Source organism: Cucurbita maxima, unplaced genomic scaffold (genome assembly GCF_002738345.1).
Source record: "Cucurbita maxima cultivar Rimu unplaced genomic scaffold, Cmax_1.0 Cma_Scf00024, whole genome shotgun sequence".
NCBI lineage: Eukaryota > Viridiplantae > Streptophyta > Magnoliopsida > Cucurbitales > Cucurbitaceae > Cucurbita > Cucurbita maxima.
This window is the reverse complement of record NW_019272040.1, coordinates 1628946-1697740: the sequence shown is the minus strand read 5'-3', so window position 1 is coordinate 1697740 and position 68795 is coordinate 1628946. Positions and strand designations below refer to the sequence as shown.

The 68795-nt window shown below is 36.7% G+C and overlaps 10 protein-coding genes across 12 annotated transcripts in view; 5 read left to right on the top strand and 5 right to left on the bottom strand.

Annotated features, from left to right (window-relative positions):
• The window catches only part of LOC111497712 (protein FANTASTIC FOUR 3-like), a 1502-nt gene extending 51 nt beyond the window's left edge, over window positions 1–1451 (top strand). The window contains exons 1-2 of the mRNA XM_023148604.1: window positions 1–841; window positions 1021–1451. The exon at window positions 1–841 is cut by the window's left edge and continues 51 nt beyond it. Coding sequence (XP_023004372.1) covers window positions 354–841; window positions 1021–1348 — 816 coding nt within the window. The 5' untranslated portion in view covers window positions 1–353 and the 3' untranslated portion in view covers window positions 1349–1451. The remainder of the gene's footprint in view (window positions 842–1020) is intronic.
• A 6631-nt stretch (window positions 1452–8082) lies between these two features.
• Window positions 8083–18044, bottom strand: LOC111497774 (mitochondrial Rho GTPase 2-like). Its single transcript, XM_023148712.1, has 13 exons — window positions 17752–18044; window positions 16478–16760; window positions 15663–15839; window positions 15247–15498; window positions 13985–14053; window positions 13785–13840; window positions 13314–13395; window positions 10070–10281; window positions 9875–9944; window positions 9617–9729; window positions 9063–9213; window positions 8736–8922; window positions 8083–8533 (listed from the first exon to the last, which is right to left on the bottom strand). The coding sequence occupies exons 1-13, from the start codon at window positions 17949–17951 to the stop codon at window positions 8460–8462; spliced, it is 1926 nt and encodes a 641-aa protein (XP_023004480.1). The 5' UTR covers window positions 17952–18044; the 3' UTR covers window positions 8083–8459.
• Window positions 18045–20311: 2267 nt separating this feature from the next.
• On the top strand, window positions 20312–22725 carry LOC111497797 (pentatricopeptide repeat-containing protein At4g02820, mitochondrial). The gene is made up of 2 exons (XM_023148752.1): window positions 20312–20651; window positions 21176–22725. The coding sequence occupies exons 1-2, from the start codon at window positions 20358–20360 to the stop codon at window positions 22484–22486; spliced, it is 1605 nt and encodes a 534-aa protein (XP_023004520.1). The 5' UTR covers window positions 20312–20357; the 3' UTR covers window positions 22487–22725.
• A 477-nt stretch (window positions 22726–23202) lies between these two features.
• On the top strand, window positions 23203–24875 carry LOC111497903 (40S ribosomal protein S19-3-like). Its single transcript, XM_023148913.1, has 4 exons — window positions 23203–23388; window positions 24042–24132; window positions 24252–24435; window positions 24585–24875. The coding sequence occupies exons 1-4, from the start codon at window positions 23305–23307 to the stop codon at window positions 24655–24657; spliced, it is 432 nt and encodes a 143-aa protein (XP_023004681.1). The 5' UTR covers window positions 23203–23304; the 3' UTR covers window positions 24658–24875.
• A 315-nt stretch (window positions 24876–25190) lies between these two features.
• Window positions 25191–26673, bottom strand: LOC111497811 (basic 7S globulin 2-like). Its single transcript, XM_023148768.1, has one exon. It carries the CDS (start codon window positions 26647–26649, stop codon window positions 25297–25299), a length of 1353 nt encoding a protein of 450 aa, XP_023004536.1. The 5' UTR covers window positions 26650–26673; the 3' UTR covers window positions 25191–25296.
• Window positions 26674–28257: 1584 nt separating this feature from the next.
• LOC111497870 (R3H domain-containing protein 4-like) lies at window positions 28258–31573 on the bottom strand. The gene is made up of 7 exons (XM_023148868.1): window positions 31139–31573; window positions 30905–30972; window positions 30441–30549; window positions 29694–29776; window positions 29208–29366; window positions 28873–28974; window positions 28258–28625 (listed from the first exon to the last, which is right to left on the bottom strand). The coding sequence occupies exons 1-7, from the start codon at window positions 31209–31211 to the stop codon at window positions 28473–28475; spliced, it is 747 nt and encodes a 248-aa protein (XP_023004636.1). The 5' UTR covers window positions 31212–31573; the 3' UTR covers window positions 28258–28472.
• Window positions 31574–33700: 2127 nt separating this feature from the next.
• Window positions 33701–35139, top strand: LOC111497849 (adenylate isopentenyltransferase 3, chloroplastic-like). The gene is made up of 2 exons (XM_023148828.1): window positions 33701–33848; window positions 33935–35139. Exon 2 carries the CDS (start codon window positions 33943–33945, stop codon window positions 34933–34935), a length of 993 nt encoding a protein of 330 aa, XP_023004596.1. The 5' UTR covers window positions 33701–33848; window positions 33935–33942; the 3' UTR covers window positions 34936–35139.
• Window positions 35140–37346: 2207 nt separating this feature from the next.
• On the bottom strand, window positions 37347–49589 carry LOC111497743 (protein HUA2-LIKE 2-like). Of its 2 annotated transcripts, XR_002720661.1 has the most exons (13): window positions 49152–49589; window positions 48412–48488; window positions 42678–44792; window positions 41615–42050; window positions 40250–40358; window positions 40029–40141; window positions 39725–39912; window positions 39164–39623; window positions 38580–39075; window positions 38269–38448; window positions 38056–38108; window positions 37829–37975; window positions 37347–37781 (listed from the first exon to the last, which is right to left on the bottom strand). XR_002720661.1 is itself a non-coding variant. In XM_023148661.1 (12 exons), exons 1-11 carry the CDS (start codon window positions 49272–49274, stop codon window positions 38083–38085), a joined length of 4323 nt encoding a protein of 1440 aa, XP_023004429.1. In that variant the 5' UTR covers window positions 49275–49589; the 3' UTR covers window positions 37347–37975; window positions 38056–38082. The 2 variants fall into 2 exon arrangements, 1 of the variants encoding a protein (XP_023004429.1); XM_023148661.1 differs by having other exon boundaries at window positions 37347–37975.
• Window positions 49590–51240: 1651 nt separating this feature from the next.
• Window positions 51241–58848, top strand: LOC111497765 (CSC1-like protein At4g02900). 2 transcript variants are annotated; one of them, XM_023148698.1, is made up of 12 exons: window positions 51241–51376; window positions 52047–52380; window positions 52550–52699; window positions 53150–53285; window positions 54031–54132; window positions 54383–54502; window positions 54599–54679; window positions 55378–55718; window positions 56025–56270; window positions 56767–57091; window positions 57684–57917; window positions 58529–58848. In XM_023148698.1, the coding sequence occupies exons 2-12, from the start codon at window positions 52070–52072 to the stop codon at window positions 58751–58753; spliced, it is 2271 nt and encodes a 756-aa protein (XP_023004466.1). In that variant the 5' UTR covers window positions 51241–51376; window positions 52047–52069; the 3' UTR covers window positions 58754–58848. The 2 variants fall into 2 exon arrangements, with proteins under 2 accessions (XP_023004466.1, XP_023004467.1); XM_023148699.1 differs by having other exon boundaries at window positions 52013–52380.
• Window positions 58849–63120: 4272 nt separating this feature from the next.
• Window positions 63121–67425, bottom strand: LOC111497810 (elongation factor Tu, mitochondrial-like). Its single transcript, XM_023148767.1, has 12 exons — window positions 67178–67425; window positions 66953–67028; window positions 66740–66832; window positions 66547–66621; window positions 65977–66081; window positions 65771–65861; window positions 65478–65683; window positions 64894–64977; window positions 64613–64678; window positions 64233–64295; window positions 63800–64040; window positions 63121–63538 (listed from the first exon to the last, which is right to left on the bottom strand). The coding sequence occupies exons 1-12, from the start codon at window positions 67357–67359 to the stop codon at window positions 63468–63470; spliced, it is 1353 nt and encodes a 450-aa protein (XP_023004535.1). The 5' UTR covers window positions 67360–67425; the 3' UTR covers window positions 63121–63467.
• Between the last annotated feature and the right edge of the window lie 1370 nt (window positions 67426–68795).

The window sequence follows — 68795 nt, the reverse complement described above, 5'->3', positions numbered from 1 at the left end:
AACATGTCTGCTGTGTTTTTTTTTCTCCTTCTTACCTTTATGTTCCCTTTTTGTACATGTAGGAGAGAGAAGTAGAGACAGAGGAGAGAGAAAAACAGAGTAAAACTTCCCTCACCTCCTTTTCCACTATAAATTCCTACCCTCACCCACTTCTTTCTTCATCTTTAACTCCCTTCTCTCTCCTCCACAACCCAGCTATCTTCAATTCCGACCAAAACCCATTTCATATTTTTGTGTTTTCACCTCATATAAGCTTCAAAGTTGCAATCTTTTCCGCCATTTATTCTGTTTTCAGCTCAATATTTGCTCTACTCTGTTTTCTTCCCCTGTTTTTTTGGAATTTGGTCGAAATAATGTCGTCCAGTATCTATCAAGGGTTACAATCATGTCTTATAGAACCACGTGTTTTAAGTCTCAAGTTAACTCCCTCCCTGAATTCTTCCCGGCTGCCGGCGGTGGAAGAAGATTCTGATCTCTCTGCTGAAACCCATATGGAAATGGGGGAGAATTACGCCGGCGACGGAGATTCTCCGGCCGACGATGGGGAAATAGCGAGTGGCGGTGGGAATGGTGTTGGTGGGTGGAGTTTTCTCCAAGCTCTGTCTGGTGTGTATGTTCCTCCTCCGACGAAGGAATATTCTCCGGCGGTGGCACTCACCGGGAAGAGCCTCGATATCTGCACCGAGAGCTTGGGCAGCGAGACCGGGAGCGACGGCAGCGAGATTGGCGGCAATGAGAAAATGTCTCTGTTTTTATCTAATGAAACAGAGATGTCTCCGCCGTTTGCCTCCAGCGGAAATCTGCCACGATATATTGAATCAAGAAAATTAGTGAAGCCGAGGTGAAAATTACCATCTTGAAAATAAAATAAAATATATCAAATAAATTACAAGAAAATAAAATAAAATATATCAAATATACTATTAACCAATAAAAAAAATTGTAACTAATTAGGAATATATAAAATATATTTCAATATTATTTTCGTCCCACCTATTTATTCATACTCTTAATATACAGCTATCCTCCACCATTGATGTCGAGGAGTGGGCCAATGGGTGTGAAGGTGAGGCCTTACCGGGAAGGCGGGCGGCTGGTGCTGCAAGCGGTGGTGATTTCATCCACGAAGCCGTGTTTCGAGGTGGAGCGGGGCGGGGGAAGGCTGAGGTTGAGATTGTTGAAGCATTGTTTAGAAGAAGAGGAAGAAGAGCAAGTGGAAGAGGGAGCAGAAAGGGAGGAGGAGAGTAATGAGAGCGGCGGAAGGCGGCGGAAGGGTCGGCGGTGCAAGGAAGGTGGCGGAGGAAGGAAGGAATTAGTGAATTGGGAGCCATTTTTGGTGTCCACTTGAACAACTTCACTCCATTTCTTCCTTTATGTCTATGATAGATTTTGTACGTTTGATTTTGCAGTGTGGTAATGACAGTTATCATGGTTACTCTCTCTCACATAAACACTCTTGTCAAGGACGAGCACGTGTAATTACAACAAATCTACGAGTAATTAGAGTTTCTGTAACAGCTCAAACCACACTATGAGCAAATATTGTCCGTTTTGGCCCATTACGTATTTACATCAGCCTCACAATCTTAAAACGAGTCTGTTAGGGAGATGTTTCCACATTTTTATAAGGAATGATTCGTTTCCCTCTCTAACCGATGTGAGATCGTAACTAAGGATCTTGTTTTTCTTCTTCTTACGAACTTTTCGAGGGATAATCTAAACGTTTTAATCGAACCGTTGATTGAAACGTTGAAATAAAGAAAGGGTTTGAGTTGGGGAAAGGCATAAAGGAGAGGAAGTGCCAAGTTGTGAGGAAGAAGGACTAAAGGGGAGAGGACAAAGTGAGTACATGCTCTGCTAAGCTTCATATGGGTGTAGGACCCTAATGGTGAGACCAAATGGGGCTGAGTGAGACTGAGTCATTTCTGATCTATCATCATCATCCATGTGCTTCCCTCTTCTTTCATCTCAAGCTTTTCTAAGCCTACATGATATCACATCTAGGCCTAGGACCCCCTTCTTTAATTATCTCTCTACACAATCAAAATCGATCTAACCTCATTCTTTTGAGATCGATGGTCCCAACCCTAACTCAAAAGACGTTACGAAGTTGTACTTGTGAAAAAAGCTTTAAAACCCTAATTAAAGTTCATTGCGATTCATCATCCTAACTTAAATCTGGAGAGAGGTTCGTAACAAAGAATCAAGATGTTGTAAAAGATGAGAGATGGTTAGGAACGAAAATGCTTTAGTTTATGTGAGATCTCACATCGGTTGGAGAGGAGAACGAAGCATTCTTTATAATAGTCTAAGCTCACTGCAAGCAGATATTGTCCTCTTTAGGATTTCCCTCTCGGGCTTCCCTCTCAATGGAATCTCATTCTAACTAAGGATTCTTGTGGTTCCGGAGAATCCAGCTACAGGATAACCAGGAACGGAGAGCTTTCTCCCCTTTTCCGCCTGCCTCTTTGGTCTTAAGAATGCTGGTTTTAAGAATGAGTGATTGTCCTTCTCTAACTCTTACTGCCCAACAGGATAGCAGACAGCTAATGCGTGCCACTTATTGTATAGGGTTCTATGGTCGGTCCGCGACCCCTGGATACTGAAGACATCCTTGGGGTGATCTTGTAGTTCCTACGAGGTGGAGACGGTGGGTCAGTCCATGAATTTTCCTTCCTTTTGCCGCATTTCGCTCAAAGGGTTGAAGGGAGATAGTGCATCAAGCTGTTCGCAAGGGCTAACAAAGGGTTGAAGGGAGATAGTGCATCAAGCTGTTCGCAAGGGCCAACTTGATCCTCTTCCCTAGGGATCCCAAATGAGGGAACCCTAAGAGAGCTGCTGACTCCAACTACCGTCCATGTACGATTCATACTAGATCTGACCAACTGCCCATCTTCATCTCAGTAGAGTCTTTCAGTGGCATGTTTTGTTCCTCTTTCCCATTACTTAGAAAAAGTGAGCCACCGGTTACCGGTTCAGGTACAAGATACTTTCATTACCGCCTGGACAATTAGACATCCAACCCGTATGCAACGACCAAATTGCAAGAGCGGAGCTCTACCAACTGAGTTATATCCCCCCGAGCCAAGGAGTAAGATGCTTCTATTCTTTTATTCTTTTCCTTGGCGTAGCTGGGCCATCCTGGACTTGAACTAGAGACCTCGCCCATGAAGTAATCATTGCACCTACGGTCCAACCAATTGGGAGAGAATCAATAGATTCCTTTTCGGGAGCGATTCATCCTTCCCGAACGCAGTACAACTCTCTGTTGTACTACACTCTCCAAGTGTGCTTGTTCCCCCCTTCTCCTTACCATGGCAAGTCTTTGTGAAGTCTTTGTAAAATGTGTTTGCTAGGAAGAGGTTTTCACACTCTTATAAAGAATGCTTCGTTTTCCTCCCTAACTGATGTAGGATCTCACAATCCACCCTCCTCCGTAGCCTAGAGTCTTCGATGACACTCGTTCCCCTCTTCAAACGATGTGGGATTTCATAATCCACCCCCTTCAGGGCCCTCATTGACACACCGTCTAGTGTCCGCCCCCTTTGGGGCCAGCGTCCTCATTAGCACATTGTCCAGTGTCCATCCCCACTTTGGGGCTCAGCATCCTCTCTGACAAATCGCCTGGCATCCACCCCCTTTAGGGCTTAGTGTTCTTGCTGACACACCACCTAGTATTTGAAAAGTCCAAAGAGGACGATATTTGCTAGAGATAAGCTTGTGCGAAAGAGAGATGTGTCGTCCAATCATGGAGTTTAGGGTAACCCTTAGATGGAAGGGTACAACTTTTATGGGGAGTGGTTGCTTGGATAGGGAAAGGAAGGTGTCAACTAAAGCATAAATTGCATCATTGTGTCCCTAAAATCATGTGCTTCAAGAATTACCCCTTCCTTCCGTATGGTATATGTCTTTGTGTAGGTACTTTTAGAGAGAGAGAGAGGGTACCCATTTTCTCTCACCAAATCCTGTCCCCATTAAACAAAAAATCTTGAAATGTCATCTTCAAGATTGTATGTATCCACCTGCACAAAGTTCTTGTTTGGAAATGCACTTTGCACAAGTGAATTATGTGCATACTTGAAGTTTGAGCGGAATAATCACTAATGAGAGGATAAGAACTATAATGATCCCCTCGAAAAGAAACTAGCACTTATCGTTCGTGGCATCCCGACTGTCAAAGGAAGTTAGTGAAGCTGATCATAAAAAAGACGACTCGTGAACCAATAAAAACGGATAGAGTTTTGTTCATTTTCATGAATCTACGAGGAAACCCTCTTTAGTGGAAGTTTAGCTTTAGCTGGTTTTAACAAAAATTGTAGATTTTATTTGGTGGGTCGGGAATTCCCTGAGACTTAGTTGGAAAATCTATTGAATCTCTTGAAAGAAACGAAAGCCCATCATAAAATTGCAGGAGGCGACGTTATCTCTTGAATCAACAAGTTACATGAGTTAGGTCAATCTAACGTCTTATGTCTAAGATTCGAGTTAAAAAAATTTGAAGTCGGAAGCTTGCATTTGATTGTTCCGACATTCCCGTACACCTTCTACTACATGGCTACGTTACTTATTTGTCTTGAAATGCTTCTAAAAGCAAAAATTATCTTCGTAGATCAACATGAGTCATTTCAACATGTTTTGTCCTTACTCACATATTTTCGTATTAATCTGTAAGAATAGTCTCAACTATGGTCCTGTCTTATAGGATACAGAGAAATGACAAGAGCATTAGATGCCAAATCCAAATTTCAAACCCTAATATGAATCCGGACATGAGACATTACAGTTATAACACAACGAACATCCTTAAAGTAAGACTAAAAACACCTTTTTATCTTCGAATCTTGTCGTTATCAAACTATACTTAAAGATTAAAATACAATCACGTGATTATTACAACCATTATCGAAATACCAAATGCTTTTTATAAAATTGTTAATGTTATATTCAAACCAATCTTTGGGAAAGTTTTGATTCCTTGAACAATGTCCTCCATGGACATGCCCAAAGCTTTTAATGGAGAGTATCACTTTCATATGTTCTTGGAATTTTGAGAGCTCTATGCCTTATTCATCTCATTATTGGTTCATGATTCTAGAGTTTTAGATAAGAATTAAAAAAAGACAAGGCTACAAACCCAAGTTTTGTTAGGGCCTTTCATATCAAATTTTAAATTATACTTCAAAATTAGTATTAAAAAATTTCGGTAACCCGGTAATCCAACTGAAGAATCCGTACAAAATTTTATGGGTTTGTATATGGATTTCTTTTAAAACTAGTTCGAGTTGAACTGAACTAACTCGAAAAGTATTTGTTTACTTACCCTGTAACTATCTATACATATATACATTTTATTTATTTATTTATTTATTCTCTAACAATTTTTTTAAAAAAAATTCAAAAAATACATGTAAAATTAACTCAGATTAAATTAAATTTAAAAATTGTCCCACTCAACTCAATTCAAGAAAACTCCTTTCATCAACATAAACAAATTTGTGACATAGAAATAGGAAGCCTTCCAATCCACACGCAAGAGAGCTTCCGTGTCACACTATTGTCCTACGTGGTAAAGTTTAACATTCTCCACATCTTACGTGTATTGCAGGACGAGATCCATGTCATCGACCCAATCCGAATATTTCATTTTTCACTCTGGCTCCTTTTTGTTTATTGACACATGTTTTTATATTTATTAAAAATATATTAATTGAAAAAATAAAAAAGTAGAAAGGGTTAAAATATTATATATATATATATATATATATATATATATATATATATATATATATATATATATATATTTAAGAATACACTAACATTGAGGAAATGGTTGAAAAAAGTATTGATTTTTATTATATTTTTGTAACAAAACATGGTAAAACAATTGCGAGTTTTTTTTTTTTATTTTTGATCATCTTTATAAGGTTCTTATCGATAATTACTATCGAACAAAATATGAGTCTAACATATTCCTGCATATCGAATATCGTACTATCCATAAAGAATCAAAGAATAAGCAACCACACTTCTCTTCCACATGGGAAGAAATGTCATGTTTGGGAAGAAACCCATCCCTAAAACTTATTATCGAGGCCTCGACAGAAAAAAATTTCGCATTTATTATTTGAATAAATATATAATATAAATAATATTTAGCCAATATAATTTCTAAAAATTCAAAATTTAATATTAAGATCTTGAATATTAACTAATTTATTTTTCAGACTCATACGATCTTGAATATCATGTAATAGAGTTGACAATATAGCTTGGTTGAATAAAATTGCCAAATCAACCATGGTAATTATATCAGTTAAGTGGAAGATAAATCCTAGCCGTCCATGTTCCCTACCTATCAGACAAAATTACCAAGGGTTTGGGGATTTGCAAATCTGACGGCTGACATGTGGACAACAATTAGCTGACGGACACAATTCTTTTCCCCCTTGTAGTGACAACCAACGATTCCAACGTTGGATGTCCCTAAAACTATATAAAAGTAATGTTTATTATATATTCTGCCACGAATAAGGCTATAACCTAAAGATTTTGCTTCCTTTTTTCGTTAAAAAAATCATCTATTAAGTATGAATTCACCTAGGACAGTAGGTTGCATAAGAGAAGAACAATGGAGCTACCCATGTGTAGGATACATTGATGAAAGTTCCATAACGTCATATATAAGAAATAGTTATAAATCTTAATTGGCTAAAAGTTCAAGAGCTGTTTGGTTGCTAGGCAAAGAAATCCTTAATTTTCTCTAAAGAAAGATGGACAAATGAACTTAATCCTAAAATGGTTGCATATAAATTTAAAGATTCGAACCTGTGACATCTTGTGTGTAGGTGGCAACTGAATTTGCCAATGAGCTCACTGCTCAAAGGCGGAAAAGTAAATAGAATATTTGACTAAAGTAAGAGTATGAATGTCAATAAATTTGAAGCTTTTACAAACAACAAACAATTGATCTCCCTGACTATCTTTTCTACAAAGATAGGGTTAACTTAAGGATAATAGTCATTCCCTTGACTTAATACAAAAAGAAACAAAATTAACTTTGTTTCTGAAGCCTCGTAGCTATTAGCAAATTGATCACGCACAACAGAATCTAAAACATCTAGACATCTATATACTAATCAAATCGTACCGAGTTTTTCTCTAATATATACAAATATACCAAGACATCCCAAGATAGAATTCGACATGTAATTTGAGTAAGATTACCTTTTTAAAAACAAAATTATGCCCCATTAACATGGGTTCTAGAAACTTCAAATGCAGCACTAACTCAAATATGTGACACTAAAAAAATTCATCTTAAACGCACCACAAGTATCTTTTAAACATTTAAACTAACTTAATTTTGCATCGACAGACAGACAAACAATATCTCTGTCTACAGATCCTAAACTAGCTGAGATATAAACTTTTCAAGAACAAATGAAAATGTTGAAGGCGATAGGGTTGTGGTGTGGTAGGTTATCAAAGTGATCCAAACATGCATGTTTTTGTCTGTTCTATTAAAAGCTTGATGATCTGATACCTACCTACTTTGTTGGTTGCGCAATCTATACCCCTTTGAAAAGGCAATTCCTAATACTTATTGTCTGAGAAGACCCACAATGTCCCATCTTCCCCAAAGCTATGCTACAAAGAAAAAGATCCCAATTGCAGAAACTGCTCAGAGAGAAAAAAAATCAAAATAAGTTGATGACCAACTATCCCCTTGATATTCATTTTCTTAAAATAATAATTAAAGGTAGAACAGTAGTAGTATAGAATCATGACGATCGAAAAAATTCAGCGATGGAAAAACAAAGAAAGAGATCAGCAAACGAGAAACTCAATATGAAAGAATCGTGGGGAAAGAACCTGGAGACGAACACATTTGTTGAACGAAGAAAGAGATCTACTCTTCTCGAGGTCAAAAGTTCAAATTCCTACCTCCACATTTGTTGAACTAACAAAAAATACTATATGACAAGATAACGTTATTAAGTGCAAGGATAGAACCTGGACGTGCAGCTGCGCAGCCGAAGGGAAACACAGCACAGTTGTATCCAAAATAAAGCACAAAACAGAAAAAATGAGAGCAGCATCGATCGTTGCATTATTAAAATTTCTTTAAATAACATCAGTTACTTGGAAAGCTGGAAGCCTCAACAAACTCCTTCCACATACAGGACCAGCCACCCCCAAGTCCTCTTTGAATTCCTTCTGGTTCATAAATTTAAGTTAGACAAAGAATTTGAAACAAATAACAAGAGATGGAAGAATAGGATGTCGAGATACTTCCACGCTTGGAACTTGAAAGAAACAACAAAATATTCTATCATCTATAAATAATCAAATATTCTTCTACATTACATCAGAGCATCAATTAGACAGACGTGGAACTAAAAAAAGTGACCATGTTATTGCAGTACTTAACAGCAACCACATAAGTTGATTTCTTGCAGCTAATTTGAGGTGTTTTTCCTGGCAGCGTATGCACGGAACGCTGCTAGCCCGACAACACCCGCAGCAGCTCCAACTGTAATTTGAAACAGAAGATAAGCCAGCAAAATGGTAGATTAAATATTAGTGACATATTCCTTTCTTTTTAACAAGATATGAAAATATGTTTCTATGCTTGTTTTTATTAGCTATTTTACAAGGCATTTGGCTTGATAGAAATAATGGTAATTCTAGAGGAGTTGCAAGATTATCTATAAATGGATGAACAACAAACGTACCTGAGACGAATATCAGAGAGCGGTTAAACAGTTTGTGGTACCGTTTTTGGTTCCTCCCTCGCTCAGTTTCTGGAATGCACGCATGAGGGTGTTCTGCTGCACTCAGAATCTTATTGAATACATTGTTGGAGTCGCCTGATTTTGAGCTCACAGGTATAGGAGATTCGATTCCCAATCCCTGGCAAACCTAAAATAGATGACTAAATTAAACTAATATTCTAGGGAATCATGTACAAAATACGTTTAGCCTTTCACATTCGAGAGCAGGTACTTTGACACGCATGAAATTTCGAACGATGGGTATAAAGGCAAGAATGGTAAGTATACCCTCACTGAATCTTGTACAGCAAGTGGAGTTGGATCAAGATCATCCTTGGCAGCAATAACAATACAAGGAACTCCGAAACCGCTTACTTCCCCCTTCCTCGCAATCTCCACCAGTAATTCTCTAGATCTATTCCATGAATCTTCATCTGAACTGGAGAGAGTAGATCAATATCGAAAGGAAGCTTTATATTAGAGAAAGAAACATTTTTGACACACAATGATCCACCATGATAGTGAAAACTGCTTTTAGTTTAATGTTGCTCATCGTAATTAAGATGACTATGGAAATGTGACATATCAAAGCATGCATCAATTTACTAAGTTCGTGTTTCTAAATATCATAGGTCATATACATTTATTAACAAGTGACACATTTTCGAGTCACAAGCAGCCAGTTTTCAAGTCTTATTTTTGAACAAAAATGAAACTTTTCATTGAAGAAGAGCCAATTTTCGACTTTTAAAGTTGCAGTTACCCCGAATGCAACAATAGGAAACTTTCATAATGTTGTCTATCCTGTTAGCAATGAAAATCAAGCAAAAATGGCATGGTACCTGTCATAGACAAAGACAGCAACATCACATCCGGCCAAACACTCTTCGTTCGAAAGAAATTTTTGGACACCATCTTCAGGAATCTCTCTCAATATAAGTGTCTTCTGACCTCCCTAATAACATTAAACAGTATAATAAACTTGATCAAAAAGCCAAATAGATAAAGATTTTCAAACTATGAAAACTATATTAAAAAAGGTAAACATGCAAACTTAAATATTACGAAAGCATGAAACTCCGAAAACACATTGAAGTCACCTGAACACTTTCATGCATATTCATAGCGTAACTATCTTCAGTTGTTGAGCTATAGTTTTTTGAAAAAGGCCTGCAAGTAAAAAGCAATTTGAAGATGATAATAATGAAGATATTCTAAAGGTTGTGCGATAAAGCTGGTTCAGCAAAGGTATTAGTGAAATCATCACGAACGAGTGATCAGTACAGGAATGAGACCTTTGAATTAGGGTGTTCAAAAGAGCAGATTTTCCAGCCTTTTTAGGACCAAAAACAAAGCATTGGAACACATTTCTTTCTGTTTTTTGTTTTTTTCGATCAGCCAATCTTCTCCTTGTAACACGGAGTGCTTTAGCTGGATCACCACCATATCCAATGTATATTAAATTAGCCAAACTACTTGGAGGATCCAATATCGTCATCAACGCCCACTGCATTCACATAATAGAGTTACTGTTGTCATAATCGATCAATTTTTTTATACGACAAAATATCATTTCATTTAACAAATGAAGCTACAAGGGGAGACATAACCTTGTGAAACTATCTGGAGTTCATTTCAGATGAGAAACAATAAATTTATAGATGGAATGAGATTACAAAAAAAAAAATAATAATAATAATAATAATAATAAAAAAAAAAAAAAAAAAAAAAAAAAAAAAAAAAAAAAAAAAAAAAAAAAAAAAAAAAAACTCCCCATTGGCAATAATAGAAACATTACGGATAGTTACAGAAAGAATTGGATAAAGAATTCTAAAAGAAGCTACGAAAGAATAATATCCCACGGACTTTTGAAATGTTCTCTCATTCTTCTCTAGAGAGCATCTGACAAAATGGCCACGGAGGCATTGAGCCGAATGATCCTCACCTCACCTTTAAACAGTAGAGCTTTGGTAATTCTCAAAGCAAAGGGCAACCAAACACCAAAAAAAAAAAAGGTTAAGCAGCTTCCACCAAAGCCTTGGAACGCAAGGTGAGATGAGTAAAAGGTGACCAGAAATTGATCCTGTTATTTTTTATTTGAAAGGAATTTAATAGAAAATATTATAGGTATAAGAAAGCAAAATTACGATATCCCAAAAACTTCGGGAGGCCTAAAGTCCCCTAAAACCATTCCTCAAAATTTTCTTCCCTAGAAACCCCCCAAACCTTTTGTATTTATAACCACTGCTCTAACAAGTTATTTTGCTAACGAGTAATATACCCCAGATATCCAAACAGTATTTGTAACATGGATATTTCTTCATTAAAGAATGGAGAGGCAAGTGAAAAAGGTAAAGGGGCTCTTGGGGAATTGGTTGAAATCACATGGTGGTGCCCACATACCAAGAATATTAAAATCCAATGAGTTATTTGTCAATTAAATGTCATCAGGTCGAGCAATTGTCTCATGAGATTACTCGAGGTGTGCTAACCCGAATACTGATGAATATCAAAAAGAAAAATGGGAAAACCAAGGGCTTTTTGGACCTACTGCAGGAGTGTTTCTTACCGAACTATTCATTAGTCTAGTCACCATCAATGCAAGCAATAATTCTATACCATGAATTCTCAACTTCCAATAGGTACCTTCCCAAATGGCATATCCCAAGGAAAAGAAACCATACTCTAGTTAACACCAAGTGGCTGGTCTAGAAGTCTCTAATTACACTATTAGTCTTCTTGGCTTTTTCATGAACGACGCTCTCAGCTTCACCTCTAGAAATGTAATGACCCTAGATTTTTACTAATCTAAAGTCACACCGTCATCATAACATACTCTCTTATGCGGAAATAAACATTTAGAAACTTCATCATAAAACACTGTCATGGGCTCACGTGTTCGAAAACGTCTTTAAAACGGCATAGCAAAATTCTAAATAAAATAAATAAACATTAAGGATAAACACAACCTTATTCTAACCTAAGTCTAAGAAAATAAATACACATATCCTATGCATGTGCCATAGTCTCGTCAACCGTACAAGAGTGTTTTGCCTTTACCTGAAATAGAAATAGCATGTGGTTTGAGTATTTTAAGAAATACTCAGTAAGTGACCCCACTATTGGAGTCAGGGAATGCAAACACACTCATAATTAGAGACCTATCATTAAAACCATCATAGAAGTGGTCTCCAGTCCGAACAAATTGGATGTGTAATACTCTCCTACACACAACCCATATGTGCGAGCGTGGGTCCTCGGGCGGTTCACACCCCCTGGACCCATCATAGTCGAGCTAGCTGTTCGTGGCGACGTCCGGAGGTCAGCATACCCCTGAATGTCATGTGGACATGATCATCATCATCATCCTGTATGCGTCCGTACTCATCATTATAAATGAGGAAGTAACCCGATGTATATGTACACACAAAATGCATGAGGTCCCTATAATTTTCATCTTTAAATTATTCTTATCACAACCCTATACATCATTCACATATTACCTTAGGTAACATGCAGGCATTGACCTTCATCAATTAGGGTTGTGTCTTAGAAAACTCTTCATCATAATGCATCATGACATTTAATGCATGCACATCATCTTAATAGGAATATCATCATATTAAGTCATCTCATCATCATACATCTTGCATCATCATCCTCAAGGTCATCATATAACGTCACCACGTCATCATATAACGTAAAGCATAAATGACACGTGCAAGGACCACTGGGCACGCGTCGTCATACATAAGGCAAGTCTTCCGATCGAGCCGATAGTAAGGCCCATGGTATCTCTTCAAGAATAAGAGATCTGCACCAAGATGAATAAAAAGAACCGAAGCTAAAGTTTTTAAACAAGTTGTAAAGAAGTTAACAACTTAAATTTTAAACCCCTCCATTTCCCCCACTTTTTTGTTGCTTTGTTAACACTCCCAAGGAGGCGAGATTTTTTTGTGTCTTGGGTTTTACATGGCAGATTTAATACTTTGGGTTATATTTGCAGGACATTTATCCTTTTTGATAGAGCCAAAATGTTATATCCTTTGCAAGAAGGCATTGAGGACTTAACCATCTGTCGTGGAGTTGTCCCTTCGTTCTTCGTTCAGAATCGTTTTTTTTAGACCTTCGTGTTTATTTGGCTCACCCTAGAGATTGCAGTTCTATACTGGAGGAGGTTCTTTGTGTTTCCACTCTCCATTTTGTGAGAAGGGGCTGTTGTTATGGCATGTTGGCTTCTCTACAATTTCCTAGGGGCTTTGGGTTGAGAGGTACAGCAATATTTAGAGGATCGAAGAGTTCGTGGGAGGAGGTTTGATCTTTTGTTAGATTTCATGTTTCTTCATGGGCATGAGTGTCAACCCTTGAGGTCCTATTTTGTTAGATTGGAGCTCCTTTTTTGTTTTAATTTAGCTCCTCTCATCGAGTTGTTTTCTTTTTTATGCTCATTCGTACTTTTCCATCTTTCTCGACAGTACTCATATTCACATAGTATATAAGAATGGTTAATGTAGCAAAAAACAGCTCTCATTAACATACCTGCGATAGAAACCCACTGAGAGTTAAATTTCCAAGAGTAGTTTTCTCTGCAGAATCCTTGTAAGGAGGCTCATCCCAAGGACTGATTTAAACATGCAAAGTAAATTTGAGGATATGAAATCAGAAAATATTACATAGAGCAGTTAAATATCAATAATATCTGCACATATTAGTGAAAGAAACTTTTACAATGGAATTATACTAAAAAGAAGCATAAGCAGCAACAAAGTAAAAGTATAGTGATTAAATAGTTTGACAGTTCCAATAAAATGAATAATTTTGCAATAACCTGTCAAAAAAATATAAAGTTTTTTAATCTTAAGATGGAACGAGTATTTTGTTTAAAATAAAAATACACAATCTGCACAAAGTTGAAGCCATAATGGAGGACATGCCAAAAACTTGATATGAGTAACATTTAACCGCATGATATGTTACATGAGAAAAGGTTTCTAGAGTAACAAAGTGTACCATTCTGGGGCAGTACTGAATAGTTCCTCGAGCTCTATTGAACGCAGGGCTCCGTCCTAGCAATCCCAACCAAATGCATTTTAAGGTTCAGATAAAGAAGGTTAACGCCGTTAAAAGCCTCAACTACCAAATACCATACCATTACAGTAGGAAGAAAAAAGAAACTGTGTAAAAAAACCTCAGGGTAGGTAAATACACACATTATCTGTGTCGAGCAATTGGAATACGCCACGCAAGAAATCCAAAGCTTCATTTGACAGCTCCATGCTCTAACAATAACATCAAGTAAGTATTTTATGTACAAACATCTACTGAGAAAATTGTAACAGTGGAAAAAAAAAAAAAATTATTCACGGTAGTTACATACTGGAAAATTCAAACGCAACTAAAATGATACATTATTGGCTGCACTCTTGCAAAAAATACAACAAAATAGCCCGATCAAGAGGGACCCTCTAGCCAACATCTGATCCAAGGTGTCAACCCTTCCATGCCAAACCTACCACACAAAAAACTCAACCTTTTTGGAACCTTCACCTTTCATGAGGAGAATACAGAACCACTCGACAGGGCAAGAATAAGTAAGGACCAAAGGAAAGAACGACCTTTGGACAGACAAGGACTCCAAAGTCAAATATTACCCCTAACTGGGACTAAACCAAAACTCATTAATCAAGGATAACAAAGTGATAACATTTGTCATTTCCCTATTGGTCAAACACACAACAAAAACCAGAGGGAGAAGGTGTGGCTTTAGAAGAATAATGAGAGAGCAAAAGGATCGAAGCCACCAAATCATTCCTCAATGAAGACAAGTGATTTAACTAGGAAAACGAGTCTATCACCCAACCACTTGTCCTCCCAAAATTAAGTATCTCACCCATCTCCCACCACACTATAAACAAATTGAGAACAAAAGGCAAAATCAATCAAAATATCTTTACACGGGATACTGGAAGTGCCTAGAACCCCACCCGCGATTCACTCAAAGGGGTGAAGACCGTAATTACAATAACCTTGTGTCATAAGGTGTTTGTTTCATGATGGAATCGCCATAGCCATTGAGCCAACAAGGCCTTGTCTCACCCTTACTTTACCAATACCTAAACCTCCCAAGTCGAACAGCTTAGAAACTACCTACCAACTCACAAGATGAAAAGCCCTTTCTCTCATCCACCCCCTCCCACACGAAATCCTTGTTAAGCCTTCTATTATTCCATGGATCTTATTAACCATTAGTCAACCCATGATAGTTTATGCAAACGGTACTCGATGGTTTTTGAACTATAAAAAACCATAATAGCATAAAAATAGTATGTTTGAGCTCGAGTTAAGAACATGCTCGGTCAAGGTTGCATATCCCCACCCCGTGGTGAAGTGCTGGAGAGTTGGCCTTTCATCTAAAATAGTAAACCACATTTTAATTTTTGGATGGTGATCGGGTGAAGAAAATGGTAGCTACCTGATCAGGAGCTTGCTTAGATGGAACTGGAAGATAATCTCCACTCAAATTTAAATCATCATCATAGCCGAATTTCCTTAACACTGCCCAAGTAGTCTCAAGGCGGCCCTTTTCTATGAATAGAGCATGAAGGAATAGAAATCCAGGTAGGGTAAGACCATGATCATTGACTCCAATTGATAAGTTCTCTTGCACAACTCTTTTAACGCCCACTATTTCATTAGGCTGCAGTGGAGCATTGAAGCACTTGACCTGTTTAATAGTTGATACATGTTAGCTTCAGAAAAAGAGGGAGAAAGTGCAATAAAACCACCAGAGGGAAAAACAAGAAGTTTTTTTTTTTCTCTCTTTTCTTAGAGTGTGTGAGGTGGTGATGCGGTTAGTTGTACACAAGGAGAGAGACTTCAGAATGTGACCTGAAATTCATTCAGCTCTTCATCACTAAGGGCACCATCCATGTCACGATCACAAAGAGTAAATATCCTTCTCAAAGCATTTTTGCATCGGGGTTTCAAACTTTGCCTTTCTAAATCAAATAATGGTGCTGTTGGATGAAGCACTGCCCTTTGAGCATAGTAAAATACTTCCGGCACCTGTGGACAAGTAGTTTGGAGTTTCAAGATTCAAATTCTCCAAGAACAAACCTGGAATGCATAATAGGCTTTTAATTGACGGAGAAGTTTAAGCACTATGAGATATTTTAAATCATACGGAAACAGATAAGAACAACACTAAAAAAACAAATGGAAGTGATAGGGAGTGTGGTAGATAAGTTCCTTCGCTCTTCTTTCATTTCAACGCTTCTGCATTTTTCACTATTGAACTATATTTCACAAAATTGGACATCTGATATGCCTTATATCAAATAACGCCACAATAATTGAAATGAAATGGCAGAAGACATTCCATCGACTTCACTACAAATAGCAATAGCATTAAGGTGCAACTTACTGTTATGGAGAAATTAATGACGGTTAAATGTAACCACAAGAAAAACAACAAATGACCGTGCATGTTACTCAAGTTTTTTTTAAAAAAAACAAGATATGAACTTTTCATCCCTAGATATGAAAAGAAATAAAAATGTCCTTGGGATACAATCATACAAACCCCTAAAAACTAACTGATGCTCACTTCTCAATTACAAACTGTATAAATCAAGTAAGCAAAAGAAGAAAGCTCCAAGCAGAATAAATAAATATGCAAGAAGAATGAATGCCTTCTCAAATACCTGAAGTAACGTAGCAGCAGAGCACTCTATGCAAGTTTCAATCTCCCTAAACTGTTTCATAATTGGTGCCACGATATCCTCCATGCTCGTCGGCCGGTGTTCGTCTCGCAAATCTAGCTTGCAACCAACCAGAATAACCGGTGCCTTCACCCCCAACTGATGCAACTCATTGAGCCAGTATGTAGTCAAACGAGTAAGTGTCATTGGTTGATCACATGCATACGTCAATAACACTGCATCCGCACGCTTCAATTCTTCGTAGAGCTTAAATTTGTTATCCATGCTAATTAAAGATAGATCATGAGAAATTAATTAAAAAATGAAATCGCAGCAAGAAAAGGAGTAACTATGTGAAGTCGAACAATGATGATAAATATATAAATAAAAAGAAAACATTACGCATGGGATAAAATCACTACCGTGAAATCAAATTTTGAGGAAAGGAAAATGGATGTCATTAAACACCAATACAAAACTAAAAAACAAATACGAACCTATATCAAATATGACAATCGAATCAATCAGAAGTCACAGTTACGTTGATATTTTTTTCATTTTTAACCGTGAAAAGGAACTGAGCGAAAAAAAAAAAAAACGAAGCCTTATCAAATATGACATGCGAATCACTAAGAAATCATAAATACTCGAGCATTCTTTAATTGAACCGTTGAATGAAAATTTTGAGGAAAGAGAGAAATGGACATTATATTAAATACAGACACTACCTGAAACTGAAAAAACACAAACGAATCCAGATCAAATATGACATTCTAATCACTCAGAAATCACAAAAACAGAAAAAAAAATTCAGTTCAACCATCGAATAAAACTTTTGAAGAGATGAAAAAAATGAGAGTTGCATTACATTAGAACTCCCTAAAACTGAAAGACACAAACGAATCCATAACAAATATGACATTCGGATCGCTCAGAAACCACACACACAAAATTCTTCAATCGAACCGTCAGATGACAATTTTGACGAAATAAGAAAGGAGAGTTGCATTAAAAACTAGCACTCCCTAAACTGAAAAACAATGGCAAATCCGTATCAAATATGACACTCGAAGCACTCAGAAACCAAAAAAATACACAAACACACAAACATTCTTCCATTGAACCATCGAATGGACATTTTTTAGGAAATAAACAATGGAAGTTGCATCAAACACTATAACTTCCTAAAACTGAAAAAGCACAAACGAATCCGTGTCAAAAACGGCATACGAACCACTCAATTATCGCAGAACACACGAATAAGATCAGCGCTATACCTGGAAGAGGAGTCTATAATGGTGAGCGGGACGCCGTCGGGGTAGAAATCGGCAGGAAGATGAGTAGGAGGAAGAACGGAAGGAACGTTGTCGGGGAATGATTCGGAGGCGGCAGCAGCAATCAAGCTGGATTTTCCGGTGCCTCGATCGCCAGCAACCACGATCCGAATGCTGGTACGGGTGCCGGTCTTAGCTGCCATTGGAACAGCGAAAAGGGCGGAGAGAGAGAGAGAGAGATTAGTCCGTTGGAAGCATAAAAGATTGGAGAAGTCGCAGGGTGGAAAATATTGGGCCGACTGCATCTTAATGCAAAAAATGCGGTGTGTTGTGTGTAGCCAATAATATTTCTAATTTTAAATTCATACAAAATCCCTCCAAACTAATTAATATTTAAATAAATACAAAGTCAAATTAAAGTTCTATTATTATGCCCTTTTACATTTAAATACGTTTGTTTCCTCAATAATTTTTAATATGGTGACAATTTAGCTTTATAAAACTTTAATTTTTGTTTCTTGTATGGTCAAAAAGTTTTATTTTCATCCATATCCACAATTATTTAAATTTAAATGTTGATGACAAATAATGTTCGAAAACAATAATTTAATAAAATTATTTAGTGTTTAAATTAGAACGATAAAATAAGAACAGATGACAACCGAAAACAAACCAATGGAATGTTTACAGCTAGTGCCCTTGTTGCAATTCAAAGATCCTCCTTTTTTTAACACCGGTGAGATCCTACAGTGGTTATAGAGGGGGACATTCATTTATAAGCGTGTGGAAACCTATTTCTAACATACGCGTTTTAAAATCGTAAGGCTAACGACGATATATAACAGGCCAAAGTGGATAACAACAGTGGGATTGAACTGTTACAAATAGTACTAGAGCTAAACACATCTCGGTGTGTCAGAGAAGACGATGAGTGTCACAATCTGCAATATGATTGTGACCTGAGTAAGTCATTGAGGACGATGACTACGTTAAGTGTGGGAAAATGTCATAACCATACTATGAAAAGAGTAGGTTGTGACCCTCACGCCATGACAAGAAAAGTGGCGTCCCTCAAGAGACGCCTATCCGGCCATATGCCAGCCAATATAGAAGAGTGTCATGATGCGATCGAGGAGGACGATGCATCATCCAACACACCACCACGCAAAGTGAGCATTGAAGACATGTTGAGACATAAGCAAGACAGAGACATCAGAATAGACATGAAGGGCAAAGATAGACTTGTTGAAGAGCCGGGTAGGGCCCCGAGCCTTAACCTCAAAAGTCGGAGTTTCGGAAGGAATTTGGGCATGCGGTTTGGGAGTTAAGTCCGTCCATATAAAATATGAATGCTCGCCAAGTTCGGTGTCAATCGGACATCAGACGGACAATGCACGACACCGTATGACAACTCACCAAAATCATGTTTATACCTGTTAGTATGAAAATGTCTCAAAATGTACTATAGGTACCATGGTGTTAGCTCTCCACCATTGCTAGGTCCTATGGCACATACGTGTGTCACAGTGTGGGCAAGCGTGCCGAGACGAGTGTCTCGAGCGACTTCCTTTGAGATGGGTTTTTGAAGAACAGACTAGACGGCACGGGTGTGCCGGTATTGCGCCCTAGCCCGCGTGTTGGAGGTTGCTACATACACTCGTTATCTGGTACGGTATCCGTAAATGACTCGGCATGGGCACGGGAGGGCCTATGCCTCAATAGAACCCGAATGGATGGATGTTCGGGAAGTCCCGATTAGATGAACGACACTCGGGCCCATTCTCGATGGCATGACCAAACGAGTTATGATGGCCGACTACATCCCGAGACTCGGGATGGTGTCAAGGCATATGGACCCTTTTGATGGGGATCGAGATGGCAAGATGAGATGCGACGTTGTATTGAGAGACCTTGGCCTGAGCAGAGCCAAGGTCGAGCCGAATGACTTAGCCTAGCATAGAGGCAAGTTGGATGTATTGCAGACGATTGGATTCCGCACAAGCGATGTTCGATTGGCAAAGACAAACTCGCCTAAGGTCCCACGAAGCCACAAAGTCGGGGTGAAAAATATATATGGGGTTTAATTCCCCTCAAGGCTAGTCGTGAGAGTGTCAAGATCACGACGCCGCACGGTCAAGAATGTAGGACCGTGACACTGAGCCCTCAAGGGCGTGGGGCGAATTGTGAAATCCCACATTAGTTAGAGTATGAAACGTTTCTTGTAAAGGTGTGAAAACCTCTCCCTAGTAGATGAGACTGACAACGATATATAACGAGTTAAAGTGGATTATATCTACTAGCGATGGTCTTGGGCTGTTACACAGAAATCTACCTCGTGTATCAAAGCCACTTTCAGTTAAAACTTTTACTCACAAGCTCCCCGAATCAAGAGAGGACAAGCTATCATTTTTATTGTTTGTACCCAAATATATATTTTTTAAAATTGAACCATATATTTGTGACGCCTTAGATGGGATGAAATTGAAAGAAGTTATAAGAAAATTTGTTTCTTTTTGCTATTTTGTTTTCAATATAATATATATATATATATTTCCACTATAGTCCCTCGCCGTCGCCCTCATTTCAAAACTTGGTATCTGATAGCCACGATGCACCGTTCTTCAAGGCTATATCTAGCGACGGCCGCCCGCCGATTTTCCGGCGAAGCCTACGCGGCGGCGGTGGAGAACACTAAACTAGAAGCCGCCTCCGGAAGCTCTGGCACAAGCGGTGGTGGTCGAGACACGCTAGGGCGAAGGCTTATGAGCCTCGCTTTCCCCAAACGTAGCGCCGTGATTGCCATTCGGAAATGGCAAGAAGAAGGCCACACTGTTCGCAAGTACGAGCTCAATCGTATCGTTCGGGAGCTTCGCAAGCTCAAGCGCTACAAGCACGCACTCGAGGTATTCGATTCCCTTTTTCCTTCTTTTGTAGAACATATGTAGCGTATTTTTTCTACGAGATCATGCATTCATAGGCCTGAATGAACTTGTCTTCTACTTGTGCTATGAACTTTTACTCGGACGAATTAGAGTCGATTCAATTCATCTGATGTATGAGTTGCTCGTCATATCTAGCTTCAGCTTCCAAGAGTGTATCTGATGATATTAATTTAGAGGCCGAGAAATTAGGTTGAACTTGTTAATATATTATCTAACACTTGGAGGGATAGGAAATTAGCTAAAGATTCCGTAATATGAAGCTGAAGAAATGGTTGCAAAAATGATATTACTGCGATTGGCAGGGCTCACTGCTCTAATTCTAGATTAAATCAAGATTATCCAAAAGCTCAGGTCGATAGATTATGTTGAATTTAGAGGTGCTGAATTATAATTCCCTGACCTGGCTTTTTACTTTTTGTTCATAATCTCAAATGAATCAGGAAGATAGTCTCAAGTAATCTATCTGGAACTTTTCCACTGTGCAGATATGTGAATGGATGACTTTACAGAAAAATATGAAGCTACTACCTGGTGATTATGCAGTTCATCTGGATTTGATTTCAAAAATCCGTGGCCTGAGTAGTGCAGAAAAGTTTTTTATGGATCTACCTGATAAAATGAGAGGTCAATCTGCATATACATCTCTTCTTCATGTGTTTGTACAAAATAATCTATCTGAAAAAGCTGAGGCTCTAATGGCGAAAATGTCCGAATTTGGTTTCTTGAAAAGTCCTCTTTCTTTCAACCACATGCTATCTCTTCACATCACGAACAAGCGACTAGAGAAGGTTCCTGCTCTGGTTCAAGAATTAAAGAAGAACACCAAACCAGATGTGGTAACATACAATCTTTTGTTGAATGTTTGCACTTTGCAAAATGATGTTGAAGCTGCAGAAAACATTTTCCTCGAGATGAAGAACGCAAAGATCGAACCAGATTGGGTATCGTTCAGCACATTAGCTAACTTGTATTCCAAACAACAACTTACTGAAAAAGCAGCATCTACTTTGAAGAAGATGGAGAAAATGGCATCTAAACGAAACAGAATTTCGTTTTCATCGCTTCTTAGCTTATATACCAATTTGGGGGATAAGGATGGAGTTTGCAGGATATGGAAAAAGATGAACTCATCCTTTCGCAAGATGAATGATAGCGAGTATATGTGCATGATATCATCTCTTGTGAAACTTGACAAGCTCGAGGATGCTGAGAAACTCTACACCGAATGGGAGTCGGTTTCTGGGACGGGTGATACTCGTGTTCCAAATATATTGCTAGCAGCGTATATCAACAAAAACCAAATGAAACAAGCTGAGAGTTTCTATGATCGGATGACGCTTAAAGGAATCATACCATCTTACACTACTTGGGAGCTCCTCACATGGGGTTATCTGAAAGAGAATCAGATGGAGAAAGTGCTGCAGTTCTTCAAGAATGCTGTTGGCAGTGTGAAGAAATGGAACGCGGATGAGAGGCTGGTTAAAGGAGTGTGTAAGCGACTCGAAGAGCAGGGTAACTTCGAAGGGACGGAGCAGCTGTTGATTATTCTTAGGAATGCTGGTCATGTGGATACTGAGATATACAATTCTCTGTTGCGGACCTATGCGAAAGCTGGTAAAATGCCACTCATAGTTGCTGAAAGAATGGAACAGGACAATGTTCAGTTGAATGAAGAGTCTCGTGAGCTTCTAAAGTTGACCACCAAGATGTGTGTGAGTGAAGTTTCAAGCACTTTTTACCACGAAGCCCAAAAAACCAACGAAACTGATCAAACAAACTCGACTCAATCGGTTTGAAATACACTCTTAAGTTGGTTCGACAATAGCTTACCAGTTTCACTTTCATAGAATTCGTTTTTCAGTGTTTCAATTCAATCCTTAGAATTTAAGTTTAGTTTCAATTGGGTCCTATAATTCAGTTTAGTTTCAACTGGGTCCCTATAAATTGAGCTTAGTTTCAATTGGTCCGAATAGTTTGAGCTTAGTATCAATTTGGTCCCTTTAATTTTAAAACATCGGAACATTTCTTTGGTTTATGCTAGTTTTCATTATAGACGAGAGTATAACTTAGATGTTAAGTTAATATACTATTAATCTCATGGTTAGATGTTCAAATTCCTATCTCTATATGTTGAATTAAAAAAAACGTACTTAATTTTCATTTGATTTCCTATGATTTAATTAAATCTTATAAATGTTTCTAAATTACGATATACCCATTTTGAAAATTTGTGTATTTTCTTTTATATTTTACTAACTATAAATCCAAATAGAATAATATTAAATTAGAAGGTTCAAAATTGCATAGATTAATATTTTATTTTATTTTTTAAACCACACGATTTAATTTTGTAGATATTATTTCCACCGAAAATTGGAATAAAAAGAGAATAAAAATAAAAGTAGGCAGACGTGAAGGGGCAATTACGGAAACTAAAAGAATAATAAGGGTATAATTGAAATATCAATAATCAAACAGGTTAAAAACGAGAAATTTCCGAATATAAATACAGGCCGTTTATCACTCTTCCAAAACCCTAGAGTTTGAGAAAGGCGGAAGCCCTAGTTCAGCAATCGGAGCTTTTGCCGGCCTTTGCTTACTGAATTCAACAGCCATGGCTACTGCTAGGACCGTCAAGGATGTCTCTCCTCACGAGTTTGTCAAGGCCTATGCCGCTCATCTGAAGCGGTCTGGAAAGGTATCCATTTTGTTTCTCTATTTGGCATTTTGTTTATTTCGTGGCTTATAAAACTTGATTCTCGATTTAAAAGAGTATTCTGGGATATCGATTTCGTGAACTATGTGAATGCTGAATTTGAAGTTCAAATATTTCCGGCTCTCTCGTGGAGTGTGCTTGATTCTGCATTGTTTCCCTTCTTTCTTTGCTTATCTTAGCCTCCATTGTACTTCTCCTCTTTGTTTTTATCAATTATACAAGCGTTTTGCAGGTTTTGGGATGTAGACGCTTCGATTGATCGCTTCTGATTTTTGTTTTCTTTTTAACCTTTATAGGCTGTTAGATTATCTGCTCGTGCATTGAATATGCCTCTTCTGTGAATAATTTGTGGGTTGTGACTGTTTCTTGGATCCTATGCAATTTAGACATGTTTTCACTTTAGGATTCCTAATGTTCGACTGCGCTAACTAGTCTATATGATTTTTCGGCCATAAGTTCGAATTTGATACTATCCACGAATGCTTCCTATGGAAAAGAACATTTTATGGAAGTCGTTTTTCGAACTCCCTGTTTTGGATTATCCGTTTTAGTTCCCCATGTTACGATACTTCACTGGTTAATCGAATGTGGTCTATGTGGCTTACAATTCTTATACAATGCATAATTACGAGCAGGTTGAGCTTCCACCATGGACCGACATTGTTAAGACTGCAAGATTCAAAGAGCTTGCTCCTTATGACCCTGACTGGTATTACGTGAGAGCTGGTTAGTTCCCTCTTTTCCTGTTTTTGACTTCCATGTGTTCGTATGAAATGAACAAAACCAACATAAAGCAATTGTTTTATATTGTGTTTTCTTTTGATCACTTTTTCCAAATTATGCAGCATCCATGGCAAGGAAGATCTACTTGAGGGGAGGTCTTGGTGTTGGAGCATTCAAGAGGATTTATGGTGGAAGCAAGAGGAATGGTAGTCGTCCTCCACACTTCTGCGAAAGCAGTGGTGCCATCGCCCGTCACATTTTACAACAATTGCAGGAGATGAACATTGTTGATGTTGACCCAAAGGGGTGAGTACAAAGATCCTCATAATTAGCTTAGTGATTATAACTTCTATACTGCCTGTTATTATATGTTGTGATTTACCCTGGTTTCGAGTCATATGTTACAACATTATTATTATCTATTGATCTCCTTTTCTATCTGGATGGGTTTGCAGTGGAAGGAGAATTACTTCGAGCGGACGACGGGATCTTGATCAAGTCGCTGGCCGGATTGTTGTTGCCCCTTGATCAATCAATTCATGTTTTGTCAATTAGAGACCTTATGTTTTGCCTGATGAGATACAATTTCTTATTCGCCATTAAAATTTTGGATTGTGCTGTTGAAAGATCTCCAGATGGTTTTGAATGGTCTAAAGTTCATTTACAATTCCTTTTGTTATATTTTTTCTGGGTTTTTTGCATGAAAGATGTTTCTAATGTTTTATCAACAATAACTTTGATGCTTAGCCTACGAAGTTCTAGCATGGAGATTATGTCATTCTTCTTTGTTTGGTGATCTGTTCTAAAGTGAACAATGTTTGGTTGGATCGTATTTTCATAACTGGACGAGTATTTGAAAATCTTTAAAATTAAATTTTAGGTTTAGTTTTTGATAACAAGTTCTTTAACTCATTTAAGGATTCTTAGCATTATTGTCATAAAATTGATATTTTAATCTTGGGTGACAACATATCATATTTAATAAAAATGTGAGCATTATATAATAAAACAATAAAATTATAACCCGTGTAAACCTAAAATTGTACTCAAAAACCAAAAAGTTCCATAAGTTGGCTCTTCTTTTTCTTTTGGCCCATTATTCAACTAGTTTCTAATTATTATATTTTTAGCCTCCCATGAGTGCTCGAGAGGAAAATTTTCATATTATTATAGGAAATTGTCGGAAGAACTGAAGTTGAACTTAGAACACGAAGTCCCTTGCATCAACGCCGACGAACTAAACCCAAATCTATACTTTTCAAGATCAAACTGCAACAAATGATCCTCCATTTGCAGACCTCCGATCACGATCGGCGTCCTCGGAAACTCCCCGCCATTAACATATCCTAAGCACCACAAATCCACTCCCAGCTTCTTAATCCTCACCATCGAATTCCTCCCCCCCAATTTCCACACCACTTTCCCCTTCTCCATCTCCAAATACACCACCGGCGCCCTCGGTCCCGCTGCCGTCATCTCAACGCTGCTCCCCTCAAAGCACACGCCGAACGGCTCCACCGCATTCGCCAACGTGAAGTTCAACCTAGCCGCTTCCTTCATAAACGCCATCGCGAATGCTCGGTAAATAGAGCTCTGGAGCAGAGCGTAGGTAGTGGAGGTGCTGATCTTCGCTCCGCCGCGGCCGTGAACTGGCTCAAACTGCAACAAGGAAGTGTTGAATCGCACCACCTCGTTGTTGATTCTGATGGCGGAGAGTCCAATGTAATACTCGTAAGACGGCAACCAATTCGTGTAGATTGAGCCGCTTTGGGGATTGAAGAGCAACGGAGTGTAAATTAGGGATTTGGAGAGATCAACATTGGGGGAAAATATGTACGGTCCTTTAGATCCGAAAAACGCTACACCAGATCCTAATCTCGTTCCCGATAAACAAATCGCAAAGATTCTAGGGCTATTGAATTTCGCACTAATCGTCAACGGAATCGACTCGTTCGCACGGCCGAGCGCCGCCAGGCCAATTACATTCCGAGCAAGTCCTCGGAGGAAATTTGTCTTGACACAGGCAAACGGCATGTAAGAAACTTGACGGAGTGAGCCGGAACGGGAGCCGTCGGTGGTGGACAGAGCAAGAACATCGGTGACTACATTCTCGGAATCTGTGAGCTTCGCATTAAGGTAATCGACGTATTCGTCTCGAATCGAGGGTTTCTCGGGGTAGACGTAAGTGAAGATGGTGTCGTTACCGCAGGTTGGAGTTGGGGCTTGAATACAGGAGCCGCAAACGCCGTGGTTGAAAGAATCGGAGAGAGGAGAATTGCATTTGACAAGGCGGTAAGAGGAAGAATTGTAATGGTTGTAGCAGTCGATCCAGGAGAAGGCGCCGCCGAGGTCGAGGTGGAGATTGGCCGGACGGAGGGGAGTTTTGACGTGGACGGAGATGGAGTAGAGGAGGGAGTTGTGATCTTTGTGAATGGGAGCGATAAAGGCTGTTTGGAGAGAGAAAAATGGAAATGAAAGGAGAGAGAAAGTGAAGAACACGAAGAACAGAGGCGTCGCCATTTTTCTTGCAGTACAAAGCTTGCCGTTCAGTCTTTCAAACCAAGTTCCTTTTTATAGGAAAAAAGATAATAAATATTTAATAAATCTTCAAATTTTTCTAAAAGTTAGATATTAAATTAAAAAAAGAAGTGAATTTTCTAGAATTCATTAAAAAAAAAAAAAAAATGTTGTAAAGTAGCACGTGACATGAGTATGTAAATAAGCCGCCTTTACGGGTCAAGAAATGCAATCACGGTGGAACCTATCATTTCATGCAAAATCATGACCTTAATCTCTACTTTCAAGTCGGGTCATATTGGATGTGCAATACTTCTCTACACATGATCATATAGACTCCCAAGCAAGCTCGTATATATACCCAACTTGACCCAACCTTCCACTAGCAGAAAAACCCACCAAGGGAAAGGAGTGATACACAAGTGCACATGTATCATGCTGTGTTTGGCCCACGTTTCCATTAACTTTCTAATTATGATCTCTTTGAATGCCTCCAACAAATAGTGTAAAAGTGCTCGGTTTAAAAAGAAAGGTTAAAAATGGAAAAAAAAATATATAATACCATTTTTTATTTTTTTTATTTATATGCTTTTAAACTTTCAATATTATTAGGTTAACAAAAATTTAATTTATTTTAAAAAAATTAAAAATATATACGTGAGATTCAAGGTTGAATATAATATTATCGCCATTAATTATTTGACTTTGAGATTTACATTTATTGTCGAGTTTCAATTTTTAATAAATATAATACTTGTTGCGTCGTCTTTTTTTAGTGTTAATTTAAATATTGTCTTCGTTTTACTGTGTTAGATTGATATGGTCGTGCAACTCAAATGAAGAAGAGATTGATATGAATTTAGATGTTAGACAAGAGTGCTACTATGCCCGCAAAGCTCCCGACCCCACCAAATACTAGGATGATTTAGGAAGGTGGAAGCAAATCATGACCCAGTTTGATCAAGCTCGTGCCAAAACTTCGATCATAATCTCTAAACCGCAACTAAAGCCAAACATTCTCTTTAATAGATTGGAAGATCTCTGATTGTTTTGAAAGTCTGAAATAGGAGTCCTAATTTTTCGTAAAAGACATGTTCTTGTGACTTGAAGCGGTCTTTGAATAGTTATTGAGTTGTCCATCTATGAATATGTGGCCCATAGCACCGGTTAACATAATCATGAGTGACCATCTAATTTGAAGATAGGAATGAAACACATCTTACACATCAATTGAAGGTTGAAGGGAGGAATAAAATGCTGGCCCTAAAGAAGGGTGGATTGTGAGATCCTACATCGGTTGGAGAAGAGAATAAAACATTTTTTATAAGATTGTCAAAATATCTCCATAACATACGCGTTTTAAAAACTTCGAGAAGCCCGAAAGAGAAAACTCAAAGACGACAATATTTGCTAGCGGTAGACTTAGGTCATTACAAATGATATAAGAGCCAGACACCGAACAGTGTGCCAGCGAAGACCCTCGAAGATGGGTGAATTGTAAGTTCGCACATTAGTCGGAAAGGAGAACAAAACAGTTTTTATAAGAGTGAAAACATCTCCCTAACAAATCCATAAATCCATTTAAAATACCTCAAGGAGAAGCTTGAAAGAAAAGATCGAAGGGAACAATATCGGTAAATTACCGGCATTTCCCTGTTCAAATAATATATAAACAGCACAATTAAGCTAATTTACAGTACACGCCAGTCCAGTAGCAGGATTTAAGCAACATCTGTACAGTACCAAACGTCTAAATAATTTAATCCTTTATTGTAATGAACATCAATGAAAAAGCCTATCAAGTTTATTCACCTAATGGATTGAAGTCACCATGTTCCTTCTTTGGACATCTTAAGAAAATGGGTCAGAGTTATATTTGGGATCTCAACCATGGCCTTCTTCTTCCTTGTTATCCGAGTCATCTTCGTACAGCCAGAGCCCTTCGACTCGGGAACAGTCGCAGAATCCAGATTGTAGAACTACCAAAAAAAAAACGATTCATATGATGCCAAGAAAATGTTCGCCAAATAGAAGATGAATAAAGGGCGAACAGCTTCTCATGGTTATAAATCTACGATTAACCAAAATTTGGTTAGTTTTTATATTTCATCCTATACACATTAGAATAATTTCAAGTCAGATAAGTAGCAACGAATCATGTTTGTGTGAACTGTCTTGAAATTTCATGATTAAGCCATTTTTTCAAATTGAACACAAAGGGAATACCTCACAAACTCCATGCAGCAATAATCTGTGGAAAGGATCTTGAACCCGCAAAGTTAGGACGTCTTGATTACTAGAGTCTGAGATGAATGATCGTATGCATTCCTGAAGAAATAAAATGCAGACGAAGTTATTAAGTTGTAGCAGCACAAACCCACCGCTAACGGATATTGTCCTCATTGGACTTTTTCTTTCGGGCTTCTCCTCAAGGATTTTAAAACGCCTCTGGTAGAGAGAGGTTTCTACACCCTTATAAGGAATGCTTTGTTCTCCTCCCCAACCGTCTAGACTTGGTGAACAACCAACATTCTGACCAGAGTTCTCCTACGAAAACATACCTCAAAACTCTCAACAAGACCTGGAAGAAAACTACGACGAAGTGCCTCTCTTGTTCGACTCTCTATTCTGCGCCAGGCATTCAAGAAAGCCATTTTGTCAGCATTGATATGACCCTTTCTCCTAGCGGATGAGTTATCCAAGACTCCAATGAGCTTAGCCTAAAAAGAAGATAATATGACCCTTTAATTTCAAATGCACATCACCCAGGCCCTTCTTTGGGTTCTTTGGAAGGAACATAACCAACAAAAAAATTTGGACAAGAGCAGCCCTTAGGTATTTTTACTTCCTGTATCTGCACTTCCCTTTTAAACAATTAGGAGAGCCTTTTGTAATCACCAAGGATGTTCTATCCTTTTTGTAAATGTCATAAATTTCGTATATCAATGAAATTGTTTCTTATGAAAAAAAACAAAAGAAAGGTTTAACTCTATTGAAGTTAAAAAGATAAAAATTATAATGGCAACATGAAAGCCAAATAAAAAAACCTCTTTATCCATGTCAATACTCCTGAATTTGTCCCAGTCTTCTGCGTTAGTCATGGAGAACGTTGTGGGCCGTACATCATCACCTGAAAATTAATCTCAAACCATGATGAATCCTTTCACCAGAGTGAGGAACTTCTAGGCTCAAGTAAAGGATCAATAAAAATCAGCATAAGAGAGATGAGAGCAGATATAGCCATTACCTAAGAGTTAGCAACAAATCCACTAAATATGGGGGAAAAAAAATGTCTTGCACAAATCAACTCGGAATAACATCAAAAAGAAAATAACCAAGAACCGCATACGACAGTTAAATGAGCATAATGAAAAATGCAAAATCTTGATTGCTAAACATGGCTAACAGGCTACTAAAATTCTTACTGGCGAGTCTTACAACCTATCAACTGGCAAATTTCAAAATACCACTAGTTAAAATAAATGACTAGAACACTTTTCAGGATCTAATCATCCAAAAATATCTAGTTCATACCACTTTCCCAGTAATCTTATGATTGGAAGTGTATGATCGAAAGGTTCTGGTGGTCTTTTAAGACAGGAGTTAACGAACTTTCCTTGGTTGTAATGAATGAACGGATAGTTCCAATTTGTACTTTGAATCCTATAACGTAAGATGACACGAAGTGATGGAAAAACGACTCTAATTTCAAAAATATTAAGTATCTATATCACAGAAGCAACTCTCATCACAACTTGCATAATATGGAAAGATTCTTTAGATGCATTATATACCCCAAGGCGGTGGAGCAAACAAGCCTCTAATTTCTTCGGCATTCAAACGAGGAACAAGCTCCATTAAAAGTCGATCGTTTAACCATCTGCGAGACTTCCTATTAGTAACCTGATAATAAGAGAGCTATCATCAGTATCACACAGGTAGAATTCCAACTTCCAATTAAGAGTATAGATAGCAAATGCTAGACACAACTTTGCCACATGAAAACTACTCCAGATGAATCTGCAAAGGAGACCATATTTTGGCATGGAAAACAATCCATAAATTTTGGTAATATTTCTTCCTTAAGTAACCATATAAATGAACTACCAATATCTCAATTCAGAAGTAAACTTCCAGTTCATCCAAAGCACATTGCAAAAGGATTATGTTGCATTAACAAAGCTAAAGACAAGTGAGCAGTTCACAGAACAGTCCTGAGGGAAGTAATTAAGCTTTAAGAAGATCCTTTAATACCGACCTTTCCAGTCAAGCTCTCCAGAAATTCAATCTTTTTCTCGATGGACATACCCCGAGAATTCTCATCGCCTGTGAAATTAATCCAATAAGACAGTTAGAGAGAAACATAAATCGAGAAAAAAATTTAAGAAATCGTATCATCGAAGCAGAAAATCATTCAAATGTGTATTACTAAATCTAAATAAAGGATCGTTTATTAATCGGCAAATGCTATTATAATTAGAAGAAGAAGTACCTTTAATTGGATCGCTGAGAGGGGAAAAGGTGAAACGATTCTGTTCTTGGTTAAGAACATCAGTGGACGCCATGATTGGAGCAGAAACTGAGAATCCAATCGAAGCGCAACTTGTACTTTTAGGCCGTGTCGGATGGGATGGAAATTTCTATTTCGGAGGCTGATTCGCGCTGGATGAACCGACGGAAAAGGGAGAATCGGAGAAGGATGAAGATGAGGGAGATCAAAAAAGTAGGGCAAAATCGAATCGAAAGCTTGAAAATGGAGGAACAATCAAACAGAGGCCCTAGAAATTGAAAGAGGAACAGAGAGGGATTAGATTCGGGAGAATATTCTGTTTCAGATAGGATTGAAATTGAGAGACGTCTTTCTCCGCCGCTCACCGCCACCGAGGCCGATTCCCGAAATGACGGAATTGCCCTTCAGACGGCAACGGAATGGCAAACCAGACCCGACCCGGCCGTCTTCACGGTCGTGATCCGACCAATTTTGACGATGTTTTTAGGGGATGACGTGACTAGGTATTCTTACTAAATTAGCCTTCCGTACAAGACAAGTGTTTGAAAAAAATAAAAAGATTAATTATTTACATAAATAAAATAAAAACAATAATATATACTTTTATTATATTTACCAAATTTTAATTTAAATAGAAATGAAGAGTGTGAGATCCCACATCGGTTAAAGGGGGAACGAATAATTCCTTATAATTGTGTGAAAAACTCTTCTTAATAGACACGTTTTAAAAATCGTGAGATTAACGAAGATATGTAACGGATCAAAACAGATCAATTTCAATACGAGTTAAGTTGAATTGCTCGAATTTTTCGAGTTATTAGATCTTTTGAACATTCCAACCCTACCTATCATAACGTGACAACATCCTAATAATCGTTCAATTAACGCTGAAATCTCTCGAGATTCACATGGCTCCTATTGAAAAAGAGGGCTACAACTCATATCCATATGATACTCATCATCACTCTCGTGCTTTAGTTTGGTGAATGTGTTCCCATTGATAGTAATAATGAGTATCATATCCAAACACTCTCGTGATTAAGAAAAACTTAAAAGAATTGAAGGTTATTACATACACTAATACAGTGCATCTTTCTTTTTAGTGGCACGATCATAAGAACTTCAATGTTAAGCGTGAGCAATTCTCTGTTGGATAACCTCTCGAGAACTAACTTAGAAAACATGCAAGTGATGACAAAATATGTTGAAATGACTCGGATTGGCATGTGGGTATAGTTTTCACGGTTAAAAGTGAGAGGTAAATAGTGTGACGATGCTGCAGCGAAATGTCGAATTTGGATTTCGATTCCTGATGTAGATCATGGGCATGGAACGATCGTAAAAATATGAATTTATTAAAAGGTAAATTTTATAATAAGGTATTAAATTACATAAAATCAAATCCAATTTTCATATGCTTTTAAGATTATATGTTAGTAGAGAAATAATTTAAAATATGCTTTTACAATATACTTTAAATTGCCCTTTTTGAATATGTTATAGAAGAACCATATCTACACTAACATATCATGGGTTCTATCAAAGCAACAACTTGGCCAAGGGAATCGAATTGTGTCTTACACCTAAAAGAAAAAATGATCGTTGCCACGCATCGTACGTTGAAAGGACTAAAATTTTTCTTCAATTATCACAATTATACGGCTAAAATTATCTGATTACAAATTTGAAGTGACTTTTACCAATGATCGTTCGATTCTAAACCGATCAAAATCAAATATAACTTTTGGGCTTTTAGTGTGTTATAGTTGTAATTAATATGACATACGAGAAAGTTTCGAGGGTCTGGAATTAGCTGTACATCAGTAAAATATTAGGTTAAAAATTCAAATAAGTTTGTAAACTTTCAATTCTACGTATAATTCATATATATACCTGACCTACTCGACTTATTGTCGTCAATTCTACGTAGTAGCCCAAACTCGTCACTAGCAGATATTGTCCGCTTCAACCCGTTACGTATTGTCGCCAACCTCTAAGTTTTAAAATGCGTCTACTAGGGAGAGGTTTACACACCTCTAAGTTTCAATCGTTGTGAGACTTCACAACCTACTCCCTTTAGGATTCCAGCATCCTCGCTGACACACTATCCAGTGTCTTGTTCTGATACGATTTTTAACATCTTAATTTCAATAGATATTGTCCGTTTTAGCCTGTTACGTTTAAAAATCTACGAGACATCGTTCAAGTTCATGGGTTAAATTTTTTTCGAACTAAACTTGTGATTTAATCAAAACTCGTGTAGAAAATATTGCCATCAATTCAAAGATTGAAAATGGTGGTATTTAAAAACTCAATATTCGAAAGTTAAAAGGAGAAAAAGTCATATATTCTTATGCAAATTTTTCATTACTCTACCGCATATAGCTCTATCAAATCAATCATTCCGAGAACCTTTATAAGTTTTATATTAATTATTATCATAAAAAATAAGCTGTTGTTAAAGATATGATAGCCCCTCCACAAATGAGTATCATCTTCAAAGATTTTGAGTACACATTTCAATATCAAGTCTATAAAAGGCATACCCCTCCTTGACCCATAACACATTGCAAATTCTACTCATTTTACTTCAAAACTTTCAAGAGAAAGAGAGATTTAAACACGAAATTTGCCCTTAAAAACTTCCTTATTGCTCCAAGAAAACATTTTTTTGATCAAATTCTCTTAAAAGGTGATGCTTCTCTCTCCATATGTTCATATTTTTTTTTTTTGTTTGATATTTTTTTTGATTTTGTTTGATAAATCATGAAATATTAGGGTTCATCATGAATGTGTCTACCATGTTCATGAGCCAACAAATCACTCAACAACCATTGATAAATCTTCCCCCTCGAAGAATTAATACCAACCCTTTCTTCAACGTTAGGAAGCTCGAAAAGGAGAAGGTGGTGATTGTGATCGGCGCCACTGGAACGGGAAAATCTCGACTTTCGATCGATATCGCTACCCAATTTCCGTCGGAAGTCATCAATTCTGACAAAATGCAAGTCTACGATGGTCTGGATATAGTAACAAATAAGGTCACTAAACAAGAACAACGCGGTGTGCCTCATCACTTGCTTGGAATTATTGATCCTTTCTCTGACTTCTCGGCTACCAACTTCTCTGATATGGCTATGCTTTCTTTGGACACTATTCTCGGCCGTGACCGTCTCCCAATCATTGCTGGTGGCTCGAATTCTTACATTGAAGCTTTAATTGACTCGAACTTTCAATCGAAATACGAATGTTGCTTCCTTTGGGTGGATGTGTCAATGCCTATACTTCATTCCTTTGTATCCAAACGAGTTGACAAGATGGTAGCGAACGGGATGGTCAACGAGGCCAAAGAATTCTTTGATCCCGCTGGTGATTATTCTCGTGGGATCAAAAGGGCAATTGGGGTTCCCGAATTCGACTCGTATTTTCGATATAGATCATTATTAGACGACGAAACTCAAGAGAAACTTTTGCAAGAAGCTATATCAAAAGTAAAGAAGTACACGTGCAAGCTAGCATCGAGGCAAATGGGAAAGATCCAACGGCTGAGAAACATCAAGGGGTGGAAGATACACAGATTGGATGCGACCGAGGCCTTTAAAAAACAAGGGAAAGAAGCAGAAGAAGAATGGAACAAGCTCGTTACAGTGCCTAGCACGACGATAATCGAACAATTTCTTCACTCTAACGTCATCACCACAAACGTCCCGACGAATTTAGCGTCCCTCCTCGGTCTGCCGAGGAAGAGAAGTGCAGCCATTGCAGCTGCAACTCCTTGAACAATGAAGCCAAGAAAATGGTGCACATGGAACAAATTTTGAAGGGACTTTCAATGCTATAGGATCAAATATTGGACGGTCAAGATTAAAAAGGAATATATACATTACAAAAGCTAAATCATTTAGAGATGATTCTATATTGTGTGTATTTTATTTATCATTTTTCTTCTATAATATTATAAATAATGAAATTTTGTTCTTATTCACGATAGTTTCTTGATTTTCTCCGAAATAATTCATTCCGATCTACGACTATTTGATCGAGATCGAATAGCTATAACAGATTTATGATCGGAATCCTGTTTCGAGTACACCTATTTTAGTAGCAACTGTTCTAAAGTCGGTAAGTCTAATTCAAAAACAACTTTACTTGATATGTCTCAATCAATGTGTTTTCGCTAGTACCGTGTTGCTAAAGTCAATTTTAGAAATTAGGAGTCCAGAATGAAACTCGCAAATCTCCTCTTCATGACACCGTGTATTTGAGTTTGTTTTGACCCGTTACGTTATCATTGTCAACCTCATGGTTTTGAAATGCATCTGTTAGAGAGAAGTTTTCATACCCTTATAGGAAATGTTTTGTTCCCCTCTTCAATTGATGAGGGACCTCACAATCCACCCCCTAGGAGACCCAACGTCTTCGCTAGCACGTCACCCGTTGTTTGGCTATGATATCATTTGTAACAGTTTGAGACCACTGCTAGTAGATATTGTCTATTATGACGTGTTATGTGTCGTTGTCAATCTCACAATTTTAAACATATCTACTAAGCTCTTTTTAACTTAAACACAATGAATCAAGTCATTTTGACCGGTTCAAAAGAAATGTAAACAAGATACCTATTAAAATTAAAATCAAAATTTTGAAGGACACTCTCGAAATATTAAGTCAATAGACTATGCATATCAACGTCTTAATTGAACTTTGAAACACGAAGAAGACGATGCAATGCATGACATTGAAACTATAAGATTTCACATCGATTGGAGAGAAGAACGAAACATTTTTTATAAAAGTGTAAAAACCTCTCCTTAACATGCGCATTTTTAAAATGATGAAACTGACAGCAATACGTAACGAACTAAAATAGACAATACATACTAGTAGTGTGATTTAGACGGTCACATCAACAAAGCTGAGTGCAAAAATGTTTACAAAAAGTTGAAGGGTAGGATATGATGAAGATCCAAAATCTTTGTAGTTTTAAAGGCAAAAAGGGAGAATCTTAGATAAGAAGTAGGATATGCTTGAAGGGTAGCATTAATTTATTATATGGGCGTGGCGTGTGGCGTGTGGCGTGCGGCGTGGTAGCATTGCGGCAGGAGGATTGAGTGAAACACCACATGACGCAGCGCGCATGGTCCGGAGACCTGACTTTGTGGGCGACCCAGTGGGCACTCACACTGCGTAATTATGGTAGCAATTAAATGGAGTGGCTTGGAGGTTTTACTCAAAAAGATAAGAGACTGAATCCTTTTCAATCAATCTTTCAATTGTCTCATCATCCCTTTCTCATTCTCAGCTATTCCCTAATTTTATCGTCTTTTTTTTCTGTTTTGTATTATAGAGTTTAGAGTTAACCGAGTCATGTACGATCCACTAATTTATGGTCGAGTTGAGTTGGCTAAAATATAGCAATTCAATTCTTATTTGACTATTATACTTCACAACATAGTGGATAAATAGTTCTATCTTGCATATTGGAACATATGCACCCGAAAGACTTACCAAATCCAAACTAAACCTTGAACCTCATGTTTGGTCCAACTTAGTCCGATTTCTAATACATCATGCGACGATTCTCTTTGCCTTACATTTGTGTCGGTCTTATACATATGGTGTGATATCAAAGTACTTAAAAGCCAAATTTGCTAGTGTCTTTTTTGCAGATACGGTTCGTTTTGACTACCTCACCCTGTAAGAGGACTTGATATCCGAATTCCCAAACCCGCCTCAATTATCTAATTCTTCTTCCCTAAAAAAAAACAAACTTTTGGGACTACTTTTCTTCGTTTTTGAAGCTTGATAAGAACTTCAAAGATATATGGAAACTAATACAAGTAATAAAGAGCAAACATGCTCATTTCTCAAACGAAACAGAACAAAAGGCTAATAATATCATTAGGTAGTAAAATGTTGTCACCAATCCAGCAAAACAATTACAGGGCAGCAGTAAAAAGGTTAAAAGCTCATCAAAACCCACATTTCACACAGCAGAAACTTAACCTCAAACCCCACGAACAAACAAGAACAAAGAGAATTCTCTCTTAAGATTCCCTTTTGAAATCAACTTTAGTCTTAAACAATACCAGCAGGTTCTTTATTCAAACTTCTAGGGAAATAATTTTATCCATCTTCAACGTAAAAATAGCTATTATTAGATCATAACGACCACTCGGACGCTCTCGGGTGCTTGCAGGCATGAAGAGGAAGATCTATATATATAAATGAATATACAAAAGTTGCGATGGAGAGCCACCGTGTAATTTTAATGTTGAACAAGATGTAGCTGCTAATAATATAAGTACCTTACATTATGTTGTGAGTTAAGAAGATTTCAAATGGACAAGGAGAAGAGGAGGAAAAAACAGGGATGTCGAGAAGCACCGTTACGAGTTCGTTCTTAATGGATGAGCTGACCATTACTTTGCTCGAGAGGGAAAATATCCACGAGTTCTTCCATAACTAAGGCATGGAGTTGAGGAGACAGACAACTGCCCTTGTATATTGGCAAACTACCCAGTGAAGGCCTTTCCAAGTGATAAGTTATGCTAAAAAAATTGGGGACTCGAGCGTGCGTTGCGTTCTAAATTAAAAGAAAAATCGGAAAAACTGCATAAACAGCCTACATAATTACAGTTCTCAACCATCCGGAAAAACTGCATAAACAGCCTACATAATTACAGTTCTCAACCATCTCTACAGGATGATATATTACCTATGTACACCCATCAGCAGCACACGTGGATTCCGATCTCACATGCACCCTTGAAGAACCGTGTCGACATCTTAAGGAGTAAGCTAAAAAATCGTTTCTACCTGCAACACCCAATGGTTTATGCAGTTAGCTTAAAGCTTAAAAAATAATAATAATAATAAACTTTGTGACAATTAGTTACCATTTCTAGTAATTAGATTATGTTTCTTCATCTTGGTCGCCAAAAGCTAGGTCCTGAAATACAAAAAAGAACAAATGAACAAAGAGTACATTCATCTTAATGGTTTTTTATGCTTCAGCAGTGATATCATTCATGTCAAATGGCATCAAAATTATATGATATGATTTGATTTATGTATAGATGAAAAGAACGGCTATAAAATTAGTCAGTCACCTCTATTTGAAACACGCACGGGACCTTCATAAGGTTGTCTATAAGGCATAGAGTTTCTACTGTTTATATCTCGAGAGGGAAATCTCCAGCGCTGGCTATGTACTCTTGTCGGTTCACATGGAGTTCCACCGCAAGAAGCAGGACCGTAGGATGTTCTTGCTCTATCGTGATAGCGAGAACCTATAATAAAAAAAGACAGAGGGAGTCAACATTAAAATGTTGCACCAAAATTAAAAAAGATACATGGATACCATGGCTACAAATTTTACATATCTCTCGTATTGGTCCGTCAAATATGCTACAAACTTTACCGTAGAAAGGTCGCGGAATCCTCCAGCTCTCATGTGGCTCATAGGAGTAATGTCTCATTCTTTCATGGTCATTGTAGAAGCTTTCGCCATCCGTATCTTCAGCATAGCGAAATCTACTTGAATAAGAAGTGGGTGCGTCCTCCCATCGAGGCTTCATGCGGTGGTCTCCATGGACATAAGTAAACTGATCTTGTGGTGGAGGATGGGGTGGTCTTAAGGGGTAAGCCTTGTTCGGCAATACAGTAGAATCATCACGCTGGCCATTATTCAATACTCTAGCAGGGATATTGCTGAAGGATCGAGGAGTAGATTCAGGCATCTTCATCTGAAGATCTCTGCGCTCTGATGCGGGGTAGTGAACCGCATCACTTGTTCTTTGAGTAATCCCAAATGCATTTGATGAAGCAGGATAATGTACCGCATCACTTTTTCTTGGAGTCGTCCCAGATGCATTTGATGATTGAACCACAGGTTGCATCGAATTACCTCGAACATTCTGCATGATACAAACCATAGGGAAAGAAATAGAAAATTTTACGTTAAATGAAAAGAAGAATAAATGAAGCAAAAGAACAGGTGCTAACATTTGTCTCCATATAGGAGCGCTCCAACTCAAAATCGCTGGCACATGAATCACTCCTGGAGAATTGAGGAGGCAAAGGCGGAGGCTGGGGAGGAGGGGATGATGGAAGTGGTGGGCATGACCGCGGCACATCCTGAGGTAGCGGAGGAGCTATAGGTAGAGGAAAATGCTGCTCGAACTTTTCATGCACAGCCTCAACGACATTTACAACTACGGAATTAGAGGAACTCATTTCAACTTCACAAGGGGGAGCAACATCTTCCATTTCAAGCTCACCATCAACATCTTCCAGAATATGCCTACGCTTCTCCGTTACAGGAACAGTCTCAAGTTCTTCACAAGCTTGAGGTGTATGCTCAGGAGTAACAGCCTCAAAACTTCCTCCATCAGAATCACTTCCCTCATCTTCGTCCTCGAGCATTCGAGGCATGCAGAAACCAGGAATTTGAAAGCTTGAATTGCTACAATTGGTAAAAATTATCAATGAACCCATTCTATAAGTTACAGGTTATTTAATGAAAAGACTATTTTCTTATAGGTAAAAAAACCAATATATTCAAACCTTCCATATTCATCAACAAGCATGCCCTCCATTTCCCTGAGAGGATCATCCAATGACCTCTCTGTTCTAGATGAACGCCGAGAGTAGGCACCACTGGAGGATGAGCTACTGAGCGACTCCAGTTCCCGGATATGATGACGAATTATTGATTCTGGAAGGACCCCTCTCTGTGACCAAAGTCTTAAAACCTGTGGCAGACAATGAACGGTGAGTAAGCCAAAATATCGATATACTCACCAAAATATCGATATTGAAAGAAGAGATGGAACGAAATATCATTCCAAGTACTTAGAATTATTGAAACCTTAATGCACTGTTTACGATTTTCCTGTGCACCGATTCCAGGAGGAGCAACAGCAGACAGGAGCCGTGAGAGCACAAACTGGATGGCCGGTGGATAAATATCTGCAACATTGCCTGTAGCATTCACGAACATCTTCATATAAAGTTTAGAAGAAAAAATCTTCATTAAAACATAACATTATAATACTGCCAGAAGAGAATTAAGGTCATCAAATGAATTGCCTTTTAGATTTTGAGAGCTTTGCGTGATTGAATCGATAAGAAAGAACAGGTCCAACTTTTTATGTAAGCTTGATTCCATGTCCAGAGTCCGAGTGAGTACTTCAACCACCTAGAGAGAATTTCGATTCAAAATAATGAAAAAAAACCTCAAATAATAACTAGAAGTTGAGAAAAGAAATTATTCAATAATGCCCAATAACGCAGCATCTGAAATTTCCAACATAGTTCAATTTACTCACTGATCAGGGATCAGAAGATGCAGTCGTTTTTCGTAACATTTCTAGAAAATTATGGTGGCAGAAAGAAAAACAAAGTCATAATCTTTTAACAAGTAATATGCTCTTATTCTTACTTTTTCAGCATGTCTAGTAAGATTGGATTGTAAGATGGTAACTATGACCAGTTATCACGTCATGTAATAGATTTTTGACGGTGTCCGTTTTCTGATATCATGAAAGCTTTTTCATTACAGTATGGAGAAGTTATCCTCCAAGACTAAAATAGTCATTATTCGTAAAAAGAAGGATTTGTTTCTTTCAAGAACACAGCACAGTGGGCAGAGATACACTAGTAACGTTCAAATCCAATTATAAAGATGCAGAGGCTAGAGAACCTGCAAGAGAACCATGATAGAACCTATAATCGAAACCAGGCTAAGGGTACGTAATGTTGTATCATCATATGATTACTTGTTACAGTGCGAAAGGCAGTTTTCATCTTCATATCTCAGCACTTATTTAAATTGAAATCCATGTAGCAGACACTGTTTTGAGCAAAGCATTGGTGTTGGACATGTGTCAATCTCGGACACACTGGACATACAATACACTTAGCATTCAGTACAGGACACTTTTGTAGGAACAAGGAAGAAAAGATAAGAAATCTTAAATAGAAAGACAGTTATTTAGTCAAAAGTAGTACATAAATCAAGGAACTAAGCTGCACACATGAGCTAAAGAGGGAGAAAAAAGCCTGATGTAAACAAAACTATAAAAAAAAAATAGATTTCACCAAATAAAATGTAATTGTGTAGCATGAGGTGATAATGATGCTCAAGAAGTAAGTTCAGTTCTAATTAGAAAGACTTGAGAACACTCAACTTAATTTCATTCTTGAAAAATATACATCATGGAGAATGGTAAATCACTTGTAATCCAATTTTTTTTAATAAAAAAAGCTCAATTAAAACATGTTCTGACAACAATTCCAGTTGTGCCAGTGTCCCTCGAAATTCAGTCTCTCCTCTCGAAAAAGGGAGATGCGAAATGGTTAGATAAATTTTCTCGCTTGCAAATTACAATTAGGAATGAAAAGGCATACAACTAGCGAGTGAAGCAACAAGAATCCAGAAATAAATTATAATACCTTGGGGCCAACACCAAACTTCGCACATTCAATAGCTACACGTGTCGCTCGACCAATGCTATCTTTAGTCCTAGTCAAGTTCCCAAGCATGGATTCGAAGGATGAAAGAGCAGCATGCGCTTCAACATTCTTGCCCACAGGCTTTAACTTTAGAGTCACTGCAGATTCAAATTTAACTTCCTCCAAAAGGGCACCCAAACTTTTCTTGTGAGTTAACCTAATGTGAGGACTACAACTGCTACTATTTACTAGAAGATGATGCCTAACTGAAATAGCGATAGGATCAACAGAATCCATTGCAAGAGAACAGCCTGTGCCTACAACAGACGAACTGGACCTTTCTTCTGATGCATCCTTTGCAACAACATGATCACTAGAAAAGAGAGATGTTTGGTTGTTAACCAAATCTCGACCGTTAACCTCTTTCACATCAAGCCTAAGACAAGAATAAAACAAGTATTTAGAAAAGACCGCACAGAAGAATCGTCCAATTTAAAGTATGAAAAACTGAGTTGTTAACCAAACATGGTCCCTAAAAGACTCTTGTTATATATTTAATGAGTTTAAATATAAAGGCTACAGTGAACAACGGGATGCAGTTTAACTATAGGCCCAAAGAAAGAGATTGTGAAGAATTTTTCAATCTATAACTGGAATTTTATGTGCCAATTGACAAGAAAATATAAAATTCACTCTTTGGATCATTTTCACATAAACATAAAAGATGAATGGTGAAAAACCTGTCAATACACAAATATTCAGCATCATTTCTACTTTATTTTATTAGCATTTATATATCAAGAAATTGTCATCCTCTCCATCTTATATCTGTTCAATGTATTCCCCACAAATGATTGATGTATAATGAAGAAAACTACCATCAGGAATGGGCAAGGGAGAAGCTTAAAATGACTTTTAATCTCTGAAGCAGAGACAGTGATGGGGAAGAAGAACGAAAAGTTTAAACAATCCATGGGTTAAAGAGAAAAGTATGAGAATTTCAAGTTTAATTATATTAAAATTTCTGTGAAGCAAGGCAGTATAAACACATAATTATGCTTACATGTTCTCTTCACAATTATCAGCAGGTGCAAGCTTCGGGGACTTAGCTACCATGGTACCATCTAAACCACACTTCACTTCATCAGATCCATTCTGATGTGAAAGATGAGCAATATCATTGGGACCAGTAACAAGTCCACAGCCCATCCTACCGTTCAATGAAGATTCCAAATGCTCATCAGGATTTTCAGATCTAACAAGATGTGGAGCAGCAACATCAGTGTTTCCTTCGTCATCCAGAGGAAGCAACTTCTCCACTTCACAACAATTAGATCTGGCATCTGCCGGTTCTCTGGAAGGAGACTCCTTTTTCACACTATTAATTTGAACTTCCGTTCTATCTGAATGACAGCCTACACGTGAATCACAATGATCTGCATCTTCAATATGTTTTACCCCACCTTCCAGTAGGATGTAATCCTTGGAATCCTGTTGATTTGGTAAATTTTGATCTGCTTGATGACTACAGTCTACTTTTACAGGTGTTTTGTCATTTGCCTCAGTGATCATGTCATTCGCACTGGTAGAAAATCCTTGATCATCCACTTCAGAGGGGTCATCATGGAATTTTCTACTATGCAGCCCTAAGCAATTGCCTTCTTTGATTTCCGTCCGGAAATGAGAGGAACTACATGTAGAAGTTGTGATGCAACCATTCATAGAAGTTCGCATGGATACAGTGGCTTCAGCAGCAGCCTTATCTTCTTCGGCCACATTAGCTGACATGGCCTCCAAAGCACGATGGAGGCGTTTTGATGGTGGTAAAACAGATTCACCATCAACTGATGAACAAAATGATTGGTCTTTCTTAATATTGCAAAGCTGAGACCAATTTGCAGAGACTTGAGTGCAAACCTTAGAAGGTGACGTGCAATTCGGAACATCATTTACTGCATCCAAGCCTCTATAAATACTACCATTGGAAGAATTTGAATAATTGGTGACTTTCCCAGCAAGATTGATAGCTATTACTTCCTTTTGGTTCTGTTCTTCTGTATCTGAATGTCTTTTACATTCTTCTGAAGATGATAATTTGCTCATCCGAACTCTCGCTCGTTTCACTAAAGGAAGATGTTCATCCCCATCTTCTTTGGAACATCTTTCTGCCCCCTTTTCACAATCATTTTGTGAACATTGATTAGAGTGATCCACCACAGCCTCCAAAATCTCCTCCTTGTCTTGAGCATCACCATTATCTTCAGATGCATCATTGATCACTCGTTTTCTGATTGGCTTCCTTTTCTTCTTGATGACTACAGCCTTTATATGGAGATCAAGTCCTTTGCCAAACTCAATATCTCTCTCCAAACACTCCACAGCAGTCTCAGAGTTCTCAAATTTACACCCAGAATCAATAGTGCTGCATTCATTCAGGCTATAGGTATCAGAGTCAGCTGTAACAATTTCAGAAACATTATCTTCAATGCTAACATTTGAAATCAAAGCTTCTGAAGTTGCATCATCGCAGTCAGATTCACCAGGTGATTTTCTGTTTCGCTTATTTCGTCTCTGTAACTCTTCAGGAATGTTATTGGCCACTATGTTCCCATTATTAGATGGGATTTCCAGGTGCTGTAACCTGAGCGACTCCACCCTAGATGAGCTTCTAGATCTCTGAACAGATACATTTCTCTTTGTGATAGAGCTTTTTAATTTTGATCCTCCAGACCTTTTCCTTGAAGAGGTACTAGCAGGAAAGGGTTGCTCGGAAAGAGCAGCATCAGTAGCTTCATCCCGCAAGGCCTCTTTATCAAGCAAAGAACTACCTTGTGCACTATCCAATACAAATTTTATAGGTAGAGCCGGATCACTTGTGTCTCTAGAAGAAAGTGAATTATTTGACTGCAGATTGTTACTATTTGCTACAGGAGCTTCTGTTTCATCTTTTGATTCAACATTGGCAGATGAATCTACAACACTACCCCCATTTACTCGAGCTACATCATCAGATGAGATAATCTCATCATTGTTATCACATTCTTTTAACTTCTCATGACATTCAATGATTTCCTGTACAGCACGAACAAAATCCGCTCCCTTTCCTTGACGTTTAACCAAAAGAGATTGCTTCTTCTCTTCAGTAAATTCTTCAACATCAGCAGGGTTACAAAAAGCTCTGCAAAAAATATTGATGAGAATAACATAAGTTTCCAGGTTACCCATGTCCAACTTGTAAGAGCAACCGGGAAAAGGGCACAAAAAAAAATCCAATAAATATTGATACTGTAATTCTAAGTAGAAGAACACTTTCTACCGTAAGTCCGTTAGGCTACAGAGATTTTGGAAATCTAAGGGTGGTTGGTTCTGAACCCATAAATCTTTATAGAATCAAATACAGTTTCATTGCCCCAGTTTAAATGTTACTGCGAATGTTCATGCGCCGAAGAGCTTGTGATTCCCGATAATACAATCACGCCTTTTTAAGAACTTTTGGCAAAAAGCCAAGCTTTCACTAAAAAAAAAATGAAAGAATGTACAAGAGCATAAAAAAAACAAACTCAACAAAAAGGAGTCCCACAAACAACCTACCGAAAGGAGCTTCGATCGAACAAAATTAAACCAAGATCATAATAGCCTAGTCGGCATCGCCACCTCAGTCTCTCAAATGCCATCACATGATCTCTTTACCCCTCTAAAAATTCTACAATTACTATCGATCCCCATGCCCTTTTAGGAATTGGCACCACACTCCTCTCCCAGAAGTTTACCAACCCCTAAACCTCCCAAACCCAATAATGTAGACACCACCTTCCAGTTAACTAAGAGAATAGTCCAACAGCCAATAATTCTTTTTATAAGAAACCATTTCATTCCTGATTGAAATTTAAAAAGACATGTATTATCCCTGGTATTTACAAAAGATCTTCCCAATTTTCAATGATAGAGGTATAACTATAGAAAGTAAAAATATTAGACAATCTACACCAAGATATAGCTTGGAAAACAACCTTGTCGAATAGTTTTGTGTAGGTCTGTGTCTTTTTTGCAAATCTTCTCTGATATCTTTCTTTCTACAGATTCCAAAAGAAAGCCATGATGAGGTTTTTCCATAGTAGGGCTTTTGCATTCTAGAAAGGGTGGTATGTTAAGGCCATATCCAAAAGATCCTTTACCTCCCTAGGAAATGTAAGATGTCATCCGAATATATAGAGAATCGTTGTCTGAGCACATGTGCATTGCATAAACAAGTGGCTTTGTGATTCGTTTTCTTTCTTGCATAATGGACACCAATTTAGAGAAAGAGTGATGTAAGGAATTCTTTTTTTTTTTTTTTTTTTTTTTTTTTTTTTTTTTTTTTTTTTTTTTTTTTTTTTTTTTTGAAGATTTTCACTTGTGCTAATGGCTTTATGCGCTATTTCCTAAAGGAAGAACTTCACCTTTTTAGGCTGATGTCCTTTCCATACTGTCTTTGCTAGGGTGCAATTTATTGCTTCTACTTTAACCCCCATGTCCATCATCAAGAATTTGGTAAAAAAAGACCCCATTAGCACTAGGGAGCCAAATCAGTGAGTCTGCTTTGTTTGACAATACCATAGGGGCAAGGTCAAGGCTTAATTCGGTCCATTATGTTGCTTCATTATCCTTTAAATTCCTACCAAGCTTCAAGTCCCAAAATTTGTTGACAACATTCTACATTTCTTTGATCATGGCTTTTTTGCTATGAGAGAGCCTGTAAAGAAGTGGATACCTCATGACTAGCGTGGTGTTTCAACCCATGGGTCGGTCCAAAATAAGTGCTTTCTCCATCACCCACCTTATGGCAAGTTCGGTTGGTCATGAGGTTTTGATGTTTCTTTATTTACTTCTAAGACCCTTTTGTAGAATGAGAGGTGATTTGATGTAGAAGTATATTGAGGCTTTATAAGATTTCTCCACAGGATCTTTTCTTCATGATGATATCTCCATATCCACTTGGCGAGGAGAGATTTGTTGTTCTTCCTTACCGAGAAGACCGAGGTCTCCCTTTTCTGTTGGGAGGTTTATAATATTCCATCAAACAAGGTGTGAGTCATCTTTCCACAAGTAGTTTCTGAATAATTTTTCTATATTCGTGGCTACTTTTTGTGGCTTTTCAAATAGAGACATGTAGTAAGTGGGGATGTTGGATAATGTGGCTTGTATTAGGGTGAGTCTTCCACCATTTGAAGTATAACATGATGACCATGTTGACAATTTTCTTCCTATTTTTTCAATAATAATCTTCCAAAAGGAAAAGGATTTGTGGTTTCCTTTTAGAGGTAGTCCTTGGTACATATTCGGCCATTCTCCCTTTTTAAAAACATATATGCTAGGAAATTCTTCAATAATCTTTGAGCTAATATTGATGCCCTTGATCTCTTTTTTTTGGAGATTGATATTTTGTCCAGAGAATCCTTCGAAAGTTTTTTTTTTTTTTTTTTTTTGGAGATTGTAGATGCCATTTTTTCATTTAAAAGAAGGAAACTTTAGAGTCCATGCAATTAAAACATGTAGTAGCCTTCTTTAGAAACCTATCCTTTCAATTATAAGTTAGAAGCCTAACTCAATGATTAGGTTCAACTGAAGTCTCGCCAAGCATCCAATGAAAGGTTGTCTAAACACCTAGTTCTTGTGAACAACTTCAAAGTTCAGGAGGCCTTCACTTATTTTGAAGCCATTACCCCCTAATCTACCTTGTAAGTGATCCCAAGGGGCTCTCCACTTCAAAAGACTATGGTACTTGTTAGTATCATAATATCAAGTTTTATAGTGCCTAGCGTGAAATACCCATACCATCATAAAGGATATGCATAACAAATAGTCGGAAACTTCTTAATATTTTGATTCAATGAAAAGTATAGCTCCATAAATATCCTCCCTTAAGAATATAACTAAATTGGAGCAACATACAATAGAAAGAGAGAAAGAGAAGGGCCACTACAAACACCCTGAGCAAATCCAACTTAATAATATTCCATTATCCTAGAAGAATGTCAAGAATGCAAAGGCACTGTAATCTTTAAAACAAAGTACCTCCCGTAGCCTCTTTTAAAGTGAAAGGAGTATAGGTGAAACCTATATCACCCTACTGCCAATAGGCTGCCTATCAAAACAGTCAATGAATGGCTTAGGAAGACATAAAGGAGAAAAGGAATGAAATCACTCACCCCAAGTTTATACTCCCCAAAACAGCATGTCCATCATCTGTAACCAGTGAGAAGATCGAGCTCAAAACACTCATCAAACTAAACTTCCTACGAAAAACTTGCTACAAATTACAATCTCCTTATTTAAGCCCACTACACTCCTAACTTCTACATCAAACTCATCTCCTCCTACTAACAACTCCGATTCCCCCTTGAGGTAATTTTTCGTTCTCTTATCCTTAATAACCTATGCTTGTTTTGTTAACTTCAATCTCCTGACACATTAGTCAATTGATCCAAACCTTGTAAAAAACCATTAATATAAGTTGCAACCTTACGATTGCTTGTATCAGTAATATGTATGAACTCCATCACGAGAAAGTGAAAGGTGAACGTAGATTATTTGATCGTGAATAAATGAAAAGGGTCACTTATTAGAAACTTGCAAGCAAGTATGAATAGCAAGAAACACGAAAAGCATATATGGTGAGGCCAACAAACAAACACGGTGATTCAGCAACTTCCCAGAAATATTTAATTTCAAATGATAGCAGAGTTATAAAGATTTGTTCTATAATCAAAATAACACTCCAAAGAAATTTGGGTCAGAAGTATCGAAAATGAACTCACATTTGCTGGGTTCCAAAGAAATAGACGAGAACTTTCTTCCAATCAGCTGAGTAACCCCATTTCTCTGGCTTGCTCACCTGTCATCAAAATGAGCTTGCTGAGTGCATTTAAATTGTACATGAAAACACAAAATCCACTATCTTTTCTATCTCAGAGAGATTAGTTGACATTTGATCCATAAATATTGACAACAAAGAGTCAACACTGAAATTAGCAACACGAAAGTGCCTGTTCTAGTAGTGAATTCACAGTACGGAATCATATAATTGTTCCACTTGCAACATCTTCTTCATGTTTGTTGCCTTGTGGGTCAATTCTAAATCGCAACAATAATTAGTACATCCACCATTTTCCAGCCCGCAAAAAGATTAATAGTCAAAAAAGAAAAAAAAAACCCAAATTTCCAGATTGTGTACATGTTATTCGGTTTCACAATCGTTAACCCGTCCAAATCTTCATAGCCCACAGTACCGTCGTTTTCCCTAAAACTTTGAACTAGAATTTCCAAAGCTTCTGAATTTATCTATGAAAACCTATATCAAATATCCATAAAGTTAAAATATTTTCTCAATCAGAACAACCAAAATCTAGCTAAGCTATCTCCAACGCTGTGCCAGACCAATAATCCTCTCAAAAGGCAAATACCCCTAAAACATGCAATCCCAAACCGTTACTAAAGCACAAAAGAAACCACTGCCCCATCCAAAAACAAAAACAAAGTTCAACAAACTCAACCATACCGTAGCAGGCCAAGCAGGGAATCCTTTCACTTTCGCCAGCACAAGATCCCCAACTTTCCATTGCCGGCGCAAGGCGGCAGCCACAGCAGCTTTGCCGGCGCCCTTTCTTCGACTCGGCGCCATAGCCACACCCAGAAAGGGCTTCGATTGAACAAAGAAACCCCACTATTTCAACTCAATTGGAAGCACAAAGCCACCAATTAGCAGAAATCGCCCGACGAATTGGAAGTTGTTACACCGACAAAAGAACTTCAAGTAATTAACAGACATTGGAAACCAAAACCAGTCGGATAAAGAAGATTCCAGTGACGGAAACACGAAGTGAGAAAAAAAGTTGGAGAACGAAAGGAAAAAAAAAAAAAAAAAAAAAACCCTAAAATTCCACAGCAAGAGAGACAGAAAGCCAAGAAAAAAACACAGACTGCAGAGTTTTTTTTATTTTTCTCTCTTCTTTTTTGTGGAAGGAGCGTTTTCACACAGGGAGATATGGAGAACACTAAAATACGCCGCGCGTACAATAAGAAACTAGTTTCACGGTGAATTCTAATATGCGCTTTTCTTACTTTTTGATACTATGTAAATAACACATGACCCACCAAACCAATCATTCGGCTCCGGCCCATACTTCCCAGGTTTTGGTGGGCCGGTCCACGAACGGTCCAGTCGGCTATCAAATTGATTCAACCGATCAACGAGACGAAGATATATAAATGTATTTATATCCTCACACATTTATAAATTAAATTTAAATTTAAATAATTGATAATATATTTATAGGTTATAAAGCTTGATGCATATTAAAGTGAGAATAAGCCATTATTAATTAATTTATAACATATTTTATTTTATAAATTTGTTACAGCTATTATTTTACACTATGATATAGTTTATAATATAACATATTACATATTTTTTTAATTTAACAAACACGACTATAATTTCATTTTAAAACAAGAACAACACAAAAAATATTTAATTATATATTTTAGCACGACAAATAATTAAATTTTAAAAAATATGTTTCATATAAAAAAAAAAATTAAATTTTTATAGCCTATTTAATAAGTTTTTGAAGTTATTTGGTATTAAATGAAAATTAAACTAAAAAAAGGTAATATTTTGATATATAAAATCTAAATAAAATTTATTCTCAAAATTTGGAGACCAGAAAAGTAATTTTTCCAAATTTAGGAGATTTATAATTTTTTTTTTAAAGAAGAAAATGATCCTCATAAATATAACATAAACGAATTTATTATATTTTTATAGTAATAACAAAAAATTATTATCTTAATTATACGTTAAATTTTGATTATTTCCAGTATTGCCCTTGGAGTCCAAAAATAATTATTATTAATTAATTGCCCTATTAAAAAACATTTTTTTTCTTAACTACGTTTTGTTTTAAAAAGTTTTTTTTTTTTATTACAAATTTTAATTTTGTATAAGAAAAAAAAAACTAATTTTTATAATTTGTAATTAATATTCTAAATAAATATTACACCTATTGTTGGATGAATAGAGGGTCGAGACTGGTGGGTCTTGGAGTGTCGATCAATAACCACATCACATACGTAGATTTTTTTATGAATGTGTAGCGAGCTCACTGTCTCGTTTCCAAGAGAACGTAGCAGGAGGGATAACCTACCCATATAACCAACGGGGAGAATTACACTATTAACGGAGATTGCATAACAGAAATGCCTCATTAATTAGTTGAACTTTATTCATATTCAAATATTTTATATCAACAAAATAATTATTTATTTTTATCAAATTGAACCACTAAATTTGGTTATTCCAACCTAAAAATAAGAAATTTAAAGTCAATTGTAAATATAATTCAACTCATTGTGGAAGGTCAACTCAAAAGTCAAATTTTAACGTCTTGATATGAACTCTAGGAATTAAAATAGTATGTAAGAAAAAGAAAAATAATAATTGAAAAAATTTTAACATAACGTACATGGGGACAAGGGTAAAATGGTCATAAAGGCGAATGAAAACATTCGTCACACCCATAACGGTTATGATATAAATAGCGCGAACTTAACGATTTCATGTGGACTCTGATCCGATTCCTAGCTGCCATTATAACCTCTCCGATTTGGAGCTCATCTTGTCCCAAAACAATTCCCCAATTTCGTTGTTTTGATCCGTCATTCTTCCCGGTTGATCGAGCTCCTTCAGAATATCAATTAATATTCACTCTACACCCCTGAAAGGTTTGTTTTCAGCCTTTTACCCTGTTTTCGTATTCGTTTTAGCCTAAGATTTTCGTTTGTTTCCTGAGAAAATGTTCGGAAGGATTGGAATAATGTTGAGGAATTTCTTACTGTTCTTTTGTGGATTTATAATTGTATGCAAGTTGGATGAGAAGACCGATATTACTGTTGTATGGTTAGTTTATAGTATTGAAATTCAGACGTGAATCTCAGGCTATTTTGTCAATCCTGATTTTCCTCCAGCGATTTTGTTGGTGCAGCTTTAGAAAGGAGTTATTTCTTTTTTCTTGCCGAAAGAACATTGGGATTTTAGATCTGTTTTTGCATTTGCGCTCGTTGATTAAACGACCAATGTTTTTTGTAATCATTTTTGTGATATCGACCAGGAAATGATATTTGTGTATGTTTTCTTCCCGTGTATCATTTATTATTTGAGATTAAAAGGCGTGCAGACGAGAATGTTAAACTCAGAAATTACTTGAATTTGGTTAGGGCATAGCGCAGTCTTCAGTCTGGTTGCTGAGTTAGAAACAACGGATAGGATAGGATGTTTTGGAACTGTAAATTACAAGACAATTTTTTTTCTTCACTCAGTCATGAATATGAATAATTTCATAAATCAGTGTCTTCACTCAGATTGTTTGTCATGTACTTCTTGTAAAACAACCAGGAGATCAACGATCAAAGGGATAAATGGCCAATCTTCAAGACATAGGCGTTTCTGCAACAATCAACCTTCTCTCTGCATTGGCCTTTCTTGTAGCATTTGCACTATTACGGCTTCAACCAATCAATGATCGAGTGTACTTTCCCAAGTGGTATCTAAAGGGAATAAGGGGCAGTCCAAGACGTTCGGGACGTGTGCACAATTTTGTCAACTTGGACTTCAATATGTATATTAGGTTTCTAAATTGGATGCCTGCAGCATTGAAAATGCCAGAACCTGAGCTCATTGAACATGCGGGACTTGATTCTGCTGTGTTTGTTCGAATTTACCTTCTTGGGTGAGCTGAATTTTGGTCTGTGCATTAAGTCTATAGACTCTGAGTATATTATGATACGCAGTTATAGATTATTACAGGAGAAGCTTATATGTGGTCTAGTTTGTACTAATGCATGTCGTATTACATTTCATGGTGTGGAAGGATAATGCATTTAACATACATAATGCAGCTTGAAGATATTTGTCCCTGTAACTTTTCTTTCTTTTGCTGTTCTGGTGCCTGTCAATTGGACTGGGGATACCTTAGAGCATGCCAAAGGCTTGACATACAGTGATATTGACAAACTCTCAATATCCAACATTCCAGCAGCATCAAAAAGGTTTTCCTCTTCTTATCTGTGTCCTATCTGCTCAATTAACCATATTGTAAGAATTCCTGTGAACAGTCCCAAATACAGTTATCAATCCCCATAATAATGTTTCTAGAACTCTTTAAAGCAACTTTAAGCAGGATCAAAATCTCTATTTGACTTCTACAGATAATACTGCCCCATATTTTTATGGAACTACCGTGGACCTACCCATTAGTTTCAATTAAAAACCCTTGGTAAATTTTATTTTCCATGTCCTAAAGAGGAAGTTCCTTGAAAGTTACCTTTAGTTTATAGTAGTTCTTTGTTGCATTATTGGCAATATCTTTGTGCTGCTAACTTGATATTTTGAGGTGCACATTTTTTGAAGTATAGTTTTAATTATCACTGTATGAAGTCATTTGTGCATGTCTCAATTTAAGCTTCTTGCTTTCACTCTGACACAACACTCTCTTCCAGATTTTGGGCGCATATAGTCATGTTTTACGTCTTCTCATTTTGGACGTATTATGTTTTATACAAGGAGTACAAGCTTATAGCTTCCATGAGGCTACGGTTTTTAGCAGCTCAAAAACGACGTCCAGATCAGTTTACAGTGAGTTTCAGTTTGTATGCTTCTACATATTTGTTATGACCTTTTTCTCAACATTATATCCTCAGGGAGGGGAAGAAAATACATCTGCACAACACTTTCTAGAGTTTATACTCATTAAGCATTGAAGCTCAATCATGTATTTGCCTATGGTGGATCTAGGTGGAACCTGATGAAGAGCAAATAATTTTATTTGTTGTCGTACTCAGCTTAAAGTATGATGAAGTTAATTTCGGAAAAGCTGCAAGCAATTTCAAATCAGACCAATGCGTTTAAGAAATGGATCAAACCTTCCGGGGTTTGTTGGTTGGATCTACAAATCATAGGCATTGGCATCTGTTTGTTATGACCATTAATTCTTAAAGGAATCTATAGTGCAAGTCTAATAGGCTTCATATGACAATTCCATTTAAACTAATAATAGTATTTGACCGAATAGCATAGCAGAATTTACAAACCCTTTAAGGGTAGAGTATGCAACAGTCCTGAACTCTTTTGTTTTAAAAGAAAAGGAGAAATTTTATATTGGCATGTGGAAATGTGAAATTGCGAATATAATAGATTTTTAAATACCAACATTTTATTGTTTTTCCTCAAGTACTCCTGTATCTTTCTTGTCAATTCTAAAATGATTATGTTTCAAATGTCTAATTGAAGTGATCTCAATATGTTTGCATTGACATTTTGTTTTTAGTTAGTAATTTGATAACTTTTAACCCTGATAACTTAGTTCCAAGTTTCTTTATAGGTCCTTCTGAGGAATGTTCCTCTTGATCCTGATGAATCAATCAGCAAGCACATTGAACATTTCTTTTTTGTAAATCACCCCGATCACTATCTGACACACCAGGTATGAAACTTTTTCCAGATAAATAGTATGTAAATTTCCAATAAAGTATTTATGTTCTAATAAGTTTATAATGTTGCAATATCGATGTAGAAATAAGTATATCGTTATATTAGTTTCCACATTAATTTGATATATATTAATGCAGCCACGTGGATGGTGATGTCTGGATTCTGAAAATAGGATCGTCTCTCCTCCAACTTTCTAGTGTCACTGCAACTTTATTTATTTATTTATTTATTCTTTATTGTAGCTTGTTTATAATGCAAATTACCTTGCAAAGTTGGTTGAAAAGAAGAAGGGTTTACAGAATTGGCTTGTATACTATGAGAACAAGTATGAGAGAAGTTCTACGCAAAGGCCCACTACAAAGGTATCTTTCTTTACATGGGAAACTTAAGTCTCTTTCCTTCCTGAATTTTCTCATCGAAACTTCAAATAACCTGGAAGAAGTGAACTGCATTTATAGACAGGTTTATGGGGACTGTGGGGAACCAAGGTGGATGCAATTGAGTATTATTCTACTGAGGTCGAGAAGTTAAGTAAAGAAGTGAGTAAAAGTAACATGTACAACTTCAATTACATTTTAACGAGCTTTTTTTTCAATTCCTCATCTGATATCTGGTTTCGTTAGAACTTATTTTTGCAACACATCAAAACTTCCATTATTCTCCATGTTTTTGTTAATACCTTTGCTTCCTTAATCAGATTGTAGCTTAATTGAGCACTTGGTTATTTATTTGTACTTTATCCTTTCTTCGAAGATACATATTTTGGCAACGATCAACCTTGGTCAGTCATGGTAAAGATGGTATACCACATCACATAATAGGAAAAAAGGAACATATATGCAAACTGACAGTCGTCCAATCTCCTATCTATCTTGAACTGCCATCTATTTAATAGCCACAGACCCCCAACACCCCCCCCCCCCCCCCCCCCCCCCCCCCCCCCCCCCCCCCCCCCCCCCCCCCCCCCCCCCCCCCCCCCCCCCCCCCCCCCCCCCCCCCCCCCCCCCCGGAAGGCTGTTGCATTGTTCCTTTATTTACTTGGTAAATCATTGTTTTTACTGCATAGGCGCTTATTATTGAGGTCTCACGTAATCAATAATATGTCTTTAACTGAGTAACTTCTCGCACGTGGTACCAGTTTTTAGCAAATATTGATGCTGCGTTCTTTGCATCCTTTAATACGAATTTCATTTTGTATCCCAAATTATTGGTGTCTAAGGTGTTATTTTTGGTGCAGGAAGATAAAGAGCGAGAGAAAGTTTTAAGCGACCCCGATGCCTTAATTCCAGCAGCATTTGTGTCATTTAAGACAAGATGGGCAGCAGCTGTATGTGCTCAAACACAGCAGTCCAGTAACCCTACAATTTGGTTGACAGAATGGGCACCTGAACCACGTGACCTCTTTTGGGATAATCTTGCTATTCCATACGTAAATCTTGCATTACGAAAATTGATCATGGCCGTTGCTTTATTTTTTCTCACCTTTTGCTTTATGATACCCATAGCTTTTGTTCAATCTTTGGCGAACATAGAGGGAATTGAGAAGGTCTTTCCATTCTTGAAGCCTATAATTGAGAAGTAAGTTCTTTCTACCTTTATTGCCTTCTAGTCTCATCAATTTTTTCTCGTTTAATGTGCTTAATTCTTAATACTATTCAGTATTCGAGCTTCTCAGAGTCAATAAATGCAACTGCAATTTATAATAACTCAGGCCAGGCAGGTTCCCCGTTGTTTACAATGAACTATAGGCTTTAGCATGCATATAAAAACTATATGACAATTTATTACCTTCTCTCAAACTTCGTGCAACAGGTAGATATGCTATTGTGGTGGCAGTTATGGCCTAACAGTTAAAGTTTCAAACACTGGAAACATTTGTTGCAGGAAGGTTATAAAGTCTGTCATCCAAGGATTTCTTCCCGGAATTGCTTTAAAGATTTTCCTAATTCTTCTTCCAAGAATTCTCATGGCCATGTCACAAATAGAAGGTTTTACATCCCTCTCAGCGTTAGATAGGAGAACAGCTGAGAAGTATCATCTGTTCATTCTAGTCAATGTGTTTTTTGGAAGCGTTGTAACAGGAACAGCATTTCAGCAGCTTCAAAAGTTCCTTAACGAGCCCTCAACAGAGTATGTTCTGCTTTCATCTCAGAAAGTTATGCTAATGTTCCACAGAAGTTCTCATAGAACAAAATATTCTTTAGACTACAAAAATGAATTTTTGCAATAAGAAAACTAGAATCAAGTATAATGGTGTAGCATGCTTATCAAAGAAATATTACCTTCATTTTAAAATTCTTGAAATAATTACGACTACATTTTTACTACAAACTATACATGAACCAAAGTTAGCTCAACAAGACAGTTGAGGATGAGCTTAACTCAAAGTTTTGATCCCTATAATTTTTGTGTTTTATGGCCTTTATCTATCCAGATTGAAGAGTATAGATGCCATGAAAATTATACTCTTTTTTGTTTGTTATAAACTGAATGTACATTTTAGGCATGAAATTATTATCTAGAAAGAAGCCAGAATGGCAAATAAGTTCATCGTTAAACTAGTTCACAGGATGCACTTTGAAGAGGGGATACTCCAGCATGATGCATCAATATACTGCTTTTTCAGGTTCACAAAAACAGTTGGTGACTCGATTCCAATGAAAGCTACATTTTTCATTACTTACATAATGGTTGATGGTTGGGCTGGAATTGCTGCAGAGATTCTCAGATTGGTTCCACTGGTCATGTTCCACCTGAAGAATGCATTTTTAGTTAAGACAGACCAAGATAGGGATCAAGCAATGGATCCTGGTTGCTTGGACTTTCCCGTATCAGAACCTCGAATACAGCTTTATATCTTGCTGGGGTTGGTTTATTCTGTTGTCACACCAATACTTCTCCCTTTCATCCTTGTATTCTTTGCTTTCTCCTACTTGGTTTATCGTCATCAGGTGAGTTTGCTAAATTTTTCATAGCATATTCTCGTTTTTAAATGTTAACTAGCAGCAACACTAGAACTTATATCTAGTCAATTAATACTTGTTTCACTAAGGTTTTTTCGGATTTCGCTTATGGTTTTTAACTTCGTTGCTGCTTCAGAATTCTTGGAAACTCACTTTAAAGAGCTTTATATATGCATGAAGAAATAGTGTGTTCAATTTATCCCATCCATGTTACATAATGTTGGTTTATCGCAACAAGAAATTTAGTATACTTATGGCTTCTGCAGACCAATGGAATTAATAAACAAATCACCCTCGCTACTATTGTCTATTGTTTTTCATTTTTTGTGAGTTTGGTGCAATATTTTATTGAAGCTTATATGGTATTAGGATTTCGAACAAAAAAAAAAAAAAAATCTCTTTTCAGAACTACTGTTGTGCACAAGTTTATATTGCCATTTTGATATGCCATTATAGTTTGAAACTAAAGTTGTTGTGCCTGCTGTCTCAGATTACTTTGGACTCTGAATACATTTTGAACAAAAATTTCAATATAATATCTCAATGACTTCTATTGTTTCATGGTGCTTATATTCTTCAGATCATTAATGTATACAACCAGAAGTATGAGAGTGGTGCAGCGTTCTGGCCCCATGTACATCGTCGAGTAATTATTGGCTTAATGATAGCCCAGCTTCTTCTGATGGGATTGTTCAGCATGAGAGAGGCAGAACAATCATCAGCATGTCTTGTTGCACTACCTATTTTGACCCTCTGGGTTCATAAATTCTGCCAGGGGCGTTTTGAGTCCGCCTTCGTCAAGTTTCCCTTACAGGTTTTTTCTCAATCTCTCTCTTTTTTGAAAGTCAAAAAGCATGCAACAATCAAGTTTCCGATTTGGATCAATATTCATATCATCATGGTCAATACGAATGCACGATGATCATATTTATTATCATAGAGTCAGCGATTTCGATATCGTTTCTTGTTCTGTATTTTCCACTCTTTCTTCTTTTACGTTTTCCTCATGTAGTGGACATTCCAAAATGAAAAGAAAACAAAGTATTATGAAAATACGTCATGGGAACTAGACACCAAAAATCTCAATTTACATTTCCACAATGTATACGTAGTTTTAAGAATCATTCTTAGACAGCAAGAAAGAAGAAACGAATAGTGTGAATGAAAAGAAGTCATTAGATAGACATACTTTTTATCATGCATCATGATAGAGTGCGAAATCCAAAATGAATAGAAAACAAAGTATTGTGAATGCATCATGGGAACTAGACACCAAAAATCTCAATTTACATAGTTTTAAGAGCGTTTCTTAGACAGCAAGAAAGAAGTAACGAATCGTGTGAATGAAAAGAAGTCATTAGATAAACATACTATTTATGGTTCATCATGATAGAGTTTGAAATCCAAATTGAAAACTGTTGGCAGGATGCAATGGTGAAGGACACACTGGAAAAGGCTACAGAACCAAATTTAGACTTGAAAGCTTATTTAAAGGATGCTTATGTGCACCCAGTTTTCAAGGACAGCTCGTTAGAACAAATAACATTCATTGATGATGATGAAGAAAGCAACTCTCTGGTTCCTACAAAGAGAACCTCTCGGAGGAGTAGTAAGTTTCCTTCTGAAGACAACTCTGAGTCAGATGCGTAGGCTAAAATATTATAGCAATGAACTTAGAAAAAGAAGCATCTTTACACATGATTTTAACTGAAAATATCATTAGAGCTATTACACTCTTTGATGTAGCCAGAGTTGGGTCAATAATAGAAATTCTGGAATCATACTCATCCTATAGAACCTTAACACGTGTCGGTTGCTTATAAGATCTCAACCTAAGGGAAGATGCATTGTCTTTCTTGAGACAAGATTACTCTTTTTAACCAATAAGAGTCCTTAAAATTCCAAAATGGCATGTTGGATCCTCAAAGTTTTGAAGTTTAAAATTGGTTTCTAAATGATTTTTTGGTCTAATTGACCTATTAGAATGATAAATGTAACAGTTAACGTATACTATCTATGACTTTATGCTATGCTATGCATTTTTTAATCGAGTTTGAAGTTTGTATATGCATACGTATGTTTATTTATTTTTTTATAGGACCAATTAAAGTTAATTTCAAGCTTCCATGTTAATTATATTTTGGGACATTTTGAAAATTTAAAGAACCAAGTAGATCTACTTTCAATCAAGCACAAAACTTGATAAACAGGATCCATAAACTCTTTTGAATACAGTTTTTTGTTTAATGAATTCAAGCAAGCATATTTAAGGACTAATTAATTTTTATTTGAATCATAACTTTTCAAAAATTGTTCCAACAAAAATGCCTCACATTTGAGATCATCTCTAGTGCACCTTTAATTTTATTAAAATCAATGAAATTAAAGTTGATTTTTGAAGATTTAAAATTATATATAGTGAATGAAGTATATCATTTATGATATGAAATCATTACAGGTAGAGTAAGATTCAAATTATCTTGTCGAATATGTCAAGACAAGAATACCTTATTTGAGATTTGAATCACTTACAAGCAAAAACGATCATATCATTTTTGTTGATCAAATATTTAAGGCAAGAACACTTGTTTGAGATTTGAATCCCTCTATAAACAAGATTGATCACGTCGAACTTATATGATTCTATATGCATAGAGGCCATTGGCTAATGAAATGCTTCTCTTACTTTATTTTATAAAGCAAGATTGATCACGTCGAGCTTGAATGATTCTATATGCATAGAGGCCATTGGCTAATGAAATGCTTCTCTTACTTTATTTTATAAAGCAAGATTGATCACGTCGAGCTTGAATGATTCTATATGCATAGAGGCCATTGGCTAATGAAATGCTTCTCTTACTTTATTTTATAAAGCAAGATTGATCACGTCGAGCTTGAATGATTCTATATGCATAGAGGCCATTGGCTAATGAAATGCTTCTCTTACTTTATTTTATAAAGCAAGATTGATCACGTCGAGCTTGAATGATTCTATATGCATAGAGGCCATTGGCTAATGAAATGCTTCTCTTACTTTATTTTATAAAGCAAGATTGATCACGTCGAGCTTGAATGATTCTATATGCAAAGAGGCCATTGGCTAATGAAATGCTTCTCTTACTATATTTTTCAAGTCTACTTACAAATATAATATAATAACTTTATATAATATCAAATGAAAATATTAAAAACATTTCAAGAGTTTTAACATTTATATTTTATGTCTGATTATGTAAATATAACTTGCGAGTAAATAAAAAATCTTAAAATATATTAATGAAATACAATAATTCTAGTAATCCAAACAAAATTGAAGGTATTTTGAAGTATATTATATGAATGATGTCTCTAAGTTCATATCAATTTCTCATTTTAAATTTAATGAATATAACCATTTAATCTATAGACAAAGTGCTGAGAATAATAACAAATTTAGATCGGCATCATGAAACTATTGGATTCATTTGGTTTATCGCTCGTATTCTTACATGAATCAAAAAAAGGTTAGTAAAGCCAATATAAATATAACTCGGTCTAAATGATCTTACACCCCTCTACATTCTCATCATTGAACAAGTAGTGCCCCGGTGCAGCAGCGGGGGGCGGTTGCTGCTGCCAATAATAAGGTGGCGGCTCAGACCATCGATAATATCCGTCCCCTGGTGGCATGGCTGGTGGCATGGCTGGTGGCATGGCTGGCGGCAGAGGCTGTGGCAACGGCTCCATCATTGGACGCGCAAACCCACGGCTTGCATCATGATCCACACCTCCAAATTGCGACCCCAGCCCAGTAGACAGCCGGTGGCGGTACGGCACATCCACCGGCGGAACGGCGCCGGCCACCTCGTTGAAATGAACCTTGCTGGAGCCAGAAACGCAGTTCTGGGTCCAATCAATTTTGTTACAGTGAGGATCTGAAGGAGCAGAAGGAATATTCTGATGAACGAAATCTCTGACAGCAGCGGAGGTCGCCGGCGCCGTATATCCCATGGGTTGTAATCGTGCTAGCTTACCAGTTTTTGACATTGCACGTACGATGGTTAATGGATCAAAGCTGTAATTTGCAGTGATACTTACCAATCCTTTTTGTATATCAATGGCTACGGATTTGACATCTTCATTGGCCGCCATTACAACCAAAAACAAACAGACAAAACATCCATAAATTATAAATGTTTTTAACAAATTTTGTTTGTTTAAACCTCGTGAGAGATTTTCACACTCTTGCAAGTATGTTTAGTTCTCCTTTCCAACCTACATGTAATCTCACACTCCACCTCTCTTTGGGGCCATTGTCCTCACTGGCACTCAACCGAGGTGAGATCTCACAATCCACCCTTCTTTTAGACTAGCATCCTCGTTGGCACTCAACGATCTCACACTCCACCCTCTTTGGGACCCATTGTCCTCTCTAGCACTCAAACGATGTGAAATCTCACACTCCACCCCCTTTTGGGGTCAGCGACCTCGTTGGCACTCAACTGATGTGGAATCTCACAATTTACGCCCTCTTTTGGGCCAACGTCATTGTTGACACTCAACCGATGTGAGATCTCACAATCCACACTCTCTTTGAGGCCGAACGTCCTCCCTATTACTCAACCAATGTGAAATCCCACATGTTGTATCTTTTATAATGATTTCAATGTTCGATTTTGTGTTTGATAAATTTGTATATTCTAGAAAATACTAAAATTTAAAGTGAATAGTCGATCCGTGTCAAAATTAAAAAATAATTTTTAAATTTAAATTTATGAGTGAAGCTATATGGGCATACCTGGAAGTTTGAGAAGGTTCTTCTGGACTCTGTTGGGGCATGCGTTGCAACACTTGAGATTCACTTTGAGAACATAAGTCTAAACAAAAAGATGAACGATATGATCAAAATAAATAAATAAATAAATAAAAAAATAAAAAAATAAAAAAATAAAAAGAAGAAGGAAGAACATTATCATACTCGATCACTGGATGCGTGGCTAGCTTCCATTGCTACGGAAAGCTTCAAATGAATCACAAGCTTTTGTGAGATGAAAAATCATGAAATCATATATTATATAGAACAAAATATGGAAATTATTCCATAATGGGATGGAGATTTCCTAAAATTAGGCTTTTCCATATAATATAATATTTATTTTTTCCTTTTAAAACTTTCTGATATCAAATTTTTAAAGGTTGGGAATTAAATTATAATTTTTTTTAAAAAAAATTAATTTAAAAATGTATTTTACCAAAAATAAAAAGAAGATATTCAATAATTTTTAACCATTTTGATGAGGAAACAATTTAAAGAATAACATGAAAGAAAAATGAATTTAAGTAGTTGACCTATTTTGTGGTGACCCAAGCTCACTCATCAGCATGCTCTTGCGCCGAAGATGAACGGGGCTAACCGATCTATCGAAACTGTGGGATGTAAAAATGCACGGTAGGAGAGCGTTCTGCCTAGAGGGAAGCACCCGTGCGAGCAGTGGTGGACGAAGTGGAATCGAGAATGTCGGCTCGAGTAACGCAAACATGGGTGAGAATTCAATGCCCCAAAAACCCAAGGGTTCTTCCACAAGGTTCGTCCACGGTGGGTGAATCAGGACCTAAGATCAAGTCGAAAGGCATAGTCAATGGACAACAAGTGAATATTCCTGTACTACCCCTTGTTGGTCCATGGAGAAGGCTAGGTTAGCCAAAAGTATTTTCTAACGCTAACCATCATATCTCACCTAATTTAAGTATAATACCTTCGACCAAAATATCAAAAAATTCACATTCAAAATCCTATATAATGAACTAAGAATAAATTTTATATATATATATATTGTCAAACGAACACGACTCTCCACAATGGTATGATATTGTCCACTTTGAGCATAAAACTCTCATGGATTTACTTTGGGATTCCCCAAAAGGCCTCACACCAATAGAAAGTATTCTTTGATTATATACCCATGATCATTTCCTAAATTAGCCAATGTGGGACTTTCATCATTCAACACCTCCCATCGAACAAAGTCAATATAGAATAAGAAACAACCATCTGAATTCACGTTCATAATACTAAATATTGAACGTACATTGATTATGCCATTGCCATTTATGTACTCTAAAATTATTAGTGATCAACTTGAAAGTGGAAAGAAGAGATGAAGAGGACCAAGATAATAATCTTGAAGGATTGGACTCAGGACAATAAAATGCAGCTTCCTTAATCTATGCAAATTACATAACATCCTAATAATCTCTCAAGGGCCTAATATAAATAACTGATTCTGTAAACAATGTCGAATAGCATCATGTTGTCAAGGATGGATCTTCAAAAATTGTTTGGTTTTGGCGGAGCTTTCAAGGAAATGGGCGCAGTACCTCAGGCTCAGCTAAGAACTTTGGAAACTACTCCAGCACCAACCGTTCTACCACCCTCCCTCAGGGCAAATCTTTGTCCTGCAAATAATACAGCATTACATTTTTGGCAAGAAAAAAAGCACCCTAATCCATGGATGTGAAATATTTCATTTCTTACAAACTAGTATCAGATTCAAGGCTGACTGGTTTACAAAAAAAATAAACCCCAAACTTCTCTATGAACATTTGAACCAACTTATGCACTAAACATAGACAAAATTTTGCAGTACCAAAGCAATTAATAGGAAGTAATCGTTAGATTTAGTCTTTATATCCCAAGAGAGTTTAAATGAGACGCACCTGCTTCAAGGGGAACGGGTAAAATCAACTCAAAAGCTGCTGTCACATTGTCACCAGGCATAACCATCTTAACATTTACAGGTAATTCAACCTTTCCAGTGATATCTGCAGTTCTCATGTAAAATTGAGGTCTGTAGTTGGACATAAAAGCAGTATGTCGGCCACCTTCCTCTTTTGTGAGAACATATATCTCGGCCTCAAATTTCTTGGAAGTTTTGATAGTTCCAGGCTTTGCAATAACCTATAAGTAAAGAAAAAAAAAAAAAAAAAAACACTGAAACAATCATATCCAAGTGTGTAGGCTACAGTCACCTTCAAAATGTAATTCCTTGAGCGTATGAATCCTTCTACCTCATTGTCATAATGTCATCTATATTGATAATTTCCATGAGATGCAAAAACATTTCAGCATGAGTAATGCCAATGTATGTACCTGTCCACGTTGAATGTCTTCTCTTTTTAGACCACGGAGAAGGAGACCGACGTTATCACCAGCCTAACAAACACATGAAGTCAACATTAGACAAGTGTAAGGAATTTTTCAACTCATTTGGCTTGTTCTATTGGAGGTCCTTTCAGTATTAGTGTTCCATTTTTAAATTAAATTTTCTTCCTTGTATAATAAAAACACACAAATACGTGCTAGCGAAGTTAGAATCATAAACCAAAGTAATTATTTGTATTTAGGTAGCTTCCAATTTTCTGGCTCCTTTTTTCTAGGACTTTACTTCTGTCATTGTTCTTTTGTATATGTATTTTATTATAAAAAAGAAAAACTATTAATGAGGTAAGTAAAAGTTAACAGCCAATTACTTGTCCTTGATCCAAGATTTTCTTGAACATCTCAACACCAGTTACAGTAGTTTTCAAAGGAGGTCCCTGCAAAAGACATCGTGAACAGAGTATTATCAAACCAATCTTTAATTTCACGAACAAGGATCACAATGACAACAACACACAATACCTAGCCCCAAGACTGTAATCATCCCTAGTTAGTTGCAGGTTCAACAGTGACTCAAAAGTGGTACAAGGTGTGTGCCCATACCCGCACACACAAAACATAGTTAGAAAATGAATGTGGCATATCTAATTACCTGAGCTAACCCTAGAACTTCAACTTCTTCACCAACTTTAATAGTTCCCTGCTCAACACGGCCAGTAGCAACAGTTCCACGACCCTTCAGCATAAACAGATAGAATCAAGTTCACTTCAAAAATAACTCTTCATACATATATTTTATCAGCCAAACATCAACGTACTGAAATTGAAAAGTGAACCTATACTCATTACATTAGCGCTACAAATTGTGACTTCGGTAAAGTTTTTTTGCAACTACAGGTGCACATGGTGCAGTCTACACAAAAAATGTCAAGTACTCAACTGGATGTAAGTTCCAACTTGATGATATACAATCTATTATGAACAGTCTGAATTTATAGTATTTTTTTTATAAGAACATGTTCACAGGTAAATAATTAAAAAAAAAAAAAAAAAAAAAAAAAAAAAAAAAAAAAAAAAAAAAAAAAAAAAAAAAAAAAAAAAAAAAAAAAGTGGAAGAGGATAGGAGTTCCCCTTACTGAGATAGAATAAATAAATTTTATAGAACGGTTGACCATCCAGAAAGTCAAGGTAACAGAACAAACTATTTCGATATAAGACAGGGCATGTCCTCCATACCTGAATAGAGAAAACATCTTCAATTGGCATCAGGAAAGGCTTGTCAAGCTGGCGAACAGGGTCAGGAATGTATTCATCAACAGCATCCATTAACTTTAGAATAGCCTTTTTACCAATTTCTTCATTTGTACCCTGTAATGCAGATAAAGCTGAACCCCTAATGATGGGAATGTCATCGCCAGGGAACTTGTAGAAGCTGAGAAGTTCTGCCAAAAACATAAACAACAATTTAAAATGTACAATTGACATACTGGAAACAGTAGCTGCACCCAAATACAACTGTGTAATCATACCACGAAGTTCCATTTCCACAAGGTCCAACAATTCAGGATCATCAACAGCGTCAACTTTATTCAAGAAGCACACAAGTGATGGAACACCAACCTGAATGATGCAATAAAACAAATTTATAGTGCATTAACATTACATCCCAAAAGCACATAAAAACAAGAAAATCTGCACTGCAAAAAACACAAGATCCAAACAAACAAATGTACACCTGCCGTGCTAGTAGAATATGCTCCTTAGTCTGAGGCATGGCCCCATCAGGACCAGACACAACAAGGATGCCACCATCCATTTGAGCAGCTCCAGTAATCATGTTCTGCACCAATTACCACCATCATTCAATAGTTGTTCATAAAACCTCCGATAATCAGAAAATTATAACCAATTGATGTAAACATTGCGCCATTGGGGGTAAAAACTAAAATGTTGAAAGTAAAAAAAATGTCAAGAAACCTGCTCTTGTGTACAAGTAGTATACAATATGCAAGTTGTCCACCAATAAATGGCATTCAGCTTGCAGTGAACCTGACTTGAGTACCCACCTTCTAGTTAAGAAGAACGCTAACATTCTTCATTATTCTACCTACTTATGCTTGCTACTTGCAACTCCTTGCCCATGACATTTATATCAACCCACCAATCAAAGGTATAACTGAATAATAAATTACTGTGCTCTGTTTTAAATAATAAAAATATCAATCCATGGCTTACTTTAACGTAGTCTGAATAATAAATTACTGTGCTCTGTTTTAAATAATAAAAATATCAATCCATGGCTTACTTTAACGTAGTCTGCATGTCCAGGGCAATCTACGTGTGCATAATGTCTCTTAGCAGTTTCATACTCTACGTGAGCCTGCAAAATTGAAATTTATCATAAACCCAAGTCAAATGATGGTTTGAGGAGAGATATGCATAGGCGACAGAGTAAATGGAAAGTAAGTTCCTAACAAGAATAAAATTTGAACAACAACCGTTGCAATGGTAATTCCTCTCTTTTTCTCCTCCGGAGCTTTATCAATTTCGTCAAATGCTATAGCCTTAGCTTTCCCTTCCTCGGCCAACACCTAAAGGAAATTGAAATTCAAACGATATCTCCATGTATTGAGTATCCGACAAAAAGTTTTTACTCGCAACGAATCAAAGATACATTAGCACTTCGTTAAAAAAAAAAATGATAATCCAACCTTCGTAATAGCTGCAGTCAATGTTGTCTTTCCATGGTCAACATGCCCAATTGTCCCCACATTCACATGAGGCTTTCTGTCCACCCGCAATGTAAATCAAAATAAATTAACAAAAAAGACTAACCAATTACAGAGAACCAAGAAAATACAAATCCGTCTGGAAACCGCATAAACATGCTGAAAAAAAAAAAGAGAGAAAAATCTTCAGAGTTATAAATTGCTTACGTCCGAGTGAAGGTGGCCATGGATCTCCACCAAGGAATGGGACTGGAAGTTCCATCGTTTCTGGAAAGCAATTCGGAGATGGAAGATTGGGCGGAAGCGGATCCTCTGCAACACCACGATGATGAAGAGGAATAGGCAAGAAGGCGCTTGGAGGTATAGCATCGGAGAGCAGCCGAGGCCATTGGAACTCAAATCGCTCGCCGGAAGCAGTCCGAGAAGAAAGTACAAAGAAGCGGGAAGAAGAAAAGAGAAAAGCTTCTGAAAAAAGCTTCTTCTTCCGGTTTGGCGGAAGCTATTTGGGGTTTACAGAGACGAAGTTCTGCGAGGGTTTTAGAAGTTTATGGGCCTTAACTTCCCGCCTGCTATTGCCGGCCCATTTAATTTTAGGCCCAAGCTAAACATATGTTTTCTTTTTTATAATAAATTAAATCGTAAATTTAATCCCATGAATTTAAAAATGTTAAAAGATACATATAAAAATTTGATCTTATTTTTAAATTTGTAAAATTATTTAGAAATATTAATGAAAATTTTAATAATTGATATGAATGTAAAAATATTATTAAAATAATTTATTAACGATGGAATTCAAGTGATATTTTTTGAAAGTTTAAAAATATTATTAAAATAATTTATTAACGTTTTATATCATATTAGTATATATTATTAAAAATATTCATGATATAGATAATCGATCTTAATTTTAATAGCGTTTTATTCCAATAAAATTTTAAATTACTCATCATATTTTTTATTTTTAAAAATTTTGAGGATGTTAAAAAAAAAGTCTTGAATTTAAAAATATTTAAAAAATAATTTACTCATGGTTCAAATAGTTTAAAAATTATTGTGAATTAGTCTCTTTCATCCAAACAAAATTAAATTTAAAAAATAATAAAATTAAAATTAAAAAATATTAAGGATATTGATAAAATTTTCAACCGTGTATTTTTTAACTTTTGAATTTTTTTTTTAAGGATATTTAGGAAAAGAGTGGGGTTAATTTTAAGATATTTTAAGAGTAAATTATTGACTATTCTATTTTTGGTTATATTTACTTAAAAAGATAAAAAAAAATATATTACTCGAACTAAGATGTACATTCGACAATCCGAACCAATCCAACCTGAACTATAAGGGTCGGGTTGGGTTGGATTAACATTTTAGGTAGAATTGAGTTATTTTTTCTGAACTTGAACTGAATCTATTCAGTTTCGAGTTTGTGGGACAAAACCTTTAATTAATCCGAGCAAAATAAAAAGTATATAAAATATATTAAGTATAGTCCATATGAATAGATTTGACAAACTAATTTGGTTTGAGACTCACATTTTGACGCAAATATATATATTTGTTTGGTTATATATAATATCTTTAAATTAATCATTTTTATTGTTTATTAAATTTGATGATTTATTTTACATTTTTTTTATCTAATAAATTTTTAAGAAATATTGGTATTTAGTTATTTTTAATTTTATACTAATGTTAAATTAGGTTAATATGTTACAATTTTCGCTTATTTTTTATAATTTTTTGTTTAAGAATAATTATAGATTAATTTTTGTTTGTTGGTAGATTTTTAATATATTTTATTTAAGATTATATTTAAATAATT

What these genes read in the sequence shown, in the direction of transcription:
- LOC111497774 (XM_023148712.1), bottom strand. Translation starts at nt 17,951, where the DNA reads ATGGCAGCTAAGACCGGCACCCGTACCAGCATTCGGATCGTGGTTGCT. An exon ending in TTCAGTACTGCCCCAGAATG is followed by an intron (nt 13,396 to 13,784) that starts GTACACTTTGTT and finishes TGTTTAAATCAG; the next exon opens with TCCTTGGGATGAGCCTCCTT. An exon ending in CTCTCTGATATTCGTCTCAG is followed by an intron (nt 8,534 to 8,735) that starts GTACGTTTGTTG and finishes TTCAAATTACAG; the next exon opens with TTGGAGCTGCTGCGGGTGTT.
- LOC111497797 (XM_023148752.1), top strand. Translation starts at nt 20,358, where the DNA reads ATGCACCGTTCTTCAAGGCTATATCTAGCGACGGCCGCCCGCCGATTT. An exon ending in GCTACAAGCACGCACTCGAG is followed by an intron (nt 20,652 to 21,175) that starts GTATTCGATTCC and finishes TCCACTGTGCAG; the next exon opens with ATATGTGAATGGATGACTTT.
- LOC111497903 (XM_023148913.1), top strand. Translation starts at nt 23,305, where the DNA reads ATGGCTACTGCTAGGACCGTCAAGGATGTCTCTCCTCACGAGTTTGTC. An exon ending in CTGGTATTACGTGAGAGCTG is followed by an intron (nt 24,133 to 24,251) that starts GTTAGTTCCCTC and finishes CAAATTATGCAG; the next exon opens with CATCCATGGCAAGGAAGATC. An exon ending in GTTGATGTTGACCCAAAGGG is followed by an intron (nt 24,436 to 24,584) that starts GTGAGTACAAAG and finishes ATGGGTTTGCAG; the next exon opens with TGGAAGGAGAATTACTTCGA.
- LOC111497811 (XM_023148768.1), bottom strand. Translation starts at nt 26,649, where the DNA reads ATGGCGACGCCTCTGTTCTTCGTGTTCTTCACTTTCTCTCTCCTTTCA.
- LOC111497870 (XM_023148868.1), bottom strand. Translation starts at nt 31,211, where the DNA reads ATGGCGTCCACTGATGTTCTTAACCAAGAACAGAATCGTTTCACCTTT. An exon ending in GTTTGCTCCACCGCCTTGGG is followed by an intron (nt 29,777 to 30,440) that starts GTATATAATGCA and finishes ATTAATTTTCAG; the next exon opens with GTGATGATGTACGGCCCACA. An exon ending in GTCTTGTTGAGAGTTTTGAG is followed by an intron (nt 28,975 to 29,207) that starts GTATGTTTTCGT and finishes TTATTTCTTCAG; the next exon opens with GAATGCATACGATCATTCAT.
- LOC111497849 (XM_023148828.1), top strand. Translation starts at nt 33,943, where the DNA reads ATGAATGTGTCTACCATGTTCATGAGCCAACAAATCACTCAACAACCA.
- LOC111497743 (XM_023148661.1), bottom strand. Translation starts at nt 49,274, where the DNA reads ATGGCGCCGAGTCGAAGAAAGGGCGCCGGCAAAGCTGCTGTGGCTGCC. An exon ending in AGTTTGGTGTTGGCCCCAAG is followed by an intron (nt 40,359 to 41,614) that starts GTATTATAATTT and finishes AATTCTCTCTAG; the next exon opens with GTGGTTGAAGTACTCACTCG. An exon ending in AAGCTCTCAAAATCTAAAAG is followed by an intron (nt 40,142 to 40,249) that starts GCAATTCATTTG and finishes TGAATGCTACAG; the next exon opens with GCAATGTTGCAGATATTTAT.
- LOC111497765 (XM_023148698.1), top strand. Translation starts at nt 52,070, where the DNA reads ATGGCCAATCTTCAAGACATAGGCGTTTCTGCAACAATCAACCTTCTC. An exon ending in GTTCGAATTTACCTTCTTGG is followed by an intron (nt 52,381 to 52,549) that starts GTGAGCTGAATT and finishes TACATAATGCAG; the next exon opens with CTTGAAGATATTTGTCCCTG. An exon ending in CGCAAAGGCCCACTACAAAG is followed by an intron (nt 54,503 to 54,598) that starts GTATCTTTCTTT and finishes CTGCATTTATAG; the next exon opens with ACAGGTTTATGGGGACTGTG.
- LOC111497810 (XM_023148767.1), bottom strand. Translation starts at nt 67,359, where the DNA reads ATGGCCTCGGCTGCTCTCCGATGCTATACCTCCAAGCGCCTTCTTGCC. An exon ending in AAATCTTGGATCAAGGACAA is followed by an intron (nt 64,296 to 64,612) that starts GTAATTGGCTGT and finishes TGTGTTTGTTAG; the next exon opens with GCTGGTGATAACGTCGGTCT. An exon ending in ACCCGTTCCCCTTGAAGCAG is followed by an intron (nt 63,539 to 63,799) that starts GTGCGTCTCATT and finishes TATTATTTGCAG; the next exon opens with GACAAAGATTTGCCCTGAGG.